Here is a 72,089-nt window from a genome sequence, read left to right on the forward strand (position 1 = left end):
GAAAGCTTGCCTACAATGCCCTTATAATACAACACAAGGAATTGTCTGGCAGCTGAATATGAGGACAAGTAATACCTTATGAACACTGATTGTAGGACTTAAAGTTGTACCCTTGCGTGATAGGGAATGTAGCTACTAAATTATATTTCAAATGAACCTATTATGTTTAGTTGTCGGTCGGTGTACTTAGGTCTATCACCGTTAGTATTTAATCTTACTTTTGTATACTTGCTAAGGCACCCTTGTATAAATATGTAATCAGTAGTTTTCTATTTCGGATGTTGTATCAACATAATGTATGAATACTATGTTCTATTAATCAAGTTTATTTTCCTTTTATTTTGTCAATCCTCGAGCATCTATCTTTCATAATAACTTTGAATACAACTTTCATAATAATTTAGCTGGCATGCACTTGATGAGATTCTATTCGTATCTCGATCTTTGTAATGTTGATTCATAATTACGTGAATCCTATACTTGATTTTGTGAATCTTGGAGTAGTTGTTGTGAAACCTAGATCTGCCATTGTGAAACTTATTCATTTAGTTACTCACCTACTATGCGTTCCTATTATTATTTTTAGTGAATTATGGAGTCTTGGTGCAAAGGGTGTGTCGTGAATGCTTTTGAAGAAGACGAATCGTCATTTCGTGCAGCTTATGTCTGTCAAAAACAAAACGCAATCAGTTTGTCTTTTAAGGAAGCGATTTGGAGAAGTTAAATTATCTTCCCCTCGCTATCACTCACAACATTCTGTTTTCAATATTCAAGGAGTTATGCATAATATATTTTCTAAACTTGATGCCTTTGAAGACAAGGCAAATATGGCTATTGTGTGTCGGAATTGGTCTCAGTTATTTCTTATTCATCCCAATGCTCCCGGTGTAACCGCTGCATATTGGCTTTCTCTTGAAATCAACCATGTGGAGGGTATTCTAATTATTCATAGGGGTGCTAACCTAATATTCCAAACGTGCAAATGTTTGCTGACTGATAATATGTCAGCTAAATTCATCCTTCATTTTCACCAATATAACCATCCAAGTGCCATGAACCTTTTGAATGCTAATGATCGCGCTACAATTTATGAGAACTTACGTTCTTTACCTCCAGTGATGTCTCTTTGAGCGAGCCCCGCAATTGCTATTTGTCAACTTATTACGCAATTGTATAGATGCATGTTCTATTGATTTACCTTCTATTATGGACCTATAGCCTACATTTGTATCCCTTTTCCTAAAATACTATCTTTGTAATTTTCGGCATTGAACGTTGCTATCTTGTTTGTCGTGTTCTATTGTCGATAGTTTATAAATATAATGTATGACTATTATGTTTTATTAATGAAGTTTGCTTTGTGTTCTTTGTTTTTTGTGAATCCTTGCGTTCCCTATTGTTTCATAATAACTTCGAATGACAATTTCAATAATAACTTCAATAATAACTTCATGCCCCGTTGACATTTCCGGCCCCCTACTGTTAACCCCGTCCCCCAAAAAGGGTTCACCCGTCCCCTCCTAGGGTGTCTTTTGGTCTTGGCGTTGGTCGAATGACTATGTACAAGGGAAAGGGTTTAGGGTTGGATTAGGCGGATCCGCCTAATCCAACCCTAAACCCTTTCCCGTCCCGTTTTAGGACACCCGGCCCCCTCTGTTAACCCCGTCCCCCAAAAAGGGTTCACCCGTCCCCTCCTAGGGTGTCTTTTGGTCTTGGCGTTGGTCGAATGACTATGTACAAGGGAAAGGGTTTAGGGTTGGATTAGGCGGATCCGCGGTAGCGGATCCGCCTAACCCAACCCTAAACCCTTTCCCGTCCCGTTTTAGGACACCCGTTCCCCTCTTTGTTAACCCCGTCCCCCAAAAGGGTTCACCCGTCCCCTCCTAGGGTGTCTTTTGGTCTTGTCGTTGGTCGAATGACTATGTACAAGGGAAAGGGTTTAGGGTTGGATTAGGCGGATCCGCGGTAGCGGATCCGCCTAACCCAACCCTAAACCCTTTCCCGTCCCGTTTTAGGACACCGGCCCCCTCTTGTGTTAACCCGTCCCCCAAAAGGGTTCACCCGTCCCCTCCTAGGGTGTCTTTTGGTCTTGTCGTTGGTCGAATGACTATGTACAAGGGAAAGGGTTTAGGGTTGGATTAGGCGGATCCGCGGCGGATCCGCCTAATCCAACCCTAAACCCTTTCCCGTTCCGTTTTAGGACACCGGCCCCTCTTTGTTAACCCCGTCCCCAAAAAGGGTTCACCCGTCCCCTCCTAGGGTGTCTTTTGGTCTTGTCGTTGGTCGAATGACTATGTAAAAGGGAAAGGGTTTAGGGTTGGATTAGGCGGATCCGCGGTAGCGGATCCGCCTAATCCAGCCCTAAACCCTTTAAAATCCCGTTTTAGGACACCCGGCCCCTCTTTGTTAGCTTATTTTTGAATCCTATAGCTTATTTTGTGGCGGGGGTTTATTTTGTGCATCTCGGGTCTTATCCCTGGATTCAGACTATATAAATTTTATGCCTTATTTTGTGAATCATAGAGGTTAATTTGTGAAACTGGGGTGTTATTTTGTGAATCTCAGGTCTTCTCCTCACATTCAGACTATATAAATCTTATGTCTTATTGAAAAGAATCCTTGAGGTTATTTCGTGAAACTGGAGAGTTATTTTGTGAATCTCAGGTCCTATCCCCCCCAAAATAGACTATATAAATATTAGTTCTTATTTTTGTGTATCCTTTCAGCTTATTTTGTGACGCTAAAGATGATTATTGTGAAACAGGCTACAAGATGAAGCGACCATCACAGGCGGTTGTTGAGCAAGCTGCCGCTCCTCCGCCAGCAAAAAAACAGAGGGTGCGTACAGAGGGACTGCCTACAGTGAGGACTCGAATGTCGCCAAAAGGGTTGTACAACTTTCTGAAAGATACGAAAAATCCACCGAGCGATCAACAGATTCAAGCTATAAAAGACATGGGCTTTGGCGGTCTGTTAATGATTGAAACAGACAAGGTTCCCGGGGACCTTGTGTAATACTCCGTATTTATAGTCTTGGGGGTACTCTATCGAGTAGCCCTTACTCTGTCGAGTAAGGGTAAGTGGTGAAATAAAATAGTTTCGACTGTTGGGCACTCGATCGAGTAGTGGGGCACTCGATCGAGTAGGGTACTCGATCGAGTACCTTGGGTACTCGATCGAGTGTCCAGTTTTACGGGGGAGTTTTCTCGGGTTTTGTTAATTACGCGATTAAGGTATTTAAACATATTCGTCATTGTTCTAAATCACTTTTTACAAAACCTAAAACCTGTTTAAGAGAGAAAGCAACTAGTCTTCTTCCTAATCGCGTTCTTGACAATTCCGGAGTTGGACGGTCGGTTCGTATCGTAGTTCGTGTCGTTGGATTCCTTGCGTCGAGGGTAAGCTTTTAATATAATTTATATAATGTTTTGTTAAGATTGGTGAAACCCTAATTTAGGAATTGGGGGTTTTTATGAGTAGTATTTGAATGGTAGCATCTATGTGTTGTATGATAGGAGGAGAATTCGTAGAGGAGCCGTTTTGATACGGTTTGTAGATACCGTCTGCGTGTTGTGCTATCCGGTAGGATTTCTACTCGGTATTAGTCCCATAATGGGATATTGGTGATGTGCTGTAGTTAGTTGTTTGATATGACGATTGTGATTGTGATTGTGATTGTGATTGGTTTCTATGGCTCTCGAGATGCGTTCTCGGCTGAGTGGGGTCACTTGCGGGAGTGATCTCACGCCCTAGTTTCGCCCTTCGTGGAACCCGCCACGAAAGGGGATGTGCACATTAATGGACGGGGTTATCGCTCGTACGATGAGCGGGGCTTAGGTGGGGCAGTGCGGTCCCCCCTTTGGTGGTGGTCCGGTGGACAATCGTATTGAGATGTTGGGATTTGGTGGTGTGTGTGTGTGTGTGTGTGTGTGTGTGGTTCATTTGTCTGTTTGTCTTGTTGTTGTTATCTATCTTGATTGTGTGATTAATCTTGACCGGCCGGTGTTGTTTTGTAAAACTGCGGTGATCCATTCGGGGATGGTGAGCAGATATTGAGCGGTATAGATGATGATCTTGGGATATTTGGGATGGCCACGACATGACGATAGAGTCTTCATTTGTAGTTTAGTATTTATTTACATTTCAGTTGAGAACAGATAGTTTGAATAATGTATCGTACTTTTAGTTGGTTTCATGGATTGTAACTATTCGTTAAACTATTTATAATAAACGTTGTTTCTGTTTTGTCTATTTGATTATCATACCTCGGGCAACCGAGATGGTGATGTCTTCATACCTGAGTGGTCCTGGTAAGGCACTTGGAGTATGGGGGTGTTACAAATGGTATCAGAGCGACGATCCTGAAACCTGTAACCAATGAACTTAATGAACATAGGGAGTCAATTAAAAAGAACCCGGGGTAAAAGTTGTAGGAGCTAGTGCAAAGGCTTGGGAGATGTCCTAAAGTCGCGGGGGTCGCCCTACAACTTTGAACCGGTCACATGGGGGAAATGTGTGTTGAGTCATGTGTGTGCTTAGTAACTTGCGTAACAATGTGATGGAATGTGTTGATGGTTGGATGTTCGAATTGGAAGTTGATGAGATGAAAGAAAAGTGATGTTATATATATAGACATTGTTGATGAAATGATAGCATGATGGAATGTTTTACAACGTGGCAATTAATAGCATGATTGTTATGATATAATGTGATTTATAAAGTTAACATGTTAGTATATGACGTAATATGCGGGTAGCTCTTACGTATTGGTGGTACTTGATCGAGTGAGGCTGACTCGATCGGGTAGGTTTTAGCGATTTTGAGTCGAGAATCGCGTTTTGGGCACTCGATCGAGTAACAAGGGTACTCGATCGAGTAGGGTCACTCGATCGAGTAGCCTAGATACTCGATCGAGTGGGTTAGAGATCCGAAGGTCTGTTTGGTTCTGGAGTTTGGGTACTCGATCGAGTACATGGGGGCACTCGATCGAGTAGCCCGCTACTCGATCGAGTGGGTTTGGATACTCGATCGAGTAGGTTTAAGGCGCGTTTTCGTGTTTTGAGGTTTAGTACGTGTGTTCATGTTTACCCTTTCTTATATAGCTTCAAGATGCCGCCCATGAGAAATGCTTTGTATGCAAGAGCTGAGCTTATGACTACGGATGACATCGTCAAGATGTTAGAGCACCAGGATGCTCTTACTGAGACCTTAAAGAAAGTGAATGAGGACAAGAATAAGGAAAAGGAGAAGGAGGTTGACCATGCTAAAGTCAGCCTCTATATTGCGAGGTTTAACCCGAAGGAGTACAAGGGAGTTGAGGAGCCTAACCTCCTTGATAGTTGGCTGAGGGAGATGGAGAACATACTAGATTTAGTTCTTGTCCGATGAGATGAGAGTGGATCAGGCTGCATTCTATCCGAGGGAGGCGGTGGCAAGTGGTGGGATTCGGTGAAAGTGAGTGCCAAGGAGATATATACCAACCAAGGATTGCCTGCTATACCTTGGGGGGAGTTTCGTAAGGTGTGAGGAAGGATTTCGTGCGGAGCATGTGAGAAGTAGGTTGAGGGAGGAGTTTGATAAGTTTAAGATTTCACCGAGATGTCTGTAGCCGAGTACTACAGACAGTTCAATGAGAAGTCCAGGTATGCTGAGGATATGGGTTTGAGTGAGGAAAACCTGGCGTTGAGGTTTGAGAGTGGGTTGACTACCAAGATTATGGATAAGTTACCCGTGGGAATCCTTACCGATGTTAAGGAGGCTTATGAGAGGGTGGAAGAGCGAGAGGTGGTGGAGATGGCTCGGGAGAGGTCGGTGGAGAGAAGAGGAAGTCGAGAGCGAGGGTGGTGGCCAATCTAATTACAAGAAAGGCAACCACAATCAGTCTAAGGGATTTTCTTCGGGTGCAGGTTTAGTCTTTGGAACTTCCTTTGGGCGTGGCCGTGGGAGTGTGAGCAATAGTTGGGAGTGACTGCTTTGGTTGTGGTGGAGTAGGCCACAAGAGACATGAGTGCACGAGTGCACCGGGATCTTTCAGAGACTGCAGAGCTTTGCGAGCAAATGGACCAGGTGGATCATGGCCAAACCGGGAGGTCGAGCTACCAGAGTGGAGGCAACCGCAACGGCGGTAATTCTTATCGGAAGACACCGATGAACAACAACAACAATCAAGGGTCGGGTGCTAAGCCGACCGCATCGCCTAGTCTTGTCCGGGAGGTGGGCGAGAAGACCGATGGCAAGTTGTTCATGATGGACAAGAAGGCGGTGAGGAAGATGCGCACGTTATCAGGTACATTCCTTGTTAATGGTATTCCTACGTTTGTTTTGTTTGATTCGGGGGCTTCTCAGTCGTTTGTGTCTTCGAGTCATGTAAAACAGTTGGGTTTGAGAGTATATGAGTCTGTTAGGGAGCAAGTTTTCATACCTTCGGGTGAGTCTGTATCGTGTGGGAGGTTGTTTAGAGATGTATCTTTGATAGTTGGGCAAGTTGATTTCCCTGTAGACTTGCTAGAGTTTCCTTTTAATGGTTTTGAGATGATAGTTGGGATGGATTGGTTAGGAAAGTATAAGGCTAAGATAGACTGTCATCAAAAGAAAGTGTCCCTAAGAGGTCCTAAGGGTGTAAGTGTGTCTTATCGTGGGTTTCTAGTCAAACCCAAGGTTAAGTTGATTGCATTTTGTCACTTTGAAGTCGTATCGAGGAAGGGATGTCCTTTGATCTTATGCCATGTGAGAGATGACCGGATAGAGAGCCCGCGATTGATGAGATACGGTGGTGGGAGAGTTTGCGAGATGTTTTCGGAGGAGATTAAAGGGGTTGCCACAAGAAGAGGAGATAGATTTCACCGTTGAGTTGAAGCCAGGGACGGGGCCAATCTCTAAGGCACCGTACCGTATGGGTCCTAAGGAGATGGAGGAACTTAGGAAACAGTTGGATGATTTGATAGAGAAGGGATACATTAGACCAAGTGTATCGCCTTGGGGAGCACCAGTTCTGTTCGTGAAGAAGAAAGATGGGAGTTTGAGGCTGTGCATAGATTACCGGGAGCTGAACCGTGTGACGATAAAGAACAAGTATCCTTTGCCAAGGATAGATGACCTGTTTGATCAGTTGAGTGGTGCAACAGTCTTTTCTAAGATTGATTTGAGGTCGGGGTACCATCAGGTGAAGATTAGAGAGGTGGACATACCGAAGACAGCTTTCACGTCGAGGTATGGCCATTATGAGTATGTGGTGATGCCATTTGGGTTGTCTAATGCGCCGGCAGTGTTTATGGATTTGATGAATAGGATCTTCAGACAGTTCTTGGACCAGTTCGTGGTGGTGTTTATCGATGATATCTTAGTCTACTCTAAGACTAAGGAGGAGCATGAGGAGCATCTGAGGATTGTGTTGCAGACTTTGAGAGAGCATGAGTTGTATGCTAATTTGTCCAAGTGTGAGTTCTGGTTAGAGAAAGTTGCTTTTAAGGGCATGTAATCTCTAAAGATGGGGTAGTGTGGATCCGGCGAAGATTGAGGTTTGTGACAAAGTGGGAAGCAGAAGAATGTTCTTTGAGGTGAGGAGTTTCTTGGATTTATTTGGATACTACAGACGGTTCGTGAAAGATTTCTCCAAGATAGCTAGACCGATGACAGCGTTGATGAGGAAAGAGAACAGGTTTCGTTGGGATGAGAGTTGTGAGACGGCGTTCCAAACCCTAAAGGAGCGTTTGACCACAGCTCCTGTCTTGGCATTACTGAAGGAGCGAGAATTTTGAGGTTTATACGATGCTTGGAAGAATGGGTTGGGATGCGTGTTGATTGCAGAATGGTAAAGTGATTGCCTATGCTTCTAGGCAGTTGAAGCCTTATGAGGAGAACTACCCTACTCATGATCTGGAGTTGGGTGCAGTGGTGTTTGCTCTCAAGATTTGGAGACATTACCTTTATGGAGCAATCTTTAAGGTATTTTCTGATCACAAGAGTCTCAAGTACATCTTCACGCAGAAGGAGTTGAACATGAGACAGAGGAGGTGGATGGAGTTGATTGGCGACTACGACATGGAAATCATCTACCATGAAGGGAAGGCCAATGTAGTTGCTGATGCTTTGAGTAGAAAGAGTGTACATTCCTTGTGTACAGCTCTATCTTTGATGAGGCTGAGGGATGAGGTAGCGAGCTTTGGGATTCATATGATGCAGAAAGGAGATGCTATGGGTGATATGACAGTACATATGGAGTTTTATGATGACATTCGGGATAAGCAGGCTTTGGATCCTAAGATAGTGGAGTGGAGAGCTGGAGTAGAGAAAGGGACAGCGTCCCGCTTCTCCATTCACACAGATGGTAGCTTGAGGTTTGATGGTAGGTGGTGTGTTCCTAACGATGAGGAGTTGAAAAAGACGATCATGACAGAAGCGCATTGCACACCATATTCAGTGCATCCGGGTGGAGACAAGCTATACAAGGATTTGAAGAAAACGTTTTGGTGGCCTGGGATGAAGAAAGAGCAGTGAGTTTGTGTCCGTTGTTTGACATGCCAGAGAGTTAAAGGGGAACAGAGACGACCACAAGGTAAGATTCAGTCTTTAGAGGTGCCTGAGTGGAAGTGGGAATCCATTTCCATGGATTTCATTGTGGGTTTGCCTAAGAGTCAACAAGGTAACAACATGATTTGGGTGATAGTGGATCGTCTGACCAAGTCAGCTCACTTTGTTCCAATGAAAGATACATGGACTAAGGCACAATTGGCTATGGCCTATCGAAAGAACGTGCTTAAGTTACATGGAGTCCCTAAGGACATAGTGTCTGACAGAGATGCGAGGTTTATATCGAGGTTTTGGAAGGAGTTGCAGGAATCGTTGGGAACGACTTTGAAGATGAGTACAACATTTCATCCCGCAATGCAGGGCGTGATCGAGAGAACAATCAAGACTCTTGAGGATATGTTGCGAGCTTGTGTGATGGATTTTGGTGGTAGTGGGAGCGGAGGTTGGACTTGATAGAGTTTTCTTACAACAACGGCTATCACACCGTATTGGTATGGCACCGTTTGAGGCTTTGTATGGGAGGAGATGTAGGAGTCCGATCTGTTGGGACGATAGTGCTGAGGCAGTGGTTTTAGGACCAGAGATGGTACATGAGATGGTGGAACAGATTAAGATGATCAGGTATGTATGGTTACGGGGACGTAACCTTGTTTCTTTTAGGGGGGTAGGAGATGATCGCGAGAGTTTTTAAGAGTTTTTACACCCCTTTTATATGTTGTGTCGGTATGTTTGTCGGGATAAGTTGGGTTAGTATCATGCTTTACGTTGTGTTTTGTTTGACCTTCGAGTCGGGAGGCTTATGGGAGTACCTTTGTTTGGTAGTGGTTTGAACTTCGGGGACGAAGTTCCTTTTAAGGAGGGAAGACTGTAATACTCCGTATTTATAGTCTTGGGGGTACTCTATCGAGTAGCCCTTACTCTGTCGAGTAAGGGTAAGTGGCGAAATAAAATAGTTTCGACTGTTGGGCACTCGATCGAGTAGTGGGGCACTCGATCGAGTAGGGGGTACTCGATCGAGTACCTTGGGTACTCGATCGAGTGTCCGGTTTACGGGGAGTTTTCTCGGGTTTTGTTAATTACGCGATTAAGGTATTTAAACATATTCGTCATTGTTCTAAATCACTTTTTACAAAACCTAAAACTTGTTTAAGAGAGAAAGCAACTAGTCTTCTTCCTAATCGCGTTCTTGACAATTCCCGGAGTTCAGACGGTCGGTTCGTATCGTAGTTCGTGTCGTTGGATTCCTTGCGTCGAGGGTAAGCTTTTAATATAATTTATATAATGTTTTGTTAAGATTGGTGAAACCCTAATTTAGGAATTGGGGGTTTTTATGAGTAGTATTTGAATGGTAGCATCTATGTGTTGTATGATAGGAGGAGAATTCGTAGAGGAGCCGTTTTGATACTGTTTGTAGATACCGTCTGCGTGTTGTGCTTTCCAGGTAGGATTTCCTACTCAGTATTAGTCCCATAATGGGATATTGGTGATGTGCTGTAGTTAGTTGTTTGATATGACGATTGTGATTGTGATTGTGATTGTGATTGTGATTGGTTTCTATGGCTCTCGAGATGCGTTCTCGGCTGAGTGGGGTCACTTGCGGGAGTGATCTCACGCCCTAGTTTCGCCCTTCGTGGAACCCGCCACGAAAGGGGATGTGCACATTAATAGACAGGGTTATCGCTCGTACGATGAGCGGGGCTTAGGTGGGAACGGCTGCGGTCCCCCACTGGCAGAGCTGGTCCAGTGGACAGTCAGTATTGAGATGTTGGGATTTGGTGGTGTGTGTGTGTGTGTGTGTGATTGTTTGTGTTTGTTTGTCTTGTTGTTGTTATCTATCTTGATTGTGTGATTAATCGACCGGTGTTGTTTTGTAAAACTGCGGTGATCCATTCGGGGATGGTGAGCAGATATTGAGCGGTATAGAGATGATCTTTTGGGATATTTGGGATGGCCACGACATGACGATAGAGTCTTCATTTGTAGTTTAGTATTTATTTACATTTCGATTGAGAAACAGATAGTTTGAATAATGTATCGTACTTTTAGTTGGTTTCATGGATTGTAACTATTCGTTAAACTATTTATAATAAACGTTGTTTCTGTTTTGTCTATTTGATTATCATACCTCGGGCAACCGAGATGGTGATGTCTTCATACCTGAGTGGTCCTGGTAAGGCACTTGGAGTATGGGGGTGTTACACCTTGCTTATTGGCTAGTGTCAAATTACAACCCAGCAAAGGGATGGTTATTTGACAAAAAACTCCCTGTATTAGAGGAGGACATCCATCTTTGCATGAGCATTCCAATGGGTTCAAGACCTGTTGAGGAAGCGTCACATGTGGATAAGTGTCCTGCTTATTTAGCTACGTTGGAAAACTTCCGAAAGCAATATCCACACAAATATATCGATGATCACCACGTCTTGAACAAATTATCCATGCAGAAAGATGGTGGAGATGACTTTAAACGAAATTTCATCGTTTACATATTCTCGTCTCTGTTGGGTGGTGTGCAAGGGAATCGCGCAAGTTTGAGGATTTTAAAAAGTTTAGGTGATACTTCATCGATTCCGAATTCAATTGGTGCAATTTCATCAAACAGAAGTTGGTGACCAAGTTGAGTCTTGGCAAAAGGAGGAGTGCAGAGATGTCAAACGCTTGAAAGGAGATAATTTTTTTGGTGGACCCATTATGGTGCTCGTGTACATTTACTTGGACCGTTTCGTCTACAAATCAAGATTGGTCGTAAGACAATTTCCAACTTGTTGTAATTGGACGAAAGAAAAAATTGCAAAAAGAATTAAACAGGAGTTGAAGGCAAAAAAAGGTTTCGGTCAAGGTTCTGTGGAGCCTCCCCTTGTCATGAGCTACCACACACTCGCACCCGCACCTCAGCCACCGGTCACAAAGCTTGAGCATGTTCAGTCCAAATCAACCATCCAATACCACGAAGAAGGCAAACCAGATATAGGGTCTGATATTCCACATTGCGGTGACAAGGAAGCGATGGCCTTAGTGACAGTAAGTGTGAGATTGTTCACAAACTTGCTGAAGCCGCAAAGGTAGCGGCTGCAGCTTTCGCTAGCTATAGATCTCTTGCTATTCAAGCTACGATCAAGCTACCTTCCTCAGCAGCGGTCTCTACTATGGTGGCAGCCGTTAATGGTATTGCGGACGGGTATATTTCATCCCAACAGGATGAGTTTGATGAGAATGTTGGGGATGAAGAAAATGCCGATGATGGGAATAAGGAGGAAAATATAGAGATGGGTAATAATGAGGATGCTAAGAAGGATGAGGACGGTGAACTGAATTTGGACAACGTGGTCAATAATATCGTTGGAAACACGTTATCCATTTCAGCAAATGTTGTGGAGAATGATCACGTTGTTAATGACGATGTGGACAGGATGGGTGGATGGTCCGACGCTGATTTACGTGCGGCATTGGAAATTATGGATGACACTTTTGTACCGATTCGTGCACCAGATCCCAAAGTGACAAGCAAACCCATTCGGAAACGTCGTAAACCAAGATTGCCAACCCCATCAGATTGCCCACGGTGGAGGCTGCTAGCAGACGACGATCATTTTTTGTCTTCTGAAGAAGACAGATCTATTGATCCTCAGTCCCAGCCAACACCAACACCAGTTGTCGAACTAGCCGAAACCCCAATTGTTATTGATTTACCCGATGATACTCAATGATTCCAGTCGTCCGTCCACCATCTCCAAAGCGTGTGTGGAAGAATCGAGCAATTGCCGAAAAACCATTGGTCACTCACCTATACATTCGTCGTCGTCATGGAAACCGTTTGTCAGGTGATGAAACCACCGGTCCGTGCGAAAGCGAGAAGAAGAGGGACCAGGTGAGGAAAGCATACAAGGTGAGGAAAGAATAGATCAGTGTCGAGAGGAAGAGGATGAGGGAACAGATTTCCTACATTATCGGTACCATCGTTTTCGATCATGTTGATGTCACTAATGTTGATGTCAATAATGTTGATGTCAATACTCCTGCTATTGTGCGTCCTAGAAGAGAGATAATTCAGTTTGCCGCCTATCGATCTCCGTATCTCCAAAGAAACATCGGTGTTATTACTCCTTTTAATACGGAGGAGAAAATCTTTGTTGGATTTCGGGCTTTGCTCAACAGTAGAACAAAGGTATTTGACTATGAACTTGTTTTGTAAATCTCAGGTCTCATTTTGTGAATCAGACAATTTATAAATCGTAGGGCTTATATTGTGAATCCAATAGACTGTTTTGAGAATCTGACGGCTTGTTTTGCGAATCTGATTGTTTTGATTGTTGAGTGCAGTGATATTCTTTTTCAAAGTAACACTCAGAGATTGACAAGGAGCATGTTGAGGACTATACCTGAAGGTGATCGAGTATGTTCTGAAGCTGTAAATATTTGGTGTGAGATCCTAAACAGTAATGAGAAGTTGAAATCACCGGATTCTCCTGTTCGTTTATTTGTTCCATACTCCAATGACGGTGTTAGTTCCCAGGGTTGTCCGGAAAATATTGATGTTTCTTGATTCAATTAGTAAGTTTTGGTTTGGTGTTATTATGTTTTGTGAAACCTATTTTCATCTTTATGTTCTTCTTTTCATTTCATCTTGTCTTGTTTTTGATTTGCACTCCAATCATGTCTACATCATGCCCACCGTTCTTCTTTTGTTTCGACCTTCGATGGAATAAATTGTGAGTCATACACCCTATGAATGGAGTAGATGTTAACTATTCTGATTATGTGCAACCTACGGTGCGTCTTTTCCTCCATTTCTGGTTATGCAAAGTTGTGAATTTACTTTTTTTTCGTGAATTCACGATCAAAGTGTTTGACAAGCATGTAACACATCCACATAATTAAGTGCTAATTTAGGTTGTGTATGTGAGAAAAGACAGGCTCATTAATTGGGTTTCACCAAGATTCGCAGCAGATGGGCGACATGATGCACGAGTTGTTTAACCCTCCTTCAATTTTGAAGTCCGGTGAAATGGATACCGGCGTCTATTTGTTTCACCTGTTGGAGCATTACAAAGGGAACAAAACCGATTTGTCCTTTAATTATAACTTCGTAAGATACCTTTACTTAACCTTGTGAACTGAGAGTTAGATTTGTCGGACACGGAGTTAATTTCTGAAACACAGGGCCGATTACGTGAACTTTGAAATAATTATAAGGACTTTTTGTTTTGCATTTATAGGTAAGTCACCCAAACGCTATGCATTGAAGTTATGCCTTCGAATTATGACCTCCGGTGACAACATGTTGAAAGCTATTGTCGAACGAAGTGCAGAAGAGTGGAATTGTGTGCCTATGTATGACCCATTCCCTTATTAATCATGTTTTGTGAATCTTAGATGTTATTATTGGTTTTATCTGTTGTTCTTAATTTCTGAATCGTGGGTCTTATTATGTGAATCAAAGATCTTGATTTGTGAATCACAGATCTTAAGCTGTCTTATTAATATTTGTCAGGGGCTACCGGCGTCTACCTTATTCTGAAGACGACCTTGTGAAGTTTATTTGGCACCGCAAAGGAAGAGATGTCACACAGTAAGTATTTTTCCCCTTTACTTTTATTTTTTTGTGCTTTTCCCTTGCCCCTTTACTTTAATTTTTATTTTTATTTGGATAATTCTAGTAATGTTTCTTAATGTGCCTTACTACAGCGAGGCTATGGTGTGTACTCAGTGGATGGAAGTCACACGAGCGGCTTTATCTACGCTTAGACCGCGTCAGTGGGTTATGGATCAAGTAAGTAGACTACTATCAGCGTTCATTTCATTGTATTATCTGTAATCTTTTGTTTCATTCCTAATATTGTTTTTTTAGGTGATTGATATGTTTGGGATTAAGACGACACTTCATCGACCAGATCTTCTGTACTTGCCATCGAATGTCATCGTGGTTAACTTTGAACTTGTTTTAATATTCAAGTATCTTGATTATCCCAAATTGATATGGTTTGTAAAATCACCTTTTGTGGTATGTAGAACTGTACAAAGAAGAAAAACCCTTGTATTTGGAATCAATACATCAGTGGGACATACAAACCGGTGAATGGTGCCACAATCCGAAAGGTCTGGTCCCTCAACAACATTTTTTTTTTTGTGGCGGACATGTAGGGCTGTAAATTGGAGACTAATCTTTATTATATCAGGTTTTTATACCGCTGATCAAAGACAAACATTGGTGGGCTTGTATATGCGATATGGAGAGTAAAACGAATTACATCCTCAACTCAAGCAACAGCGTACAGTCTTATGATGTACATAATACAACCATAGACACGGTATTAATTATTTGCCTAATCTAACCCTTGACAGTTTGTGAATCAGAGTATATAAAACATTTTTAGTGTACAATCAGTATTAACTCGAAACATTTTCAGGTGGCCAAATTATCTCCTATTTTGGCAAGTAGTTCCCCGTCATATTATCCCATGCGGTTTCTGCACTCTCACAGGGTTATAACTCTCAAAGTTCCTCAACAATCAAATAAGTAAGTTATTCCCTAATGTGTCCGCTTTACGGAAATTAAATATTGTTTACTAAACCGTTGAACACTATACTACATTCAGTTTTGATTGTGGAGCTCACGTGTTGAGGTATTTGAGTATGTTGAATTTGTGAGCTCGGTGATTGCGAGAATCCGGACAATTATCGGGTAAGAAACAAGTTGAACAAAGATACGTACATGAAATCTGTATTTGAAACTGTGTTGTTCATTAATTTCATCTATAATTTCTTACAATTGCGAGAGAATGCGATTTTGAAAGTCCGTAATGATGCAACTACTTTCATGGGATGCAAATACTAGAACGGTACGAGTCCGGTTCTTTAATAACTTTTGCATATCAAATCCCCATTCATTCATAGTATCCGCGATATTTTGAATAGTAGCGAGCCATGCTTGTCCGTGTATATATTTTGAAATATTTTATGTGTTTTCTGATATAGGAGTATAAGTAGCAAGATGTGCTTGTCTATGGTGGTGATATGATGTGAAGCAGGGAGATCGTTCTTCAGTGTATGCTTCTCTGGTTGGGAATTTATTCTTCATGATTGTCTTTGTGAGCGTGTAGTAAAACGGGCAGCATTTATTCTTTTTTTTGTGAGTTTTGGGTGTTATGCAGTGTATACTTACTTATCTCTGGTTGGTTCGTCGGAGGCATTTGTCCCTTATGCGTGGAATTTAACTTGTGGTGGATACAATCAAGTATTATGTTAGTATAGTATTAGATGGTATATGCAGGATCTATCAAGTATTCTAGTGAATATGTTATTAGTCATTTAGTTGGGTGCTAATCTGCTTATTTAGTAGATCTCCTTTTGTAATAGTTGATTTTAATCAATGGAATTGATTTTAATCAATGGAATTGATTAGTCGCTTGAATTTGACGTGGATGATTTATAAAGCGTCTGATTCGCAAAATGATACCTGAGATTCACAAAAGAATGTCTGAGATTCAAAAAAAAAGACGATATTCACAAAAAGATGGATTCACAAAATAAGTCGACAAAATGAGACCTGAGATTTACAAAAGAATGTCTGAGATTCAAAAAAAAGACGATATTCACAAAAGATGGATTCACAAAACAAGTCGATTCACAATATTAGACCTCGGATTTATATATTGTCATTCACACGGTAAGATTCATGAAATAACGTCTATAATTCACACTAATCCATTTTATATAATATTTAAAGTGTGTCATTCACAAAATAAGACCGTTTAGTGATCAACCGTTCCTTTCTAATAAGATTACGAATCTTCCTAATAATCGCGAAAATTAGACCCAGGATTCACAAATTAATACCAACAAATAAGATTTCCAGGTCTTTTGTACATATTAAGATTTAAGATTCATAAAACGTCTTACATTCACAAAAGAACCTCTCAGATTCACAAAAATAAGATAAACAAATAAGATGTCCATATTTTTGGAAACCAATAATATGTTGCCAAACTAAAAGACTGCTCCTTTCAAAATTGCCAGTGTCTTCTTCAATCATCATATCTATTTCTCAAGGCTTAAGAAGACTCTTTCCTTCATTCTTCATCCTCACCCCCTTCCTCTTCTACTTCTTCGTCCGCTAGCTCTCCCTACGTAAAAGACAGAGCTGGAATTAGAAAGATGTTTACAAACATTAGATGTACAATAATAAAAGTGAGGATCATGCAAAATTGGGTGACACGACGTGAATCACATTCATATAAGCCAACTGTTGTCATTTATGTTACAAAGTGAGGAATTATATCAGGTTACTACATACAATCAGTCTCATTTCTGTGATTCACAAATAAAGATATGTGATTCACATAACAAGACCCAGGATTCACAAATTAAGACCTGGGATTCACAAAGCAACCTCTGGGATTCTCAAAATAAGATAAACAGATAAATAAAATACTTGATTAATATCAGATGTATTTGCGTAGATGAATACAAACCTGATTCACTGGAGGAAGGTCTGCAAAATCATATGGACAATTCCTTTTGTCGTGGTTACCCTTGCGCTTACAGTTAGCACACAACCTTTTTGCTTTTTCCGCCTTCTTGATTGCCTTATTTTTCTTGCTCACCAACCGTTTACCTGACCTTTGTTCCTAGATACATTAGGCGGTAAGATGTTGGTTTCTTCCGGAACCTGCGCAGCCCAGTAGAAGCTCAATCTGTTGTTGTTTTGTCAACGGTTGAGTGTTTCCCTCTAGTTTTGTCCTGAATTCCTTGATTAACTTGGCAAACTCTCTCACATCCGACTCTTCTTTCCTTTTGAGCATACCAACGATTAAATGAATCTCGGACCACACCACAGACATTCCAATCTGTTTTGTCTTTGGTATTGTTGTATTTCTCTAATGATTCCCATTCCAATCATAAACGTCACTTTTGAGTGCATTCTTGCTCCACCTTTGCAAAATATATTTATCAGGTATGTCCTTAAACTTTCCCGAACAAACCCAAATGATGTATTTGCATAAAATACCTCTCCTTTCAAACAGTTTACATGTGCACCTTACATCATTCGTGCTTCTACTGCACTCAACTGCAAATTTTAGTCCTTTCTTTGCATCCTCAACTAACGACACTTCAAAGTTCGTCACAGGATCTGGCGGAGTGTATCCAACCAAACTGCAGGTATTTATTGAAAGCTTCACCTGGTTTTGGAACTCATAGAACATCGCATGGGTATAGCTTCTCACTGCTTGTGTCTCCCATTTTGACCCATACAGTGTTTCAGGGATTGAATTCGCATTCTCCTCTTCACGGAGCTTCAGCAGGTGCTTTTGGTGGTCAGTGGCGCTTTCATAGCGCACCAAGAACTCAGTTAATGTCCCGTATTTGTTTTCAAACCGCTTAAAGAAACTATTAGCACTCTCTGACCTTTGTGTAGTTCGTAGTAAACCGCCCATTGGCACATTTCTGAAATAAGCGGGTATCCATGTGTGTCTATCAGCGAACTTCCCATTCAACCACGTATTATCTTCCAAGGAGAAATCGTTCATGACTTTAAGCCACTTCTCTTCAAATTCCCCGGGCTCCAGGTCATCGTCCCATACAACACCGTTCAGACGGGTTAAAAAGTCGGTATCTCTACAAATTTTACTCCCAACCTTGTCGGTTATTTTCTTCATGATGTGCCACATGCAAAACCGATGTTTCGCTGTTTTGAACTTAGCTGCAATGAACAAAATCAAATTATCGACCGTCACCATCATTTTATAATAACTAAATTCACGCAGTTTCACATAACAAAGTCATACGATGCACTATTATGTAAATCTCAAGTCTTATCCTCAGATTCGGACTATAAATCATATAGCTTATTTTGTGAATCCTATAGCTTATTTTGTAAATCTGGGGGGTTATTTTGTGAATCTCATGTCTTATCCTCGGATTCAGACTATATAAATTTTGTGCCTTATTCGCGATATAAGTACGTGAAACATATTTTTACCCCAGTTTCACAAATTCATGATCTAGTTTCGCATAATAAGCACTACGATTCACATAAACAAAAAACCAATCAAATTATTACAACCATCATATTTTCCAGTGCCAACTAGAATCAACAAAACAAATGTAGGATTCACAATTTAATATGAAGTTTCACAAGTTAATAGGTACGATTTGCAAATTTCAGAAACATACCTGGAACTGCTTTAATTATTCCTGGGTCTTCGTCAGTGATTATGTAGTTAGGCTCTTTCCCACCCATATTTTGCGAAATCGGTCAAATACCCACATGAATGACTCATCGTTTTCATGTTCTATAAGCGCACATGCAAATGTGATTGACCTTTTATGATGGTCAATGCCCGTGAAAGGCGTGAACGTCATGTTGTACTTGTTTGTACCATAAGTTGGGTCGTATGAAACTCCATCCCCAAACAGAGCATACGCTCTTTGCATGTCACAATTCGTCCAGAAAATCCTTGTCAATGCATTCTTGGAATCTTTTTCATAAACAAAGTGGAGCCCTTTTGTTTCAGCTAGGGTGTCTAAGCGTGATTTGAACATTTCCCCATCATATTTGTTCATTAGACACTTCATTTCCTCTACGAAAATTTTTGAATTGCTTGACTGTTGCCCCGACATTTTGAAAACCACCCAATTGTTGAGTGCATAGTTGGTGTGTTAAGCTAGGACCAACATTTGCTTTTGAATTGCTGACAATCATTTGCATATGAAATTCATTGATATTTTCAGCAAGTTTCTCAAATTCCTTATTTTTCACAACATCAAGCGGGTGATTGTGACCCTCAATAAACACGTCAACCATGTACTTGTTCTCATGGAACTTGAACTTTATCATTCTTTGGACAGCCCCACCTTCTAATCTTTGTTATTCTTGTGGTTGACCCTTTGTTGGAACTCTCTGCCTCTCCTCCACCTTTTTTCACCCTACGTTTAGCAATTGGTTTGTTCGGTTTGCTCTTTGTACTACCTATTTCGTTATTTTCGATGCAACGGATTCATCCGCCTTTTCTGCAACACCAGTTAGGGCAGGTCGTCTTTTCTTCTTATTACAGCCTTCCCGATTGCAAACCATGCACTTTGTTATGATAATATCATCACGAAACCTTTTGCTTGAAGATTTCCTTGATTTAAACCCACAAGCAAAAACAGCGACGTTTCATAAAACAAATCATTTGAGTCTAAGTCAATAAATGTTTTCCCAATCATTTGGTGTAAACTTTTCATCAATCCTATTTATCCATTGTTGTTGCCACTCGGTGTGTAAGTTATAAGAGTAGTAGGTGTGGAAATAGTTGGTACTGTAGGGCTTGTTAACACAGTAGAGGTAGAAGCTTCACCGCAATTAACATTGGAATCAACAACTGAAAATTGTAGATTCACAAAATAAGCCAAAAGTGCAAGATAGGAGATTAACAAATAAAGTTCCACAATATTAGCATATAAGGTTCATAATCTATGCCACAAACCAAGTTTCAGGATCTTATAGTCTATATTTCAATAGATAACCTACTAGATTCAAATAATTAGCTCTTATATTTACAAAATAAGCACTCTGATCCACAAAATAGACAATGTTAAACAATCTCTGCCACAAACCAAGCTTCATAATCTTATAGTCTATATTCACTAAATAACCTATCAAATTCACATAATTAGCTCTTATATTCACAAAATAAGCTATCTGATTCACAAAATAAGGAGAATAGCAAAACAATCTCAAAAAAATAACATCTCAAATTCATAAAAGATTGATGTTTCTTCGGTTCAATTAGTAAGTTTTGCCAAAAAGAGCAACATAGGAGATTCACAAATCAAGTTTCACAATATTAGCATCTAAGTTCCTCTGTCACAAACCAAGTTTCGGGATATTAGTCTATATTTTTCAAAATAACCTCTCAAATGCACAAAATTAGCTCCTAGATTCGCAAATAAACTTCGAAGATTCACAAAACCAGACCAAAATAACGTCTCAAATTCATAAAATAGGGACAAAACAGAATACCTGTTGCAATAGCACTCTTATCAGAGTCATTTGTAGTATCAGAGTTAGACCTGCAACATCAGCGGGAACACTATAATAAGTAGGACGAAATTGATAAATTTTGATCAAATTCAGGATATTATAGCATACATTCACGAAATAACTTCCCAGATTTACAAAATTCACTCTTAGATTCACAAAATAACCTCACATATTCACAAAATCAGGATAATAGCGAAAAAAGGAGATTACCTGTTTCAAAAAGCAATATTATCACCGATTCATTGTAATGTCCGTAATCTCCATTGAAATTGAAGCTGCAACGTCAATTTGAGCCTTATTAGCTCTTATATTAACAAATAAAGTTTCACGATAATAATGTTTCAAATTAACAAAATAGTAGGAACACCATAATAAGTATGACATCGACAACCATAGATAAGAAAGCATGCAATATTACTGATACAAGACAATTAAAGCATTCAATGGTGCGGACTTGTGCAAACTTTTCAGAATTTGTCATCTTATTTAGTTTTAATCTTACCAGGTTGTATATATTAGTTATTTAAGTTTCACAAAATAACCTTCTAGTTTCACAAACTAGGGTCTCTGATTCACACAATAAGAAATAAATAAATTGCATCAGTAACGTTTAACAACAGAGATTCAGAAAATAAGGCCCAAGATTCACTAACTATAGGCTGAGATTCACCAAATAAAATCCGAGATTCACTAAATAAAGTATCAGATTATTAGTTCAAATAATTAAAAAAAAAATTGGTGAAGATTATGAATTCACTTTTAAGAAAAGGTCAGGTTGTATGTATCTAGATATTTCGTTGATTTGTTAATAACAGTTCCATTCCCAAGAAAAGGACATTGAACAATCAAGCATTCAATCAAAAAATTTAATATATGGGTAATGTGAACAGCATCTTGATGAGTTGTGCCAAATACAAGGCCTATAAATATCTAATTTCTGAAACATAATAGTATATACCAATAACCTCTCTTCTCTCTTCTGTAAAACATTTCAAAAATCCCTATTGCACACAATGTCTCATTTATTTGTATCTCCCTATACTTGTGTTTTGGCGAATGTTCCAGGTTATATGAATCAAAAAGGGAAGTATGTTTGTCCTGACCTCTCTAAATTGGCAGATTGTTTAATGAGCCAAGGTTATGAGATAGAGTATTTGGTGCCTGTTATGTGCAGGCAGACTTGTCATTTTATGGGATTAGTACTAATTCAATTTGGCACAAATGACACTAGCGCAAACAAAGGCTTTCAAGTTGCGGGAGAAGTTCGAGCAATTTGGGCGTACAAGACCGAATGGTGGCTACCTATTCCCGAGTTCGGGGCCCTTTCTATGGGTAGCATCAAGGCTTGATTCAAAATATTTTAACTACACTCCAATATGTAGAAGAGTCCCATATTCATCTAAACACGCGGGAAGATCACTTTCGATGCGGATGAACGGTGCACCTATAGCTATATCAATATTGCTCTATGTGCATTGCCTCGAACAAATAGGGGTGATTGATAAACTAAACAAATATCATATCTTGTTTAATTTTTCAGCTTTTCAGTTTATTTTATTTTTGAATGTTGTTGTTTAGGTAATTCGAAAGCCATGAACCTGCGAAATTTTATGTGATGAAAAATTACAAGATTTTTAAGTTTTCTGAATATTATATTTAGCTCTTATATTCACAAAATAAGCACTCTAATTCACAAAATAGACAATGTCAAACAATTTCTGCCACGATCCAAGTTTCAGGATATTATAGACAGTTTATATTTTCAAAATAACCTCTCAGATGCACAAAATTAGCTCCTAGATTCGCAAAATAACCTCTCAGATTCACAAAACCAGAACAGTCTATATTTTCAAAATAACCTCTCAGATGTTCAAAATTAGCTCCTAGATTCGCAAAATAACCTCTCAGATTCACAAAACCAGAACAGTTTATATTTTCAAAATAACCTCTCAGATGCACAAAATTAGCTCCTAGATTCGCAAAATAACCTCTCAGATTCACAAAACCAGAACAAAATAACGTCTCAAATTCATAAAATAGGGACAAAACAGAATACCTGTTGTAATAGCACTATTATCGGGAGTCGCCTGAGATCGGGAGTTAGACCGCAACATCGTGCAGTAATACCATAATAAGTAGGGCGAAATTGATTATTTTTGATCAAATTCAGGATATTATAGCCTACATTCACGAAATAACTTCTCAGATTTACGAAATAACTTCTTAGATTCACAATATAACCTCACATATTCACAAAATCAGGAGAATAGCAAAAACAACTTCATAAAATAGCGAAAAAACGGAGATTACTGTTTTCAACAAAGCATATTATCACCGATTATTGTAATGTCCGTAATCTCCATTGAAATTAAAGCCGCAACGTCAATTTGAGCCTTATTAATGAATGAATTATAATCAATTAATGAATGAATTAACAAAATCAACAAATTTTACACCGCGAATGCCGAAATTGCTCAATTGCTCAATTTTGATCGAATTCAAACCCTAAACTAACGAAATACTTGATTTTGATCCTTATAAATTTACAAAACAGTTCGATTTTGTTCAAATTTGATCATTATATCATCAATTAATGAACGAAGTTAAGAAAATCAATTTTTCATCAAATAATATGAAATTACCGGGAAATTACCTCGAAATCTTCTAAGAAATCGATTAATTTGATGAATTCGCCTCTTTGATTTTCAGAATTTGATTAATTTGATGAAATCGTCTCACAAATTTGATGATATTTTAGCTCTCTTTGAAATCGCCCAAATTGAGTGTTTTTGTATAACGTGAAAGCTCATTAGTTTTGGAAGGAAAGAATTTGGGCCTTTTGTTTAGATTAGAGAGAATAAGGTATTTGGGCTTTTTTTTAGATTAGAGAGAGAAAGTGTTTTGGACCAAATGAAAAGTTTCTTGTTGACCCCTAATTTTCATCCTTGTTTTTTCAGTCCAACATTACAAAATCAGCCCATCCATGTATAATGCAAATGAGTCCAAGGTAGTAATTTGGTGAGACCGGCCGCCTCGCCATAATGAGGTGCCTCACCGGATCCGGCCTCTATATATATATATATATGTGTATATATATATATACACATATATATATATATACATAATATATATATATACATATCTATATACATATATATATATATATATATATATACATATATATATACATATATATATATACATATATATATATACATATATATATATACATATATATATATATATATATATATATATATATATATATATATATATATATAGAGAGAGAGAGAGAGAGAGAGAGAGAGAGAGAGAGAGAGAGAGAGAGAGATGGGTTCAAATGAGTCCACCTAAAATGGTGAGTCTACTAAGCCCTAATCCTAGCCATTGATCTTCTAAGATTTATGGTTGAGATTTTAAAATTTTAAGATGAAAACTTTAATGTTTATAAATGAAACTTTAATTTATGAGTATAACTTTAATTCTTTACAATTATAACTTTAATATTTAAAGTCATTATATAAATAAAAATAAAAATTTATGTTATAAAATTTTATTTTAATGATTTATAAATGTAACTTTACTGTTTTAGGAGTGAAATTTTAATTCTCAAAATTGAAACTTTAACTTTTTTAAGCCTATTTATAATATAAAAATTTGAATTTTTTTCATTTTACTGATTTATAAATGTGACTTTAATGTTTTACGACTGAAACTTTAATGCTAAAAATTGAAACTTTAATTTTTTAGACAATTTTTAATATAAAAATTTGAATTTATTTAATTTTACTGATTTATAAATATAACTTTAATGTTTTACGAGTGAAACTTTAATGGTAAAAATTGAAACTTTAATTTTTTTTAGACAATTTTAATATAAAAATTAGAATTTAATTAATTTTACCGATTTAGAAATTTTATGTAAATATTGTAATTTTATTAACGTAACTTTAATATTTTACGCTTGTAACTTTAATCATAATTTTTGAAACTTTTTTTTTTATGATTTTAAAATTATACTAATTTGAATTTATGTAATGTAATTTAAACGGTTTATGAAACTTTACTCTCTTAGGAATGTAATTTTAGTCCATGTCATGTGAAATTTTAGTCCATATCATGTGAAACTTTAGTCAATATCAATGAAATTTCAGTCCATATCTTTGAAACTTTAATCCATTATCACCAAATCAACACCTTACCCACCACCAACTTTTGATTGTAACTTTAACGGCACACGAATGAAACTTTAATGCTTGTGAGTCGAAACTTTAATATTTGCGCGTCGAAACTTTTAATATAGACAATAACCACCAACGTCCACCACGACCACCTGACCCACCACGACGCCCATCCCTAACCACGATGCCAACGCCGCCATAGTCCCCCACCATCCACTACAACCATAGATCTGAAAAAAAAAGAGGCAGCAACCACCAACCGCCACCAACACAGCATCACGACAACACCACCACTAGCAGCCCCACACATGACCACCCAACAAACAGATCTGAAAAAAAAGGAAAGGAGAAACGTGATGGCGGTGGCTTGACCCACCAACAACCAGCATGACACCATTAACCACCACCATCAAATCTAAAAAAAAAAAAAAAAAGAGAAACAAGGAGACGACAGCCTGACCCACCGACCTCCACCACGACATCACCACCACCATCCGGCCCACACATAACCCACCAACAACAAATCTGAAATTTTAAAAACAAAAAATAGGTTTGATGTGTACATATGAAATTTTCGAAACAAAAAAAAGAGAGAGAAATGAGAAGGGGAGGGAGGCAGCGTGGGTATGAGTGGTGGCCGGTGCGTGGTTTCAGCGGCAGCGTTTCCAGGGTGGTGGCGGCGAGTTGTTGTTGACAGATAAGGTGGCGGTCGAGGGAGGAAGAAGAAGGCGCATGGGGAATGAATGGGTGAGGGAGGGTGGAGGTGTCGGTTAGAGAGAGATGGGAGGAAGATAGAGAAGTGAGTTTGGTGAAATGAGAAAATGTGAGGTGAGATTAGGGTTTGTAGTCTTTTATATGTCAGCATTTTATTTTACTCTAATCTTAGCCATTCATTTTTTAGATCCAATGGCTTATAATAGGACTCATGGGACTCACCTATAATAAGGGGACTCACTTGAACCCATTTATATATATATATATATATATACTTGATATACTTGAGACAGAAATAGTAATATGCCAAGTTTAACCACCAACGCCCAACACCTCCAAGCCGTGGTTGAGGCCGTGCTACCACCAGCCACTGTTGTGGCCACTGCCACCCATGGGCAGCCTCATTGCCGCGGACAACAAAGTCCCTCACAACCTCCGTTCACACACTTAAAATAGTCCAAAAACGAGCCATTTAAGACATGAACAAGACGGAAACTAAAAACGATAATTCACGAATAAAACCACCAAATTTCGCCCAGACAAGACTCGGATTTACCGTCCCAAAATAGCCACTTCCAACAACAATTTAAGACAGAATTCCAACTATAAGTAAGACGGAATCCTCCATATAAACCACATATTCTATACATATAAACCATCATGTAACAGAAGACAAGAAATTATCACGAGTGAGCATGTAAAACTAGTATTATTCCGACACGTTCAACCATACCTATGAAAAAATGATTAAAGGTTTAAACTTTATAGTATATAAGAGCTAAACACAACATATACGGACACAATTTCGACATTATGTCGAGTAACCTATAACCGTTACCTCGAATGCTCTTCAATCCTTGAGTGAATAGTCCACAATGTACGAGTCTCCCTCCGGGTCTTCAAATTCTTCACCTATAAACAAGGAAACGGAAAATTTAAGCTAAAACTCGAAACTTTTATAAGATGATCGATTTTGAAACCTCCACAAGAGTGGGACTTTCTTACCTAGAATGTTGAAGGACGGAAAGAGGAAGACAATGGCGCAAAAATCAAAGGAAACAGTTGAGAAACGAGGATGAAATCCCGGTTTTAAGCTCGAACAAAAATGGTGCTTATGACTTGAGTTTACTGCATTGTTGTTGCTGGTTTTCCTGGGATTTTCGAAAAAGAAAAGGGAAAGGGTGAGTTGGGATTGGTCTGTCTTATTTTTGGTGTGAGTGTGAGAGTATGTGAGTGAACCATTATTCAATTAGTTAGGTGCTAAAAGTGAGGGATGTGTTGTCGGTATGGGATAGGTCGGGATTAAACTAGTCTCACATGTGAAAATGTTTCGGTCTTTTGCTAGATGGAAATACGTCTTAAATCTACTATAACTTAAAACGGATTATTATTATTATTATTATTATTATTATTATTATTATTATTATTATTATTATTATTATTATTATTATTATTATTATTATTATTATTATTATTATTATTATTATTATTATTATTATTATTATTATTATTATTATTATTATTATTATTATTATTATTATTATTATTATTATTATTATTATTATGAGGATGCGCGCAGCTTTCATTAAAAGAAAAATAAAAGTTTATATGAAATTGGTGGGGAGCCGAGAGACAATCTGGGCTCCCACACCCGTAGCAATTGCAAAGCTAAGTCTAGTAAGAATGTAAGCGGCCACCCGAGCCCCCGCATCCTGAGATACCAAGAATTTCTGGATCCGCTTGAGCAAGACAACAACATCAGAACCCAGCTCCCCAAGTGAAGAGAAAGAGAAAGGAAGGAAACCATAACCCGCTACCGTGCACAAAACCCCATACTTAGCACACTTTCGCTGAGCAAAGATCGGCCGACAACCCGGCCAGGCACAAAATCCGTCATCGATCCCGAGTCAAAGGAGAAGAACCTGTCAAGTTGATGCACACATCACGCCCCCTGTCTCAAGAATAAAGCAATAAATCCGCAGGACGTAGAGAGCCACCATGTCCATCAACCAAACCGATATCAACCTCCTTTCCCGCAGTAATACCAGATCTATAACAGATGTCGAAAAGAGTGTCCCGGACAAGGTTATGCCGATGTTTAACGCCCACAGTACCAGTACAAGAAACAACGCCGTCCCCAAAAACATCATCAGCAAAAACCCGAGAGCAAGCAGGACAGGGCCTAGATACCGTGAATAATGGAACACTCAGACGATACCTCAGCACACTACGGTAAGTCCTCCCGTTCATAGTCTGACCCAACCCCGAGATAGGAACCGCACGTAACCAATCAGAGGAGTGAGAACCCTGCTGAGACTGCCATAAAGCAAGCTTGCGTGGTGTCAAAGAGAAAACAGACTCTGAGGCAGCAGCAACCGTCGCGAAATAAATGTCTGCCAATTTCTTCATAAGTTTGGGGGCAACAATTTCACTCGGGTGACCTAATATACCAGAACCTGTAGTCGCAGTAAACACCTGCGCGGCATCATCAAAAGCAGGCCAGCGGCTACAATACGGAAGGGCAAGGAGCTTAGCTCGCAAAAACCAATGACTAGACCGCAAACGGACGCAATAAAAGCATAAAATAAAACATCTCCTGCCGCATAGACACCAAGACCACCAAGATGTAAAGGGAATGTAGCAAGACGCCACTGCCAATCCCCAAAACCCGGCCCTGACGCGGTGACAATACGTTCCAAGCTAGAACGAAGAGCGGCATCAAAAGGAAGATGAACAGACCCCAAAACACTAGGGGAGCAAGTACGAAGTGAGAAGTAGAGCTTGGAAATACCATTACAAGCTCGAAGAAGAAGCAACTCACATTGCGGGTCCTCAATCCTCGCAACCAAATCCATTAGCTCAATGGTCTTGGTTACTCTCTTCGCCACAATCTCACTGCTAAAATCAGGACAAGCACTGACAGGTCCACCGAAAACTGTAGCACCACGCAATGGCCGAGAAATAGAAGGGGGAAAAACCCCAGGAAGCTGACTCTGAGGATCCTCAACTGGCCAAAACACCTCCGTCTTGGAAACATTAAGATGCAATCCAAAACGAGGGCCATCCACCATAATCAAATCCAAGACCTTCCCCACCTCCAAAGTATCACCCACAATGGTGCCATCATCTAAGTACCACGCCTGCATAGTGAGGACAAAAGTGTCCCGGATCTTGCATACTAAGGGATGCAAAACCAAAGCGAAAAGCAAAGGGCCCAACGGATCACCCTGCTGGACACCCTTACAAGACCACAAGCAGTGCTCCCCACAAAAAAGACGGGCAGGGCTGGAATAACAAAATTCCACCCAACGGGAACGAACCGAGCAGCGACGGTGGACCTCCTAAAGCATGGTCTCACGATCAACAAGGTTGAAGGCATTCTGGAAATCCACCAGCAACATAGAAAGCCCAACCTCAGCCCCCCCGAGCCTCAATGAGCCGGTTCAAGGCATGCAAGATAGCCTCTCCTCCACCGGACACGCCCACCCTAAACTGAAGCCCATCAAAATAAGAAGATAAACAGGGACCCACCATAAAAGCACCAACCTTAGAGACAAGCCGTCTCCAGACCGTACCAACAGCAATAGGACGAACCCCACCACTCGGTTTAACAAGTGGCGTGAGAGGGGCACTGGCAATGTACTCACCCAGAGGAAGAGGACACCGGCCCTCAAGAAAAAGATCAACCACCCTAGTAAAAGAAGTGATCAAATCGTCGGAGATAGCCACAGCAGCGCCACTCAAACAATCCATAAGGTGCTGTGCCCGAAAACCATCCCGCCCACAAGAAGTACCGCGTGGAAAACTTCGAATCATATCCAAAACCACAGCCGAAGAAGCAACCAGAGGATGATGATCCCCAGACAGAGGAGGCAATGAAGGAGGCGGGGCGACAGGATGCTTCTCACGCAAGGCCACAAGAGTGGCATCGGAGTACAGGGCGACCCAGAGGAAGAAAGCACTCGAACAACAGCAGTATAGTGGCCATCACAAATCTTCCGCCGACATTGGCGGAGTTTAAGCCCACTCAAATCCAGATCCTCATCCATATGAAACGAAGAAGGACCCTCATCAAAACACTCCTACAACAACTGCAACCCCCCTCCCCCCCCCCCCAGGTACCCCCCAAGTAAGGATAGCCCTGACAATACTCTCCTCCTGATGCTGATGCCGAATAGCAGTCCAACACTCATGATTACTCCGAGGAGCGAAAGTCTTAAGCAAACAAAGTGGTAGAACAAGCAAACGAACCCAGCGGGAGAGATCACTAGGGGAATCAGCCACATCATCCATGGCCTCATTCAAAGCCCGAGCAAACCCAAGACGACACTTAGAAGGAATAGATTTCACGGCGCAAAGCCCTAACGACAATAAACGATCAAGGGAAGATATAGACCCCTGAGCAAGCTCACCACCATCGTCAGATGAAGAAACCGAAGGAGAAGGAGCTAAAGGTCTCGGAATACCGTAAATATGAAAACTGTACATGCCCTCAACATACTCCGGATGCATCACAATATCACCCCGACTATGCCGACATCTAGCTCGAGTAGTACGGGTCATAAAACACACCCCACACAACCAGAGCCCCATCCGTCTCAAAACACTCTCGGCATTGGAATAAACAGTCAAACTATTAGTAAGTGTCTGACGCGTAAGGTCCAACACACCAACATGACAATGCCGGTCCTGAAAATGCTTCTCCCATGCAGCCTTAGTAAGGCCCTTACCAAACCCATCCCGACACGCATGAAGACTCGAAAAAGGACAATGGTACCGCACTAGCTCGGGCATGAAGGAAGAAGAAACCCCACACCCAACCTGCACAAAAACCAATATAGCCACCAAAAACAAACACCCACACGAAAACCACCACACAGGCAACCGCTTGAGCAAAAAGAGGCAAGACCAACTCCTGGTAGAGTTAACAACAAACACACCACCTACTCCGGTGACGGTCAACAATCAACACAAACGACCCTAATATCCACACGGCACTAGCACACCGCAACACCCAGTATAACCCACAGCCACAACCAGGCAGCATCGGCAGAAAGTGGCCGGTTACAGTTGAGGGTTAATATCCGTATACTACCCTTAAATTGCAGGACTATAACGTAAATTTAAACATGCAATTTATAGTCATAAAACGATAAAGACAATAGAAACGATAAGTGTATAGAAATCAACCTCGGGTCCTTTAAATTGTGGCGTAAAAAGAAATCTAAGCGATTTCCTCCTAACCGTGCACCCAAGACTTTGTCCGAGATATGCCCTTGTGCTAGAACAGTGTTCTCCGATTGCCTTGCAATATAGGGAGAACTGATGTGGGTTTTGCTTGAGATGTGAGATCTCGGTTTCTCTGAGAAGAATGCTCTTGAAACCCTAAATTTTTAGCAAGAATGAATTAGGTTAGACAAGAGGAGAAAGCTCTCCTTTTGTCTTGGTGATTCTCGGCCAAACCGAGTGAGAGGAGCCCGTATGGGCTTTTCAATTTCTCTTCACTTAAACTCGCGGTCCGGTCCATCACTCGCTAAGTGCATATGACGTGGTTCGATTATAAATCGTTATCGGTTATCGGAAATTAAGGCATCGACTAATAATTCGGGTTAGTTGAATTATTAATACGTGTCCGACAAAAAAAAAGTATTGTATAATTATTTTAATATACATTTAATTAAATATAAATCACGTATATTTAATTTTACGAATTAACTGGTTAATTCGCCTTAGCCCATGATATTTAATCCGTATTAAATATAATATCTCAACATCACATATTTGACTAATTACTTAGTCAAATAACTCGGACTAACTGGTTAGTCAATTTTGGCATCTACATGACAGTATTTTCATACCGTCACATCTCTCGAACGTATCCTATAGGTGTGACTTTTAGGGACGATTGATCACCGCCATCCGTATGACAATAACGTCAAACTTATCTAGCAAGCCAACCGTTATTGATAAACGTGGATCAACGGATAATAATACCAAAGTATGCCCTTTGATCCTTTTAGAGGTTTATAAGTCCTTGCACTAATTGTTAAGGACACCAACCCCAACAAGCTCCCACTTGTCCGTACAAGTGCATGTGCAATGACGTTATCCGCACTAACGGAGGACACAAGCTCCAACAAACTCCCACTTGTCCGTACAAGTGTATGTGCGATAACCGATTCTCATATTCATTTAAAATCTCTCCCACTCAATGTAAAACAATTTGCAGATCTGGATCCACAAAGGTCGTATTTTACAATCGATCTGTATCTAGAGTGGTTTCCCCGACTAGAGAGTAACTTAACTGATAAAACGAATCCGTATCCGAGCATGGCCATGCATTTCGATTCTGACTCCTCGAGTGGCCCCGAGAAATATCGAGTACCGATAAAGGCTGAATATTTCCTTCAACTCGAACTCCTTCCGATCTAAGCACAGCATGAAATGACCCAGAAAAAATCTACTTGGCCCCCTGTTACGGATGACCGTGAGAAAGAAACCAAAGTCACCCAAAATCTGCCTTAGTCTCAAGAGACAGTCGATAGTCAAAAGAATCGACTCTTAGGATCACCATGGAAGTCCTATCCACGACCGGGCAACGAATGTTATAAAACATTTAGGACTCCACGTCGATGTCACAAGTGTGTCCTACGAAATATCCGTATAAATCGCCTCTGTGATTGGTCAGTCAACCTGTTGACTTATGGCTAGTTGAACCCACCATCAACCAACGTCACAAAATAATTGCCAGAGTTATCAGCTCATGTGGGCAATCAAGGACTAAAAGAATATAATGTTTTTGCAGTTCACTTTGTGGTGTTCAAAATTTGTCGTACAAATCCACATGAAAAACAAAATATATATATATTATCAAAACGATGAGGTCGTATAGAGTACAAAAGCGAATGAATCTAATCCATAAAAGAGTACTACAACTTAGGAACACGTTTAATTCCCATGGAATTAACGTGCCCTTCAAGCTTATCTTGTCGTAATGCTTTAGTGAGAGGATCTGCTATGTTATTGTCAGTAGCAATCTTTTCTATCACTACTTCCTTTTGCTCCACGTAATCCCGGATTAGATGAGCTTTCCGTTGTACATGCCTAGATTTGTTGCTAGACTTCGGCTCCTTAGCCTGGAAGATGGCACCACTATTGTCGCAATAGATGGTGATCGGGTCATTCGAACTAGGCACTACAGAGAGCCCATGTAAGAATTGACGCATCCATATCGCTTCCTTTGTAGCTTCAGACGCGGCATAGTACTCGGACTCGATCGTAGAATCTGTCATGTGATTTGTTTCGAACTCTTCCGGTGATCAGCGCCATTAAGAGTAAAAACGAATCCTGACTGAGATTTCGAGTCATCACGATCCGTTTGGAAGCTAGCATCTGCGTAACCGGTTGCACATAGCTTTTGTTCGCCTCCATAAGTCAATGCCCAATCTTTAGTCCTCCGTAGGTACTTAAGAATGTTCTTGACAACTATCCAATGTGATTCACCTGGATCTTTGTTGGAATCGACTTGTCATACTCAATGCATATGCCACGTCCGGACGTGTGCATATCATGGCATACATGATTGATCCTATTGCCGAAGCATAAGGAATCCGTGTCATGCGCTCTTTCTCTTCCGGTGTCTCTGGTGCCCGAGACTTGCTCAAATGCACCCCTGGAGCCATAGGAAGGAACCCCTTCTTGGAGTTAGTCATCTTTGAATCTCTCTAGGACTTTGTCTATGTAAGACTCTGATCGAGAGACAACATCCGTCGTGATCTATCTCGATAGATACGGATGCCTAGAATTCTTTGTGCCTCTCCCGGATCTTTCATCTGGAAATGGTTTTTCAACCATACTTTCACCGAAGTTAAGAGAGGTATGTCATTCCCAATCGGGAGTATGTCGTCAACATACAATATTAGGAAGACAATCTTGCTCCCACTCGACTTGATATATAGACATGGTTCCTCGCCGATCGAGTAAATCCATTGTCTTTTATCACTTGGTCGAAGCGATGATTCCAACTCCTTGATGCTTGCTTAAGTCCATAAATGGAACGCTTAAGCTTGCACACTTTCTTAGGATGTACTGGATCGATGAAACCTTCGGGTTGTACCATGTACAACTCTTCCTCCAAAAAGCCGTTTAAGAAGGCGGTTTTCACATCCATTTGCCAAATTTCATAGTCGTGAAAAGCGGCAATCGCTAAGATAATCCGAATGGAACGCAAAGATAACTACGGGTGCAAAAATCTCATCGTAGTGCAAACCTGGCACTTGGGTGAAACCTTTTGCAACTAGTCGTGCTTTGTAGATATCTTGCGACCTTCCAGAATGCTTTATCTTGTAAAGCCATTTGCATTGAAGGGGACGAACCTTAGCAGGTAAGTCAACAAGATCCCACACGTTGTTCTCATGCATGGAGTCCATCTCGGATTGCATGGCCTCAAGCCATAGCTTTGAGTCAGAACTGGTCATGGCACCTTTATAGGTTGCGGGTTCACTACTCGTTAAGAGTAGAACGTCATCTATGTCATGTTCCTCGACCATACCAATGTATCTGTCCGGAGGAATAGAGACTCTTCCCGACCTCCTAGGTTCCTCAGGAATGTTCACCGCAGCCGGGATTGAAGGAATAGGTTCCTCCAATAGTTGCTCGGTGTTTGGTTCTGGAATCTCCGACAGGTCGAAGGTTCTATCACTCTTTGCATTCTCGAGAAATTCCTTCTCTAAGAATGTCGCACTAGCCGCAACAAAAACACGTTGTTCGGTTGGCGAATAGAAGTAATGACCACGTGATCCTTTAGGATAACCTATAAAGTATGTCTTGACCGATCGCGGGCCGAGCTTATCTTGAGTCTCCACTTGACATAAGCCTCGCAGCCCCAAACCCGTATAAAGGACAAGTTAGGGACCGTTCCCTTCCATAGTTCATATGGAGTCTTGTCAATGACTTTAGACGGACTTGGTTAAGTATTAGAGCGGCTGACAATAGAGCATAACCCCATAATGAATCAGGTAAAACCGTGTGACTCATCATGGATCGAACCATATCAAGTAAAGTTCGATTTCTCCGTTCGGACACACCATTCAATTGAGGTGTCCCAGGTGGAGTTAACTGCAGGGCAATCCCACAGTCCTTCAGGTGTTGATCAAACTCGTGAGAAAGATACTCGCCACCACGATCTGAACGTAGTGTTTTAATCTTTCTACCCAATAGGTTCTGCACCCTATTTTGGTATTCCTTGAATTTCTCAAAGGATTCACTTTTGTGCTTCATTAAGTAGACATAGCCATATCTACTCAAATCGTCCGTGAAAGTGATGAAATACCTATAGCCTTCTCGTGCGGTGATTGACATAGGGCCACATACATCCGTGTGTATGAGTCCTAATAGGTCAGCAGCGCGCATTCCAACACCTTTGAAGGAAATACGAGTCATCTTGCCGATGAGACATGATTCACACGTGCCAAATGATTGAAAATCAAAGGCCGAGATAGCTCCATGTTTGATGAGTGTTTTACGCGTTTCTCATTGATGTGTCCCATACGGCGATTGCCATAGATACGTTTGATCTTTGTCACCAACCTTTAACTTTTTATTCATTACGTGTAATATTTCCGAGGTCTGATCTAAAACATAAATTCCGTTCATGGAAGCGCCTTTCAGTAAATCATATCGTGTAATGAGAAAATGCAAGCATTGTTTTCTATTACAAATGAAAAACCAAGTTTATCAAGCGTTTAAACTGAAATAATGTTTTTGGAAAGACTAGGTACATAATAGCAGTCATATAATGACAACTCAAATCCGCTTGGAAGCTGGATCACATATGTCCCCTTGGAGATGGCAGCTACTCTTGCTCCATTCCCAACACGCAGGTCCACCTCACCCTTTACGAGGGGTTCGATGTTTGAGCCCCGCACATGATTACACAGATGAGAACCACAACAAGTATCAAGTACCCAAGTTCCGTAACTTGCGTGGTTAATCTCAATCATATGAATAAAAGTAGAAGAGAGAGAAGACATACCAACGGGTTTAACACGACCTGCCTTTAAGTCCTCATGATAAACAGGACATGTGCGTCTCCAATGCCCGGTCTTGTGGCAATGATGGCATTCCATGTTTTCACTCTTGCTCTTTGTCATGCCCGATGAGTTGCTCGCCTCACCAGGACCACTCTTCCCCGAACCCGACTTGAACTTCGCCTTACCCTCGTTAGGTTTCGGAGCTTTGCCCTTACCTTTCCCTTTGTTTGACACAACGAGAATATCCTGTTTCGAGCTCCCCACCGCACTTCATGTCCTTCTCGGTGCACGAGGGGGAGTGTAGTTCATGGGGAGTTTTCTTCAAATCATTCATATAGTAATTCGCTCTGAATTGCGAATAACCATCGTGGAGTGAGTGAAGAATACGGTCGATAACAATATTCTCGCTGATGTTCTGATTAAAGGTCTCCGATTTCTCGACATTCTCAATCATCTTTGAGAATGTGTGGGCTAACCGGTTGGCCCTTTCGGAGTTTCGCATCAAAGAAGCGAGTGGTATGCTCATAGGTCACGATTCTCGGTGCTTTCGAGAATTCCTTAGTGAGCGTGGTGAAAATCTTGTTTGCACCTTGGGCTATGAAGCGTTTCGGCAAATTGGGTTCCATTGCAAAAATGAGTACGTTCTTTACCGCACTTTTGACTTCTAAAGCGAAATCGTTATACTCGTTGATTTCGTTAATTCCAGCCGTGGGGCCTGGGTTTAACGGCATGGGCTCAAGCAGATATCCGAGCTTCCGTCGGCAGCGGCGGCAAGATTCCGTAATCCGCCTCCCGAGTCCATGAAGTTGGATCCGTCATTCTTGAGTCGGGTAGACTGATTCATCTGACTCATGAAGATCCTAAGCCAGGACTCACGGTCCAATGTGGCACTTGGCATTGGGTTATCACTTGAACCAGCCATTTGTTGTTAAGCAGTTTAAAATCGTGATCTACACTGAAAAAGAAAGAAAAACAAAACGAAATAAGCAACTCATCGAGGTGATTTAAGTCTATTTTAAAATTCATTTTAAACATGTAGACTCTTGCACTTGCATAATTGATCTCCCTCAAGAAAGATACAAGTGATTCCAAGACTCAATTTCTGTAAATTGATAAGCCAACTGTTTAGCTAATTCTTCCGGAAGAACTCTTGGTCGATAGATTTCTGTAAATCCTATCTATAGTCCACCATAGTCACAGGATCGTACGAGTGACCATGGTGTTGAGATAAAATAGGTCAATCGGTTCCAACTTACCCGACGTAGAAGGGGTCATAGTATGCCTACCGACGAAGAAGGGACTCATTGGAGTTTGACCTATAAAGACCGTTCTCAATTTTAGTTTATACGAGGAAGATCCCATCAACTTAATTGTAATTCATTTTAAGTGAACGAATAACTAGCGTCTGCGTGAATGAATCAATTTAGATGATGGCTTAGCATGATCGTGTGACATACAAATGTCAATGAAAACTAACTCGTGACCTCTATATGTGTCAGTTTTCATGCAATAATTAGGTGGTTTGGTTTTTAGGCGGAATATGATGCAAATTATCGTTGCGAAAAATAAATAAAAGAATGCAATACGTAAATAAAAGGTCCTAGTGTGGCCTATCCTAGTAAAAGAACATAATACAACTTTGGAATCCACCGTTGGACCCGAAAAGCTTGTCTTGATGTTCCATCTTGATCCATGTAGCGGGAGTGAGCATCCGGTCTCCATCTTTGGTCTTCTCAAAAATTACAATTAAAATTACAAAATATAAACCTATTTACATTCTAATTAAAAGCTGTAATTACAAGTGAAAAATCCAAAACGGAGATACAAGATCTCAAAATACAACCAAGACCGTGTTCCATCATTACGGTAACACGTTCTACTAAGGCCACACTAAGTTACAATGATTGCAAAATTAAATACGTAATTAAAATGGCATTCACGGCATTCAACAAAACGATAAATAAAAATGCATCAACTAAAAACAAATTCATTCGTGACATAATTCCGTAATTATGTTAAATTTATCCAAACCACCTTTTAATGATTAAAATTCATGTGATAAAACCGCTTCTATCATTCAATTTTAATCTATTATAATCCGTTACTTTAAATATAATTTGAAATAACTTAATGGTACGTGTGTGAACCGTTTCACAATCATAGCGAGTGTACTATATCCGGATAAAGTACATATTGAAGCCAAAAGAAAATTTAAATCAAAAGAAACAAATTTTCAAAGTCGTTAAAGATGAAATCCCTCGATCCAGGGACACAAGTGCTCGATCGAGGGACGAGAGGGCTCGATCGACCGATCGCAAGTCGATCGAGAGGTATGCCAATCAGAGGTGCTCGATCGACTAATCATGAGGTCGATCGAGTACCTATATCATCAAGTGTCCGCTTCGATCGAGTACGAGGACAACTCGATCGAGCGAGGGGTTTTGAAATGGGTCGATCGAGTACAAAGAAGGACTCGATCGAGCAAAAGTTTTGAGAGGGTCGATCGAGTACAACAGGGACTCGATCGATCAAAAAAAAACAAGAAAACAGACTCGATCAAGTAGAAATACGCTCGATCGAATGCTAAAGAGGCTGTAACTTCAAAAACCCTCGTGAAAACATATTTTCGAGACAAAATCAATTGTAATTTTGATCAAAACCGCATCAAAACAATTTTAACAATTGACAAAACTTGACATGTTGCTATAATCTCCGTATAAAATAACAACATGTAAAAACAACATGAAATTTGAAACAAAACAGCCGTGTAAAACATGGCACGGTTTGGTTTTTGAGACAAAACAGCAACAAGAGCAACCGTGTAAACAAGACACGGTTCCCAAAGCAACCAAAAAAAAAAAATAAACGCAGCAAATAAAAAAAATTTCTGCCGAGTTAAAAAAAATGGCTGCCGAGACAAAATTTTTAACCAAAATACATCGTTTCAACGACGTTTTATGAAAAACACATGAAAAATTCACGTGGCCTCGCTCTGATACCACTTGAGGGTTAATATCCGTATACTACCCTTAAATTGCAGGACTATAACGTAAATTTAAACATGCAATTTATAGTCATAAAACGATAAAGACAATAGAAACGATAAGTGTATAGAAATCAACCTCGGGTCCTTTAAATTGTGGCGTAAAGAACAGAAATCTAAGCAGATTTCCTCCTAACCGTTGCACCCAAGACTTTGTCCGAGATATGCCCTTGTGCTAGAACAGTGTTCTCCGATTGCCTTGCAATATAGGGAAGCGATGTGGGTTTTGCTTGAGATGTGAGATCTCGGTTTCTACAGAGAAGAATGCTCTTTGAAACCCTAAATTTTTGGCAAGAATGAATTAGGTTAGACAAGAGGAGAAAGCTCTCCTTTTGTCTTGGTGATTCTCGGCCAAACCGAGTGAGAGGAGCCCGTATGGGCTTTTCAATTTCTCTTCACTTAAACTCGCGGTCCGGTCCATCACTCGCTAAGTGCATATGACGTGGTCTACGATTATAAAGCTGTTATCGGTTATCGGAAATTAAGGCATCGCCTAATAATTCGGGTTAGTGAATTATTAATACGTGTCCGACAAAACAAAGATTATTGTATAATTATTTTAATATACATTTAATTAAATATAAATCACGTATATTTAATTTTACGAATTAATCGGTTAATTCATTTTTTTAGCCCATGATATTTAATCCGTATTAAATATAATATCTCAACATCACATATTTGACTAATTACTTAGTCAAATAACTCGGACTAACTGGTTAGTCAATTTTGGCATCTACATGACAGTATTTTCATACCGTCACATCTCTCGAACGTATCCTATAGGTGTGACTTTTAGGGACCAGTTGATCACCGCCATCTGTATGACAATAACGTCAAACTTATCTAGCAAGCCAACCGTTATTGATAAACGTGGATCAACTGATAATAATACCAAAGTATGCCCTTTGATCCTTTTAGAGGTTTATAAGTCCTTGCACTAACTGTTAAGGACACCAACCCCAACAACAGTACCAGCAAACACCAAGGCAACAACCAGCAGCAACCACGCAAAGGAAACGCAGCAGAAAACGGTAACCTAAAACGCACAAGAAAAAAAGGAAAAACGCAACTGCCAGAAAAACTCACCGGAGGGAAACAGTGGGTTGGGTCGTCAGTCACCACAACAATGACGGGCGACTTGAGGTCTAAAAGCCAAAGGGTGGTGGTCTAGGTGTTCACCAACCGCAAGGAGGCGGCAGTGACCCTCGAAAACAGCCGCAACACGAAATTCCCGCAACCGCAGCATCACCGCATAAACAGCCAACAACAATCACCCCTGACTGGCGACGTGAGGTCTAAAAGTCGATGTGGGTGGTGGTTGGCCGTCAACGGTGGCTGTAAGACCGTAGAAACCGCTGCCCTAACAGAAACACACGCAGTCCCCTGAGATTTGCAGAAACCCTACCCAACACTGAACCCACGGCCGACAACAAATAGGCCGGAGATGAGATGAGCGGGAGTGGTGAAGGGACGAGATGATGGTCATCAAGGGTAATGCAATAAAAACGCCAATCGATCGCACAGAAATCGCAAATCGCACGTCCCTCACCTCTCTCCTCTCTATTATTATTATTATTATTATTATTATTATTATTATTATTATTATTATTATTATTATTATTATTATTATTATTATTATTATTATTATTATTATTATTATTATTATTATTATTATTATTATTATTATTGTTATTATTATTGTTATTATTATTGTTATTATTATTGTTATTATTATTATTATTATTATTATTATTATTATTATTATTATTATTATTAATGTTATTATTATTATTAATGTTATTATTATTATTATTATTATTATAATTATAATTATAATTATTATTATAATTATTATTATTATTATTATTATTATTATTATTCGCCAAAATTATTATTATTATTATTATTATTATTATTATTATTATTATTATTATTATTATTCGCCAAAATTATTATTATTATTATTATTATTATTATTATTATTATTATTATTATTATTATTATTATTATTATTATTATTATTATTATTATTATTATTATTATTATTATTATTATTATTATTATTATTATTATTGACACGTCTGTCGCGTACCTGTCAAAAATAAAACCTAACGGTCTCAACTAAAAATGTAGTAGAGGCAGTCGAGTATCGAATCCTCGGGAGGTAATGCAACTACGCCTATCTATTTCTAATCCTATGGTAACAATGGGGTTGATTGAATTTTTGGTTCTAAACTACGGAGTAAAAGGAAGAGAAATAAAGCAGAGAGCAAAGAAAGGCAATAAAACGATTTAAAACTATCAAAAAGGGAGGAACATGTCGGGAATTCGGTTCACTACGGTAGTTCAACAACTTAGCAAAGAAATGACTCAGATTTAACTAATGTGAGACGGATATTAGAAGGTCCTTTCGGTCCACTTCCCACCCTAAAATACCACTAACTTAACTTTCGTCCTCATTAGGGTAGTCTCCTGTTTATAGCAGGCCTATTTAGTCCAATCTTTCGATCCAGGATTAATTGTAGCAGATTAATGGGTGACATAGAAGCGTGCACTCAACTAGGTCGAGAATTACGGTTATATTGCTATAGTGATGTGGTCTCTTAGTCAATTCGTCTAATTCATTCACTACGTCGTCATTTCTCTACCGCAGATCCCCTAATCCCAACATGAAGGGGTTTAGCTACTCATATTCGTAATTAATCTAACAGCAGACAAGATTCCAGCAGAAGACATATTGGAATAATAATAAAGCGCAATAATAATAAAACTAGGGCAGAAGAATAAATAAGAGCGACAAGAAATTAATGCAACGAAAGGTTAATTATTATTAAGGGAAGAGAGAATTACAATCCAAGCAAATTCCGGCGTAAAGAACTCGTAATCCGAGTGAAGCAAATCCGAAAACGAAAGTAACAGTAGGTTTCTAATGACCAACTTAGAGAGTAAAAGAGATAGTCAAAAGAATAATTCAAGAGATGCCTAATTAACCTAGTAAACATAGGTTAAATAGGAAACAAACAATGTTTAGCGAAAAATAAACACACGGACTGAAGCAAAGCCCATGCCCGTGAAAAAACCCCTCGATCGAGTGGATTAAACCACTCGATCGACCATCATCTCAGCAGGAGTCCCTCGATCGACCAGCAGGGCACTCGATCGAGGACTTGGTCATGTGCATCCTACTCGATCGAGGAAGGAGCCTCTCGATCGAGCCTCAGGGAGCCTAGGAACCCTTCGATCGTCCTCCAAACAGCTCGATAGACCACTTGGATCTTCAATTCAGCTTACGTCTTCACTCAAATACCTCGTAATGCGTGCAACGACACTTCCAAGTGCAACATCTCACTCTGGGACAATCCCGTCTCCTCTAAATGCATGCAAAAAGGACGAAAAGGAGCATGGTTTCACCACTTTCGCGATTATTCCTATAAGAAGGACAAAATACACCAAAGTAGCCAATTCGGGGCAAAATACTATAAAAATAGTAGAGAAATGCATAGAAATACGTCTTTGAAATAGGCCAAAAAAAGACTATACATTAGGCACGTATCAAATCTCCCAAACCAAACCTTTACTCGCCTCGAGTAAACTCAAAACTAAACTAATGGAACGGAAATGATAACTCAGAGCTAGCTTAACTTGTCTACTTGAACCAATTTAATGCAACAAAAATCAACAATTGAGCAAGCGGTCAATACGCAAACGAATTATAAGTTGTTCATAAATAAAGCCGACCTATCGACCTTGCAAGACCAACAAAATCGGACTCTCACGTGGTCACTCTTCTCTCATGAAGCAAAGGGCAAATGTTATATGTAAAAGAGAGAAGAAAAGACAGTCACTCACCTAACTGCGACCTACATAGCATGCATGCAACAAAAATGAAAGACAATTCAAGTACTAATGCACACACTCCAACCAATAATGTCCGTCACAGCCGAGGGTTTGCAAATAATATGGGAATAGTGAGGTTCAGGTGAGAAAAGGCAAAACAAGTTATGGTAATGTGGAGGTAAAAGCGTCAAGCTAGTTCCTAACAGGACCATAATAAACCATCCGGATCTCAAACTGACTGAAAGACTAAGTACGGGTGCCCTTCACTTGGCACAAAACTCACTAGACTCAAACACAATCTCCTCAAAAAAAATTGGAATAAGAGCGGAGGAGTCAGACGGTCACAAAGTTCCCTTTTTTAAACGCATCGTCTCAAAACAAAAACTAATCGAAACAACCAACCCTCTTGTCGATTGTACATCTTCGAACATCTTCTCAACTCTGACAAGAGGGGACAACATCTTACACAATCTCTATTTCTTTCTTTTGCTTATCAGCTCTTTTTCTATTTTTCCCATGTTTTTCATTTTTCATTCATTTTTTTTCTTTTCTTTTTTTTCTTCTTTTTTTTTCTTTCTTCCTCCTTCCTCAACACAAACACCAACTCCAAACAGGAATTACAGACCAAACTGCAATGGAAAACATACCACAAAAGGACAGACTAACTAGCTTGACTAGGCAGGCTCAGTTTGGAATGTAGCTAATGGGTCAAAAGGGCAAGTTTTGGTCAATGTGGAGCTAAATGGGTGAAAGATGTAAAGAAAGGGAAATTGCAAGACCCTCCCTGCATGTGACACCAACCACAAACCCGAATATGTGCATTTGACGAGAAATTGAATGTCATAAATGTGCAAATGAGACAAACATGCTATGCAAGGAGTACTACTCTCAAAATTCCTAATGAACTGGTCATGAATGTCACCAGTTATGGCTCTAAAACTCAGAATTTTTAAGTAGTTTGCCAGTTTATTAGGTCAAGTCTAAACAGTCAGCTATTATTTGAACAGAAATTCGTAGATTATGCGTATGACAAGGCTAAAACTATCAATACAAGTGCAAGGCTCAAGTAAAATGACAAGCTATAGTGCAATTTCATCACGGGAATCTACCGTTCCGACTCAACCTATATGCTAAAATAAACGTGAAATTTTTTGAATTTTTCTAAATTTTTTTTTTTGATTTTTGATTTTTTGAAAATAAACAACAAATGCAAACTGAAAAATTAAACGTGAATGCAAGACAAATGCAGATGCAGACTCAAAAGGATGCAATACCCTCCCCAAACCAAAACGGACAACGCCCTCGTTGTCCTCCAGCATACACCAGCAGAAAAATGGGGGATGGGAGTATACAACCAATAAAATAAAAATAAAGGAGACGAAATAAAAAGAGTGAGAGAACATACAAAACACGAACTTCCCCAAACCAGCCAGAAAACTGGGGAAGTGAGTAGACCAGTAGCTACTCGTCGTCGGCACCGCCGTCTCTCAGGTACTCCGACTCAACAAAACAGTCTCCCCAAACCAGCAACAAACAAGGGGGAGACTCAGTCGTCATCTCCAGCCTGATCCTCCGGACCGGGTGTGAACGGAGGGTCACTCTCCCCCTCTCTTGAAGGCTCGTCGGGCCGCCTGCTCAGCTCGCAACCGCACCTCTCGTGCTACCGCTGTCTCCTCCACCTCCTCCTCTGAGTCAGAAGAAAGTGGAGGGTACCCGTCCGCTGGGTATCGGTAGAAGGAAGGATGCGGCCACCCCTCTGGAATCGGTCGCCGGGCTCGGATATGGAACTCGTAGAGCGGGAATACAGCTAAAGCCATATCCCGTCTCATCTCAGTAATGTACCTGCACATATCCGAAAGCACGGCATCACGACGCCCTTGGTCCATGACCTCGGGCGCCTCTAAAGCAGGAGGGCAGACAAAATTGGCGGAAAACCGAAGAGGAAGGAGGGTCAAGTGGGGGTAGAGTGAGTGAAGGTGTAGGCCGAGGCGTGGGGTCGGTCCCACTGGGCCCGAGTCGGGCCGGAGTCCGAGAGCTAGAAGATGCTCCGGCCTCCCGCTTCCTCTTCCTAGAAGAAGAGGGAGCGGTGAAGGTGAGGTGGTAGGTAGGTGGAGGTGGCCTCGCTCCCTCTCAGCCAGTAGAGAGCGGTAAAAGTGGCGGAAGGGTAGAGCACGGCAAGGTAACAGACGTGGAACCACAGATCTTCCACGTCCTCGCACTCCCCTTCGCCTTTGGGAACCAGGTCAAGTCAGCCATGGCATCCAGGTCAAGGTGAGAAGCATCCCTATCGGGTGCAGCAAGTGAAGGGTCAGTGGGGTAAAGGTCGCGGGCGATCCTAGTCACTAGCCCGCCTATTGGACAATAGCGGTCTTGACCCGAGTCCCAATCCCGTTCCAATGCTGAGCTACCAGATAGGCAATGTTTAGAACAAACGGGGTACCGTAGTCAATGTTGAGGTACCCCGCGAGAATCGCTAGCTCAGTGTTGGTCACGTTGTTGGACTCAGGGCGCCCAAAAATGGTCTCTCCTAGCAGACGCAAGTAGTAACGGGGCGCAGGTAAGTGAACATGAGCTCCCTTCCGTGAGTGGAAGGGAGTGTGAGTAAGCGCAGCCCAAAGTGGCTGAAGGAGGTCTCTAGGTGGGGCGGTGGGACCGTCACTAACTAGGCCTAAAACTTGGCCAAACTTGGCCAAAGTCCAGTGGTGCGACTCATTGCGGAGTCGAAAGTAAATGCAGGAACTGGAGTGGTCAGCCTGGTAGGAGTCGGTGTCAAAGGAGTAGGAGCTAAAGAACTCGTAAGTAAGGGTACGAATAGTAGCCTCCTGCATGGTAATCAGACCCGACATACCCGTCCCGTTCAACAAACTACAGACCTCCTCGTAAATGCCTAAGGTCTCTAGGTCAGTCCGCGCAAGGAAACGGGTGGAGGAGAGGGGGCAACGAAGTAAGGCGGCTAACCGTTTCCGGTGAGCCTCGAAGTGAAACGCACGTGGGCATCTTCGGTAGAGGTGTGAGAGCGCCCTCCTCGTAACAACGACCTCGAAGGGTGGAAGTGATGGCTAACTGGCTAGCCTGCTGGTGTGGTCTCGGTGGCAGCATACCAGGCTGCTGGAAACGGGGCCTGAATCCGCAGTCCAGCAGAGAGAAGGGCCTAGGAGTAGTGGCTGGTGAAGTCTGAACTGAGCTCCCGGCTGAGCTGGCTGCGGCGTACACTGTCCCTGCAGCTGAGACAAGTAGAACTGGTGCTGCAGTGGTGACCAAGGCAGAGCTAGTGGCAACAGCGGGGGCCACTGACTCGCTCACTGACGAGCTGGAGGACGTACTGGTAGAAGGCAAAGAACTCGCGTCCATCCTGCAAAGTATCAAAGGGCACGAATAAGAGAGGATGCTGCTAACCGTGGCTAAAACAACCGCTAACCAACATGTGACAGCAAAAAGGATGGCCCTATTGGTCGAAACAATCGACGTACAGCAATCAAACCAAACAATTCCTCAAAAATTTCGAAAAGCAGCAAGTGGGTGGTGATAATATGATAAAGCAGTGACTGCAAAAGGGCTAATACAGCATGAAAACCAGAAATGGGGCATGTATGACTCTGGGCAGTCGAGAATAACCACTCACAGCGCGAGATTCTTAATAATTCACAGCATATAAAGGCGATAGGGGACGGTAACGGCAATTAACAACAGCGTTAAGTAAGCATGGACTGAAGTTAAGCAAGCAAGGCCACAGAAAACCGTCTGACAGTCGACACATTCGACTTACAGGAACCCTAATCGCGGAAATCGCGCAAAATTCGAATTAAACATGTAGACATAGCGAGGAATTGCGAAAAGATCATCAACAAGCAAATTAAGGGCATATAAACACAATCAAATCGAAACAATTCGACTAGACATGGAATTTTCGAGCCCTAATTCAAAATCACCTCAAAAATTCGAATTAAATCAAGAGAAATTGCAAAGAGTGTGATAGAAACACTTACTTGATGATGATTATCCTAAAACAAGCAATTAAACTTCAAAAACAAGCAAGCAAGGCGGATTTTTAATCGAAAACCCGCGGAACCCTAATCCCTCTTAAAAACCGTGAAAACGAACACAAAATAAGGGGAAAACAAGGGGCTATTGAAGAATTAGGTGCTAGTAGTAGAATGTAGGTGGTGGATTTGATAATTTTGGGCAAAAATTGGGGATTTGGGGAGAAATGGGGATCGCAATTAGGGAGAGTTTAGGGGAAATTAGGGAGTTAAAACAAATAGAAATGAAAAACTGAAATAAGGAGTTAAGTATAGAAAAACTCCCGTCCACTGTTCATTTCACTCGATCGAGTGATTTTAAGTCACTCGATCGAGGACTTTCGCTGTTCCCTTTGCTCGATCGAATAAGGGACCTCTCGATCGACCATTTCTCTGTGGCCTTCCTCGATCGAGTAACCAGCAAGCTCGATCGAACCATTTTTCACTCGATCGAGTACAAAAAGTACTCGATCGAGGACTTCCTCGTGTAGACTTCTTCGAATTTCCGTCTTTTCTTCCTTGATTTGCGTGCATCTTCCCCAAACCTGCGTAAAACATATCCAAACATATCCCAAAATACCAAAAACGCAGAAAAACACAGTCTATAGTCTTAGTCTAAGCTAAAGAAATGTCTAAACTAATTGTCCTAATAAAAATGTAAATAAAAGAAATTCAAAGGAAATTCAACCAAATATCTATTACACTTTGTTACACGGGGCATTTCCCCGTTTAATTCCCATTAGCTTTCAGTAGCCCCTTCGTGGGCTTCTGACTGGAGGACGTCACTTCAGCGATACTGACCGTCCTCTTTGATTTCCATGAGCTTGAATTACTGTTTGTGACAGTAGGAGGAATGTAGTTCCCATCTATGTAGGTGCGAACTGTCTTCGTTCTCGCCCCTCTGTCAGCTTCTTTGGCATCCTTGGGTCCAGCTTGATTGATAATGGTTGCACCCTGTCCCTTGACAGCTCCTTTCTTGCCTTCATCTGTACCTGCAGTAAGGACAACAGACGAAATTGCCTCCTTCTTGCTCTCAATCTGAGGCGGAGGGTTGACAATAATAGCAATATTCTCCAAATTTTCACCTGGAGTGTCAATAATAGGGTCAACAGAAGAGAGGGCATTGCAAGGCTGAGCTTGCATGGGAGCCCTCCGGAACTTGGACTGATGAAAAATCAGTTCCTCATCCCCTACCTGAAATGTTAAAGTCTTCCCCCCGACATCTATCACTGCGCGGGCAGTGGACAAAAATGGTCTCCCTAAAATGATAGGGGTGTGCACATCTTCGGGGATATCTAAGACGACAAAATCGACGGGAATAAAGAACTTCCCGATCCGAACAGGTACGTCTTCCGCTACACCTAGTGGCCGTGATAAACTACGGTCGGCCATCCGGATGATCATATTGGTGCAACTCAGTTTTGTCACACCAAGTCTCTTAGCTAGAGACAATGGTAAAACACTTACGCTAGCGCCTAAATCGCATAGCGCATTATCAATCAACTGCATTCCTATGTGACAAGGGATCGAAAAACTACCCGGGTCTGATTGCTTAAGAGGTAGCTTATTTTGAGATAGGGTTGACCCCATCTCAGTCAAGGCTACGGTCTCATTATCATTAATGGTCCTCTTACGCGCTAAAATCTCTTTCATAAATCGTAAATAAGAGGGTACCTTAGTCAGCAATTCAGTGAACGGCACGGAAACTTCTAAACTCTTCAAAAGCTCAACAAATTTGCTAAACTGTTGATTGATCTTGGTATTCTGCAGCCGCCTCGGGAAGGGAACAAAGATGGTGGAATCTCGAGTCCCTTGTTTCTTGCCTCCAAAGTGTCTTCCGGAGCAAGTTCAAGTATCCTTGGACGCTTCTTACCTCTCGAACGAGGCCTTTTCGGTAATTCATCGCTTATACGAGCACTAGCGAGCTCTCGAATAAGCTTCCCGTCATCAATATCACTCGATCGAGCAATGTGGTCACTCGATCGAACACCTTCTTCAAGCAACCCGATCGATCGAGCGACATTCCCACTCGATCGACCATCTTGACTTCGATTCACTCGATCGAGCAGAAGGACTACTCGATCGAGGGCTTTCCTCACCAATTCCACTCGATCGACCACCAGTTTTCAGTCGATCGAGTAACTGCTTCGTCGTGAGCCCCTTTTTCTTAACAGAACACTGTTCATCATCGATTCTGACTATTTCGTGTCGATTTCTTCCTTTCTCGGTCCTTCATAAGAAAGACCGCTTCTCAACTCTATCAGATGCACCGTCTCATTTGGGTTCTTGTCATTTTGAGTTGGCAAATGACCGGGCTTCCTCGAAGATTGATTTTCAGCCAGTTGAGCAACTTGAGTCTCAAGTGCCTTGAATGCCGTGTCCTTCTGTTGTAATTGCTTTGCAATGGACTGCATCATGGACTTTAACTCACCTATCTCACTCACCCCACTAGATGACGAAGCACCTTGGTTAGGAGGGTTGAAAGACGGAGGCTTCGAATAGCCTTGTTGCTTCGGTGTGGAGGGATATAGAGGCTGCTCTTCGCCGATTTGGAGGAGTGGTGGGATTGAGTACGTTGTTCTGATTACTCCACCTCAAATTGGGGTGGATATTCGGCTCGTAATGAGTGTTGTTTTGCCTGTAATGTTGAAAGGCAGCACATTGCTCATAAGGACTAGGACAATAATCAGCGACATGTCCATCTACCCCACATCTCGTACAGACGAAAGGACCGTCTGTCATGGCATTAACCTGGTACATCCCTGGTTTGAGAGCTCCCCCTAGTTCATACTTGTCGAACCTAGCAGTAAGGGCTTCTAATGCGGCTACTGAAGAGGATTCAGCAGCTCTCCTTTGGTTTCCCCTTGAATTCCCGTATTCAGCCCTATGAGTGGCTAAATCATCTATGATTTTCCATCCCTTCGTCGGCCCCAAGTTGTCAGAAAATCGACCGTTGGCTGCCGCATCTAATATAGCCCTCTGATCATCATATAAACCATTGTAAAAATGGTTGCACAGACTCCATCTTTCGAAACCGTGGTGCGGTATGGTTCGCACTAGTTTCTTAAATCGAAGCCATGCCTCGTGGAAGTTCTCGTCGGGCCCCTGTTTGAAACTTGTTATCTGAGCTCTGATGGCGATGGTTCTCGAGGCAGAGAAATACTTCTTATAAAACGCCAATGCTAGCGAATTCCAATCTGTTATGCCGTGAGCAGCTTTGTCTAAATCCCTGTACCACTCCCTTGCAGCATCGCGGAGTGAGAAGATGAACATAGTTTCTTTGATCTGATCAGCTGTCACGCCAGTGGGGGGAGGTATGGAGCAGCAGTAATCAATGAAAGTCTCCATATGCTGAGCTGCGTCTTCAGTTGCAGCTCCCGAACCGATTCTTCTCGACCATATTGATGTATGCAAGGCTTGGGCTCGAACTTCCTAGCATCTCCCGGCAGTTCGAACCCTTTATAAAGATTGTCAGCAGTGGGCTCGGAGTGACTAGCAATGGTAGCTTCCTCGGCCATTTCGGGAAAATCTGGGAAAGTGATAGATTCAACGGATGAATTGGAAACTGGAGAAGACGGTGGATTGTCTTCGAAAAGCTCGTTCTCGTAAAAGTTACCACGAGAACTGGGCTCTTCCTCTACTGTTGCTCTTGAAATAGTCTCCTTTTTTACGCAGAGATCTCTCAATCTCGGGATCAAAAGGTAGTAGTGGACCACCCTGCGACCTGCGCATAAGACGAAACTAAAGACAAGATATGAGAATAGTTTAAGGAATGATGTTCCTTAAACTAAAAGGAGAATTAAAAATAAAACAGCTAGTAAATTGAACAATTGCCTCCCCGGCAACGGCGCCAAAATTTGACACGTCTGTCGCGTACCTGTCAAAAATAAAACCTAACGGTCTCAACTAAAAATGTAGTAGAGGCAGTCGAGTATCGAATCCTCAGGGAGGTAATGCAACTACAGCTATCTATTTCTAATCCTATGGTAACAATGGGGGTTGATTGAATTTTTGGTTCTAAACTACGGAGTAAAAGGAAGAGAAATAAAGCAGAGAGCAGTAAAGGCAATAAAACGATTTAAAACTATCAAAAAGGGAGGAACATGTCGGGAATTCGGTTCACTACGGTAGTTCAACAACTTAGCAGTAAATGACTCAGACGAACGAATGTGAGACGGATATTAGAAGGTCCTTTCGGTCCACTTCCCACCCTAAAATACCACTAACTTAACTTTCGTCCTCATTAGGGTAGTCTACTGTTTATAGCAGGCCTATTTAGTCCAATCTTTCGATCCAGGATTAATTGTAGCCAGATTAATGGGTGACATAGAAGCGTGCACTCAACTAGGTCGAGAATTACAGTTATATTGCTATAGTGACAGGGTCTCTTAGTCAATTCGTCTAATTCATTCACTACGTCGTCATTTCTCTACCGCAGATCCCCTAATCCCAACATGAAGGGGTTTAGCTACTCATATTCGTAATTAATCTAACAGCAGATAAGATTCCAGCAGAAGACATATTGGAATAATAATAAAGCGCAATAATAATAAAACTAGGGCAGAAGAATAAATAAGAGCGACAAGAAATTAATGCAACGAAAGGTTAATTATTATTAAGGGAAGAGAGAATTACAATCCAAGCAAATTCCGGCGTAAAGAACTCGTAATCCGAGTGAAGCAAATCCGAAAACGAAAGTAACAGTAGGTTTCTAATGACCAACTTAGAGAGTAAAAGAGATAGTCAAAAGAATAATTCAAGAGATGCCTAATTAACCTAGTAAACATAGGTTAAATAGGAAACAAACAATGTTTAGCGAAAAATAAACACACGGACTGAAGCAAAGCCCATGCCCGTGAAAAAACCCCTCGATCGAGTGGATTAAACCACTCGATCGACCATCATCTCAGCAGGAGTCCCTCGATCGACCAGCAGGGCACTCGATCGAGGACTTGGTCATGTGCATCCTACTCGATCGAGGAAGGAGCCTCTCGATCGAGCCTCAGGGAGCCTAGGAACCCTTCGATCGTCCTCCAAACAGCTCGATAGACCACTTGGATCTTCAATTCAGCTTACGTCTTCACTCAAATACCTCGTAATGCGTGCAACGACACTTCCAAGTGCAACATCTCACTCTGGGACAATCCCGTCTCCTCTAAATGCATGCAAAAAGGACGAAAAGGAGCATGGTTTCACCACTTTCGCGATTATTCCTATAAGAAGGACAAAATACACCAAAGTAGCCAATTCGGGGCAAAATACTATAAAAATAGTAGAGAAATGCATAGAAATACGTGCTGAAATAGGCCAAAAAGACTATACATTAGGCACGTATCAATTATTATAAAAGAATGCGCGCAACTTTTATTTAAAAGAAAATAAAAGTTTACATGAAATTGGTGGGGAGCCGAGAGACAATCTGGGCTCCCACACCCTTAGCAACAGCAAAGCTAAGTCTAGTAAAAATGTAAGCGGCCACCCGAGCCCCCGCATCCTGAGATACCGAGAATTTCTGGATCCGCTTGAGCAAGGCAACAGCATCCGAACCCAGCTCCCCAAGTGAAGAGAAAGAGAAAGGAAGGAAACCATAACCCGCTGCCGCGCACAAATCCCCGTACTCCCTGTCTGAGTCAAAGGAGAAGACCCTGTCAAGTGAACGCACACATCATGCCCTCTATCCCAAGAATAAAGCAACAAATCCGCAGGATGAAGAGAGCCACCATGCCCATTAACCAAACCTATATCAACCTCCTTTCCCGCAGTAATACCAGATCTACAACAGATGTCGAAAAGAGTGTCCCGGGCGAGGTTATGCCGATGTTTAATGCCCACAGTACCAGTACAAGAAACAACGTGGTCCCCAAAAAGATTCTCAGCAAAAACCTGAGAGCAAGCAGGACATGGCCTAGATACCGTGAATAACGGAACACCTAGACGATACCCAAGCACACTACGGTAAGTCCTCCCGTTCATAGTCTGACCCAACCCCGAGATAGGAACTGCACGTAACCAATCAGATGAGTGAGAACCCTGCTGAGACTGCCATAAAGCAAGTTGGCGTGGTGTCAATAAGAAAACAGACTCTGAGGCAGCAACAACCGTCGCGAAATAAATGTGTGCCAATTTCTTCATAAGTTTGGGGGCAGCAATTTGACTAGGGTTACCTAAGATACCAGAGCCTGTAGTCGCAGTAAACACCCACGCGGCATCATAAAAAGCAGGGCCCGCAGCTACAATACCAGAAGGGCCGAGGAGCTTAGCCTGCAAACTAGCAAACTGCAAACGGGATGCAATAAAAGCATAAAATAAAACATCTCCCGCCGCAAGAACACCAAGATGAAAAGGGAATGTAGCAAGGCGCCACTGCCAATCCCCAAAACCCGGCCCAGACGTGGTGACAAAACGTTCCAAGCTGGAACGAAGAGCGACATCAAAAAGAAGCTGGACCGACCCAAAAACATTAGGGGAGCAAGTACGAAGTGAGAAATAGAGCTTAGAAATACCGGTACAAGCTCGAAGTAGAAGCAACTCACATTGCGGGTCCTCAATCCTCACAACCAAGTCCATTAGCTCAATGGTCTTACTTCCTCTCTTCGCCAAAATCTCACTGCCAAAACCAGGATAAGTACTGACGGGTCCACCCAAAACTGTAACACCACGCAATGGCCGAGAAATAGAAGGGGGGGAAGACCCCAGTAAGCCGACTCCAAGGGTCCTCAACAGGCCAAAAGACCTCCGTCTTGGAGACATTAAGATGCAGTCCAAAACGAGGGCCATCCACTATAGTCAAATCCAAGATCTTCCCCACCTCCAAAGTATCACCCACGATGGTGCCATCATCTAAGTACCACGCCTGCATAGTGAGGTCAAACGTGTCCCGGATCGTGCATACTAAGGGATGCAAAACCAAAGCGAAAAGCAAAGGGCCCAATGGATCACCCTGCTGGACACCCTGACAAGACCACATGCAGTGCGCCCCATAAAATAGACGGGCAGGGTTGGAATAACAAAACTCCACCCAACGGGAAAGAACCGGGCAACGACGGCGGACCTCCTGAAGCATGGTCGCACGATCAACAAGGTTGAACGCATTCTGGAAATCAACCAGCAACATAGAAAGCCCCACCTCAGTACCTCGAGCCTCAATGGGCCGGTTCAAGGCATGCAAGATAGCCTCTCCTCCACCGGACACACCCACCCCAAACTGAAGTCCATCAAAATAAGAAGATAAAGAACGACCAACCATAAAAGCACCAACCTTAGAGACAAGCCGTCTCCAGACCGTGCCAACAGCAATAGGACGAACCCCACCACCCGGTTTAACGAGTGGCATGAGAGGGGCGCTGATAATGTACTCACCCAGAGGAAGAGGACACCGACCCTCAAGAAAAAGATTAACCACCCTAGTAATAGAAGTGATCAAATCATCAAAGCTAGCCACAACAGTGCCACTCAAACAGTCTATAAGGTGTTGGGCACGAAAACCATCCCGCCCACAAGAAGTACCACGTGGGAAGCTCCGAATCATATCCAAAACCACAGCCGAAGAGGCAACCAGAGGATGATGATCCCCAGACAAAGGAGGCAATGAAGGAGGTGGTGAGACATGATGCTTCTTACGCAAGGCCACAAGAGTGGCATCGGAGTAGGGGGTGACCCCAGAGGAAGAAAGCACCCGAACAGCATTAGTATAGTGACCATCACAAATCTTCCGCCGACATTGACGGAGGTTAAGCTCACTCAAATCCAGATCCTCCTCCACATGTAACAAAGAAGGACCCTCATCAAAACACTCCTGCAACAGCAGCAACCCCCCCCCCCCCCACCTCGGGTACCCCCCAAGCAAGGATTGCCCTGGTAATACTCTCCCCATGTCGCTGGCGCCGAATAGCAGTCCTACACTCAACATTACTCCGAGGAGCGAAAGTCTTATGCAGACACAGCGGTAAACATTTACCACTACACAGCGGTAAACATTATTATTATTATTATTATTATTATTATTATTATTATTATTATTATTATTATTATTATTATTATTATTATTATTTTTATTATTAATATTATTATTATTATTATTATTATTATTATTATTATTATTATTATCACTATTATTTCTATCCGACTAAAACATATATTTTTATATAAAATAAGCTTTACAATTATAGCTTTAATAGAATTATGTTTAAAATACAATTAATTAAATAAAATAATTTAAAATATTTTTATAGCTATTATACGAAAAGGGCGGGTGTTACACTTATGCCGATGAAATAAACATTTGTTTGGGCTCAAACTAAGCCATTTTGCTTTGAAATGGACCTTGATGGTAGTTTAGGTCACTTTGGGACGTGATCAAGTCACGTTGTTTTGTAGTCGTCGTAATTTGAATTTTTGACATGTTTGTGCTCAATTTGGCGTAAAATTGCCTTTTTCGAGCTTTATGAAATGCCCAGTTGTGTCGGGGCTTTTGTTGCTTATTTTCGTAGACCTTGTGTGGGCCTGAGGGTAGAGGGTTGTTTTTGTGGTGTTTTTTGTTGCTTTGACTTGTCTTTTGCTTGAAAAGACGGGCGAGTTATTTTTATGAGTTTCCAGTTGTGAAATGTTTGCTGGATGGGATTGGGCGGGTTTGCCCTTGCTATTGTTTGATGGATGGGATTGGGCAGGTTTGCCCTTGCTGTTGTTTTCTTTTATATTTGCTGGTGTTTTTATTTTTATTTTTTTTGGATTTTGTCCGTTTTGTGCCGTCGTAATGCCGAAATTTTGGCTGACGTTGCTTTTATTATGATTTCAGGCGAGTGTTTTGAGGCTTCCGGGCCCATTGGGTCCTGGCCGAGGCCTTAGAGGAAGAGGATGATCCAGGAGAAGAGGATACGGCTGTTGTCTTGTCCCTATCGAGTTGTTTTTTTTCCCTGGTGGCCTTTGTCCCGCCTCTGATCACACGTTGATCATTGGTTGTTGTCTGCAGAGAGTTGGACATCTCATGATTGGGGTTCAATATAATATCAGGGCGTCGATGTTGTGACTTTTGATCATTGCTGAATTCTGATGATTGGGGGCCTACATCTAGGGGCATACTAGGTTGTGTCTCCCACTCCTAGCTGAGTTCAGATGATCGAGGTGTAATATTGGGGCGATGCACTGTGACACAATTCTTGATTGTCGCGTCGTCCAAAGTCTGCAAGCCACTATTCTCTCTTTGCGTTTTGGTGTAGGGAAGAGTGGTTATCGTCATGGTAACCTCCTCTGCTTCTGCTGCTACTTCCCTTTTTTCAAGTCGTTCCCTTTCTCCGGTCGGGGGGAGTTGGGCGCGCTTAGTTTGGTAGGTGGTAGATAGCCCTCATCCTGTTGTTTTAGGTTAGTGTATGTATGATAAGTGTTTGTATCGGACCCTGTATGTATGGTCAGGCGTTTGTATCAAAGGTCTGTTGATGTATTTTGTTTGAGTTTGTTTGTATATGTGTATTTTTGGTTTGTAGTTTGTTTGTGTTTGACATTTTTTTTTTGTGTTTCGGAAGAGCACGGTCGACGGCTGATTCCCCATATGCTTCGGCATTTATTTATGCATAGTAAGTGTAGAAAACAGGCAACATGTAGCACAGATGCATACACGTGAACACGTAAAAGCATTTGACAAAAATAACCATGACGACTCGAAGTTAAAATTGAAATTGAAAAGAAAATTTGAAAATTCCGCGATAAGTCGCCACGTTTGGATTTTTCAAATGAAAATGTTTCGAAATTTCAAGAAATAATTCGTGTTTGAATTCAATCGCATCGAATTTTGCCAAAATTGATTCGCAACTCGAAAATTAAAACTCGAACCATCGAGTATGGATTTTAAAAGAGTGTTAATTTGATTTTGAGCGAGATCAAGACTCGGATTTGCAAGGAAAAATTGATGTTGTGTTATCAATTTGATTTTTGTGGAAATGCAAAAAATTTCGAGATTTTGGACTTACATGGAAATGATCCGTCGCGGATCGGGGCGACTAGCCCTTCCCCTTAATAAAGAGAAAAAACCGTATGTTTAAAGCTGCGTCATGGAAACTGTGTCGGATTTCGTAAAACGCGAATATGAGGAAATATGAGTGTGAGAAAACATAAAATTTTCCGGATAGGCTTGAAGAGTCGGGAGCCTCATCGTGAGAAAAACGATGCGTCAGAGAGAAGAAAAAGTTGACAGAGACAAGTCAAGGTGCGGATTCTCAGAACCATCCCAAAGTGGCGTGGGCCCCTAGGCGATGCAAGTTGGCCTCCCCTTTTTTCGGAAAATGGCGATGATTGTTTTTTATAAATAGGGACATTTGTGCTTTATTGTTTCGTCATCCGAAACACAAAAAACATCTCTACGAAAACCTTTCTTCTTCTTGCAAAAAATATTTCATGGATGCTTCAGAAAATAGGTTGCGAAATTGGTGTCGGGATTTATCGCCTTCCGTGAAGTATCAACTCGTTGTGATAGGAGTTGTTCAATTGTTGGTGCTTCTCAAGTCAAGGCGAAATCCTCGTGCCTTGAAGCATGCTCTCGGTTTTGGGATTCGAAACATCATGTTTTCGTTTTCCTGAAATGTGAAATTTGCCCTCTTGCCGAAAAAGTGGGCGCCATTGGAGGGTGGTCGGGTTGTACCCTTGTGCTTCCTGCGACTCGGTTGTGTTACAAGGAGAAGTTTCGTTCCATGCTAGGCTTGTCGACGAGCCAAGTGAACTTCCTCCTTGCTCCTTTTGGCGTTGATATGTTGGCTCTCATCAACATTTTCTCAAATCGCTTGGAAGTTAATATCTCGGAGGAGCCTCGGAGAAGGGCTCTTGCCTTTTGCCTAGTGCATGCTTACCTACTTGTTGATGCTTTGAAGAAGGTGGGGCCAAGATGGTATGGTAGCATGACCCTTGTGCATATTGTTGAGCAAATAGAACACGGATGGGATCCATCATGGTTGGTGCTTGGTGAGATCGTCCAAGCTTTGGACAAGAAGGGTTCATGTGGAGAAGCTTCTTCCTTTGGATCTCCAACGATTCTCCAAGTATGGCTCATGGAGAGGCTAAGGTATGTTGAGCCTCCGGTTGATACTTCTTCTTATTCCTCCCGTCACCTTACTATGAGGAAGATGTTATATTCGGATAGCTTTGCATCTACCGAGGCCTATTGGACCTCGAAATTGGTGGAGGAGGGCGACCCTCATATCTATTGGGTCGTGTCGTGGTGGCACTTGAGGTCTTTTACGGGGTTGCCCGCTCCGGCCGCTTGTTCTTGCTCCTTGATGGTGGTAGGCTTGAAGGTTGCTTCCTTCATTTATCCCGAAAGGCTTATGAGGCAAATGGACCGTCAACAAAAGGTGCCCGCTCAAGAGCCTCTCGTCCAAGAGAGTGTTTTTCGAAACTCTGAGCTTGTGGAGATTTAAGAGACGTGGTGGTTCACTCGGCCAATTTGGGAGGTACCAAACCCCGCTTCAACGGCATGGGTGACTCTCGCTTACGTCCAATGGTCAAAAGCTCAAACCTTGGAAGAAAGGTCAAAGTCCCGCAACGATGAAGTTGTCGACTTGAAGTATAGGGTGATTGGTAAGGCCAACTGTGCCTGCTTTGACGACTTTAACGATGATGTGAGCCCGGACGTGATAAGGCCACTGAAGAGGAGGAGCTTGGGTCCCAAAGAGATGGTGGGCCGTGTGTGGGCTCGACTTAGGCCAAGTATGGGGTCTTGCAAGAGACTTGATGCCGTCGCCATTGTAGATCCGTTAAGGATCCGCTCCGAAGAGGAAGTCCGTGCTAGATGAGCTAGCATGAAGAACAAGGGGAAGATGTACCCCGAAGGTAAAGGCGAGGGTAGAATTTAGGCACTTGTTTGGCGGTCAAAACTGCATAACATTGTGCTTCCCCCCATTTGGAGAAGTAGTCGATTGTGACGAGGACAAATCAATGTCCTTTGGTGCTTATCGGGTTGACTTTTCCAATGACGTCGATGCCCCAGGTCGAGAAAGGCCAGGGTGATGTCATGGTGTATAGAAGGGACGGCAGTACGCGTTGAATGTTGTCGAGGATTTGGCAATTATGGCAATGTTTGAGGTAGTTTCTGCAATCGACTTCCATGGTGACCCAGTAGTAGCCCAACCGTATAATCTTTCGGATTAGCATCCTCGCGCTCATGTGAGGGCCGCATTCTCCGTCGTGGACCTCTTCCATAACTTTCTTAGCTTTGTGGTGATCAATGCAAAGGAGAAGGATCCCTGGGGTGTTCTTTTGTATAGTTGTTCTTGGTTTATCACGAATTGTGATGCAAATAAACGGATGGCTCTTTGTCCTCTTGTATTAGAGTTGGGAGGGAATTCGTTTTTGGTTTTGTAGTTGAGGATGGCTTGGTAACAAGGTTCGACATGGTTTTCCTTGTCGTTGTTGATAGTGTAGATGTGACCTGGCTCGCTCCTTCTCTCGACACATAAGGGTATGAATGTCATGTCGTCGGGTATGTTGACGAGTGTGGTCATGGGCCACGTCTCGGTCTACGGATTCGGGCCGCCTACCGGTCCGTAGTCGCGGGCCACCTGCAAGTCCAGTCGATCTGTGGACATGCAGCGGTCTATTTGAAAGCCACGCTCGGCGGCGTAAAGATGCCTTCGACCGGATCGTTTTAGATCGGTCGGTTTCGTCTCGGTAAGGGTCTCGAAACGATTAGAGATGTTCGGAGTCGCCACCAAGCATTTGTGGGATGCCTGGAACCCGTTCGAATTCCACTTTATACCTCGGTCAAATCGAAGCACAAAGCAGCGTTTTGACATAGGTACTAAAGATAAGGAAATCGTCCCTCTTTTGCATCCTATCTCTAGAATGACTCTCGTACGCCCTGGATAAGGTCGTCCACTATCCAAAGTTTGTGAGTAAGAGGTGAAGGTACGTATTGGGAAGCCCTTTAATCAGACACCCAATCCCGCCCGCGTTTAGCGGCCTCTACTGATCGATCTTGGTCGGTTGAATGCAAAGATTGATGAAACGGTTTAAATGCATGAATGCGCATCCAATGATTTAAACCTAACATGTGAGAGCTTTCTAAGTCGGTTGATTTAATCCAAGTATCAAGTATAATATGTCGAGTTGGATTAATGATTGATTTGCATACAAGACGGAAATTAAACATCCACTTACCGTATTAGGTTTAGGGTGCATAACATGATCCATTTGTCTTAGTAAGGCATTTTGCAAATATGGTTTTGAACAAACGAATAGTCATCTGATCCGTCCTATATCCGGGTTAACCGGAGTCGGGATCATCCTAGACTAATGCTGGAAGGGAACATGCCCTGTACCAGACGGCTATAAGAGGCGCGAGCCAGCCGGCAGTGTAAGGGGCCTCCCTCTGGTTTTGAAATGAAAAAGGGGAGCCTGTTTGAGGCGCGGGTTAGCCAACGGTAGTATGCCGTGTTCTGACTAGTTAGAAAACGTTATAAAACGTGTTAAAAATGGGTATTTGAACCCGGTTTGATTTGAAAGGGTCATTTAGACCGCATTTGTTGATTCGAAGAACTAGACTCGAATAATCATCATTATTTTGATAATATTCGGTGTCGGGTTCGGTTTGACAAACTTGACATGAATAGTTTTGAAAATGATTATGGACTAATTGTTTTAAGTCCATTTGAATGTTATTAGTCGATACTCGTCATCGTACCCGGGTTAAAATCCGGCATGGTATGTAGAACCAAGGATGACTTTGTGTTGGTGACTAATATGTTTGTTTGAAAATGTAAAGAAATGAAATAAAAGGCTTTAAAATACCTTCTAAAAGTCATTAACCAAATATTATCACCGAAACACGGATTTAACCGTCATGGTATGAGGAACCAAGGGTGAAAAATGTTTTATGGTTAAAACATGTGAAATGAAACAAAAGGTTTCGAAAATACTTGAAATGGTAAAAACCGATTACAAATATGAAAATGGATTTAAGGGAAATGACGAGAACAAACACGGTTGATCCCTGGTCTGAGTACCCCATTTAGGCGCGAGTCTGTTGGCGACCTAAGGGGCTTCTGCCTCAGACCAAAAATCTGTTTTGGGTCGTTTATTCCATGTTTTGGTTCATGTTATGCATGTTTTAGCATGTTAAAGTCATGAAATAAATGAAAACATAATAAGAGGATTTTTACACCCTCATACTTACATGTTTGGTTATGGCGAGTGTCCGACGTAAGTGTAACAACTTGTTTGATCGGAAAAAACTCGGTTTAAAACCGTTTTGGTGAGTAAAAAGAGTGTTTTAAAAGTTTAGTGATGGTGTAGTGGTTGAAATGGTCGGTCAAGTGGTTTAATGCACGATGACGGTACCAAACAATGGGTAAGGCTCGTGTTTACGATCTGTAGGTCGTAAATACGCGTCGGATTGTGACTTAAGAAGTCGAGTCGAGAATTTTAAGGGAGAAAAGAGGGGGCGGACACTCGCGTAAGTCTCAAATGGGTGGCATTTGAGGGGTATTTATAGGAGAATGAGTGGTTGTGTGAGTTTTGAGCGACGTGGCCACCTGGGCTGCTCAAAGAGGCGCGAGCCACGTCGCAGCACTTCGAGTTGTGTTGTCACTATCACAACAAACGCAATCATGATTTGTTCTATCCTAGGTTTTGTAGTCACATGTTTGGTACTTGACCAACATGAATCCGGGAAAACGTAGCATAGAAGGTTTGAGATATTTTGGTTTTTGTGTTTGACTCGTTGTTGGAGTCGGGATTTGAATTTTCGAGTCGGTTTTTGGTCCGGTGTCGGTTTTGACTCTAGTTAGTGTCATCGCGACCCCGTCGTCGTGCATTAAACACTCCAGGTATTTTTGAAATGTTTTGAAATGTTTTGTTTTCGAAATCGTTTTAAGTTTTCCGACGTAAAGTTGTACACAAACTGTCGATCAAACGCTGCGATCCCAAAACATGTTGTAGTCCGATAATCATCGGGTGTTTGTTGGAGTCTCAGCAGAATCTTGTGTATCTCTGAGCCCCCACTTTGACCGAGGCTTGACAGACGAAAGTCAAAGTAGAGTCCCCAGGTCAATCGAAGATTACAACCTGAAGACCCAAGCGACGTCGAGGCGGCTCGAAAGGATTCGGGCCAAGGACCTGCCGTCGGGAAGGGCGACGCCAAGGTGACTCGAGGGTACGAGTCAAGGACCTATCGTCGGGAACAGTTTAGAGTCTGTCGACTTCCTGTTCGGGTCGTTTAAAGTCCATTAGACTACGTACGAAGGCTCGCCAGCCATAAGAAGGAGTCATATCTGAGGCATCTTCGGATATGTCCTTGCATGGTTGCGGATAAATGCTCGCCAGCTGCGGTGCGTACGTGAGGAGGGCTCGCCAGCCGTGGTGCATTGTAAGGCTCGCCAGCCGAGACAAGGAAATGTACCTGAGGCATCTTCGGGATGTGTCCTTGGAAGGGTGCGGACAAAGGCTCACCAGCCATGGTGCGTAGGTGAGGAGGGCTCGCCAGCCGCGATGTGTTGTAAGGCTCGCCAGCCGAGACAAGGAAATGTACCCGAGACATCTTTAGGATGTATCCTTGGAAGGGTGCGGACAAAGGCTCTCCAGCCATGGTGCGTATGTGAGGAGGGCTCGCCAGCCGCGATGCGTTGTAAGGCTCGCCAGCCGAGACAAGGAAATGTACCGGAGGCATCTTCGGGATGTGTCCTTGGAAGGGTGCGGACAAAGGCTCGCCAGCCATGGTGCGTATGTAAGGAGGGCTCGCCAGCCGCGATGCGTTGTAAGGCTCGCCAGCCGAGACAAGGAAATGTACCCGAGGCATCTTCGGGATGTGTCCTTGGAAGGGTGCGGACAAAGGCTCGCCAGGCATGGTGCTTATGTGAGGAGGGCTCGCCAGCCGCGATGCGTTGTAAGGCTTGCCAGCCGTGGTGCGTTGTAAGGCTCGACAGCCATGGTGCGTATGTGAGGAGGGCTCGCCAGCCGCGATGCGTTGTAAGGCTCGCCAGCCGAGACAAGGAAATGTACCTGAGGCATCTTCGGGATGTGTCCTTGGAAGGGTGCGGATAAAGGCTCTCCAGCCATGGTGCGTATGTGAGGAGGGCTCGCCAACCGCAATGCGTTGTAAGGCTCGCCAACCGTGGTGCGTTGTAAGGCTCGCCAGCCATGGTGCGTATGTGAGGAGGGCTCGCCAGCCGCGATGTGTTGTAAGGATCGCCAACCGAGACAAGGAAATGTACCCGAGGCATCTTCGGGATGTGTCCTTGAAAAGGTAAGGAAATGTACCAGAGGCATCTTCGGGATGTATCCTTGAAAAGGTTGCGGACAAAGGCTCGCCAGCCAGTGGTATGGTCGGTTAATGGACCATGGGAGTAGCCGCGTCGAATGGGCTTGTTTTGAAAGTAGCGAACTCGTGATGTCGCTTAGGAAATAGCGAGTATGGATTCTCACTATCACTGTTTTTGGAATGAGCGGGTTCCGCGAGGAAGCCCCCTGCTGGTATTTGAAGGAATAGTGAATTTGGAATCTTCACCATTCGGTTTGAATTTGCAATGGCGGTTTTGATCGCCGTTTGTTCTAATTTTGAAGAAAAATAGCAAATTTGAGTTTTGCTATAGCGTTTGAAGTGACGGTTTATGTGCCGCCGTTGACATTTGATAGAAATAGTGAATTTGGAATCTTCACTATCAATTGAAGTGACGGTTTATGTGCCACCGTTGAGATTTGATGGAAATAGTTAATTTTGTATCTTCACTATTGATTGAAGTGACGGTTTATGTGCCGACGTTGACATTTGAAAGAAATAGTGAATTTGGAATCTTCACTATTGATTGAAGTGACGGTTTATGTGTCGTCGTTGACATTTGAAAGAAATAGTGAATTTGGAATCTTCACTATCGATTGAAGTGACGGTTTATGTGCCGCCGTTGACATTTGAAAAATAGCGGTTTTTGAATTTTCGCTGTTATTTTTGAAGTTGGAGGAAAATAGCGATTTGAATTTTCGCTATTATTTTCGAAGTTGGCGGTTTCGATCGCCGTTTTGCTTGAAGTTTTTGAAAATAGCGAATTTGAATTTTCACTATTTGGTTTTTTTTTGTTTTTCGAGGAAATGACGACATTCAATATCGTCAACGAAAATTCGAATTTGTTGTGGGGAATTGGGCCAAAGCCCAATTTTCGCTGAAAAAGCAAAGGGGAGGCCTGGTTTAGGCGCGAGCCATCTGGCGATAGAAGCCGGCTTCCCTATTTTCTGTTAAAAAGACGCGAGGTTGAGCTGCGGATGATCATTCATCTTCAACCTCTACAATCTCGCAAAATCGCCATTAAAGGACCTTCTAGCTTGCTTTCTCTTGTGCCATTGTCAACAAATGTCATCTCAAGGTAAGTATTCCCTCTTGAATCCTTTCAAATTTGTTGATTTTAGCTTGATTAAATTAGGGCGAAATTTTGCCCTAAAAATCGAATTGGGCGTTTTTGATTGAGCCAATTTCGAGTGAAATTGATGTTTGCATTAGGTTAGAAACCTGTTTAGGAGTATAGGGGTGCTTTTAGTTTGCATTTTGGTCCCCGTTCCCGCTCCCTATGCTCGAAAAACGTGAGTGAGGTGAGAAACCGTCTCATTTCACAATGCCAAGTTTATTTTCTTGGGTAGTGGGTCCCACTAGGTTGCATTGTAGTTGGGAAAACCCGTGTTTGCCATCTAAGGACCTTCGTTGGATGCTTGTGGGCAAAATTGGGTTTTTGCCTTTTGCGACGGTCTTACGTCTGACAAAATAAGCGCCTTTTTGGGCTTGAATTGAGTCAGTTTGCCTTGAAATGGACCTTATTGGTATTTTAGGTCACCTTGGGGCGTGATAAAATCACGTTTGCCTTTTTTGCGGTCGTTTTTGAATTTTTGACCGGTTTGGGCTCAAATTAGCGTATGAATTGCCTTTTTGAGCCGTAGAAAAATCCCCATTGTGTCGGGAATGTAAAATCCTCATTGTGTCGGGAATGTATTTCGGGTTGTTGGCGGACCTTATGTGGGTCTCGAAATGCCGTTTTTGTGGTTTTGACTCGTCTTTTGCCTGAAAAGAGGGGCGAGTCGTTTTTGTGAATGGTTTGGGGCAGGATTGCCCCTTGTTTTTGTATTGCAGGTTGTGTTTTTTTTGTTTTTGGATTTATCCATTTCATGCCGTCGTAATGCCGAAATTTCGGCTGACGTTTTTTGTTGTTTTTTTTTTTATCGCAGGGTATCGTCTGGGACCGATGGGGTCCGTTGTTGAGTCTTTGGAGGAGGAAGTTGATCCTGGAGGGGATGTAGTGGCCGAGGAGGCTTCCGTATTCGAGGCGGTGGTGGAGGATGCTTCCGTAGAGGTGGATAGGCGGCTGATATGGCCGATTTGTCCTTTTCGTTGTGGCTCATAGACAGGGTGGCTGATGAGTGGGGTTCAGTATCGTAATGGTGCATCGCATCATGGTTCTTGGCCTCCTCATCATCCGAAGTCTGCAAGACACTGTCTTCTTTTTTGTCATGGAGCAGGAGCGGAGGGTTATCGTCATGGTAACCTCCTCTGCTTTCGCTGTTGCTCCTCTGTTTCCCCTGTTGCTCTCTTTCTTTTCCGTTAAAGAGGATAGAGAGTGCTTAGTTCGGTAGGTGGGGGATAGCCCCCAGTTCGTTGTCTTAGGCCAGTGTCTGTATGATAAACGTTTGTTTTAGGCCAGTGTCTGTATGATAGACGTTTGTTGATGTATTTTGCATAAGGCGGTTTGTATATATGTGATTTTTGGATTGTGGTTTATTTTGTGATTTTTGGCTTTTTTGTGTTGTGTTTCGGAGGAGCGCTGTCGGCTGTTGATTCTCCTTTGCTTTGCACCACTTCCTGCATCGTTAGTGTAGAAAACAGGCAACAGATAGCATATACGCATAAACGTAAACACGTAAAAGCATTTGATTGAAAATCATGTAAAGCATTTTTTTGAAAATCAAAATTAACCAAGATGATTTGGAGTTAAAATTGAAATTTTGAAATGAATTTTGAAAATTCCGTGACAAATCGTCGCGTTTGGAATTCAAAAGGAAATTGATTTGAAAATTTGAGCAATTAACTCGTGTCGTGAATTAAATTGCATCGAAATTTTTGAAAATTGACTCGAAAAAAAAAATATAAAAAAAATAAAACTCAAACCGTCAGGAAAGAATTTTAGAAAAGGATTTTTGTGAGTGTATTTGGCTCTTGAGGTCAAGACTCGAGTTTGTGAGTGCTTGAATTTTTGAGGAAAATTGATGTCGTGTTTTCAATTTTCGATTTTGATTTTTGTTTTGCGAAAAAGCGAAAAATTTTCGGAATTTCGACTGACATGGAAACGATCCGTCGTGGATCGGGGCGACTAGCCCTTCCCCCCTAAAAAAAGAAAGAAAAATCCGTATGTTTAAAGCTGCGTCATGGAAACCGTGTCGGATTTCGTAAAACGCGAAAACCAGGAAATGTGAGTGTGAAGAAACACAAAATTTCCCGGATTATCCCGAAGAGGCGCGAGATTCCTGGCGGGAGGTTTGAGGTGTCAGGACAAAAACATGTTGAAAGAGACAAGTCAACAGCGGGAATCCTGGAGAAGCCTCAAAGAGGCGCGAGCTGCTCGGCGATGGAAGCCGGCTCTCCTCTTTTTCTGAAAAACGCGCTGATCATTTTGTATAAATATGGACGTTTGCGCTTCATTGTTTCATCATCCGAAACACAAAAACATCTCTACAAATACTCTTCTTCTTCCACAAAAATATTTCATGGATGCTTTTGAGAACGCATTGCGACAATGGTGCCGGGATTTGTCGCCTCCCGAGAAGTATCAACTCGATTGCATGGGAGTTGGTCAATTGTTGGTGCTTCCTCAAGTCAAGGTGCAACCTTCGTTTCTTGAAGCATGTTCTCGGTTTTGGGATTCGAAACATCATATTTTCGTTTTCCCGAAAGGTGAGATTTGTCCTCTTGCCGAAGAAGTTGGAGCCATTGGTGGGTGGCCGGGTTGTGCTCCGGTACTTCCTCCGACTCGGTTGTGCTACAAGGAGAAATTCCGTTCCATGTTGGGCTTGTCAACAAGCCAAGTCAACTTTCTTCTTGCTCCACATGGTGTGGATATGTTGGCTCTTATCAACATCTTCTCGAATCGGTTAGATGCTAATGTCTCGGAGGTGGCTAGGAGAAGGGCTCTTGCATTTTGCCTTGTCCATGTGTACCTCTTTGTTGATGTCTTGAAGAAGGAGGGGCCGAGATGCCATGGTAGCATGACCCTCATCCATGTGGTCGAGCAAATGGAGCATCGTAGAGATCCATCATGGTTGGTGCTTGGAGAGATTATCCAAGCTTTGGACAAGGAAGGCTCTTGTGGAGAAGCTCCCTCTTTTGGATCGCCAAGGATCCTCCAAGTGTGGCTATTGGAGAGGCTAAGGTATTTAGAGACTCCGGTTAATCCTTCTTCTTACTCCTTCCGTCACCTTACCATGAGGAAGAAGTTATACCCGGATAGTTTTGCTTCCACCGAGGCCTATTGGGCCACAAGATTGGCGGAGGAGGGTGGTCCTCATATCCGTTGGGTGGTGCCGTGGTGGCACTTGAGGTCCTTCACGGGGTTGCCCGCTTCGGGTGCTAGTCCTCGTTCTTTGATGGCGGTGGGCTTGAAGGTTGTTTCCTTCATTTATCCCGAAAGGCTCATGAGGCAAATGGGGCGTCAACAAAAGGTGCCCGCTCAAGATACTCTTGTCCAAGAGAATGTTTTTCGGAAAACCGAGCTCGTGGAATTCTTCGAAAGGTGGTGGGCCGCTCGGCCACTTTGGGAGGTGCCAAACCCCGTTGCCACGACATGGGTGACTCCCGCTTATGTCAAGTGGTCACGTGCTCCGTCCTTAGACGAGAGATCCAAATTTGGTAAGGACGAGGTTGTTGACTTGAAGTATCAAGAGGTTGGCAAGGCCAACCGTGCCTTCTAAAGAGTATGTTGATGGAGCTACTCCCGATGTGATGAGACCACCGAAGAGGAGGAGTTCCGGCCCCAAGCATATGGTGGGCCGTGCATTGGCTCGTCTTGGGTCAAATATGGGGTCTTGTGCTAGACCGGAGGCCGTCGCCATCTTAGATCCGTTGAGTATCCGTTCCGAGGCGGAAGTACATGCTAGGCGGGCCAACAAGAAGAACAAGGGGAAGATGTACCCCGAAGGAAAAGGCAAGGGTAGAATGGAAGAGTAAAGACCTCCATTACCCACTTTATTATTATGTTGTATTATTGTTGTGAGTTTGTATTATGTTGTACTAGCTAGTTGTTGTGTGTTTTGTGCTAGTTTTATTATGTGAGGTGTGTTAGTGGACACCTTAGCTTTGACAAGTTGTAGACTCGTCGTGTTTTATTTGTTGTTGAAATTGTAACCCCTCTCATTATTAATTAAATAAGAGGATTGCTCGTGTCGAAAATTGTGAACGCTTGTTTCTTCCATCCATTTGGTAAAGGCAATTCGATTTGAATCGTCCTCAGCATTTGCACTTGGGAAAGTAGTATTTTATGGAAAGGGAGAAAGGCTCGTTTTTGTATTTGGTGGGAAAGGGAATGGTTTTTCCTTTCTTTTTTTTTGGAGGTTGTTTGTATGTGGGGATTTTTGTATGGGGATGGTTGTATCCTCCTTGTGTAAGGAAGGACTGCCTACGTATTCACCTGAAGAGGTGAAATCAAACCATGATCGTAGTTCGAGATGTTTTGTGAATTTGAATTGGGTTTTGTGGTTGTATCCCTCAGGCATAAGAGGGACTGCCTACGTATTCACCTGAAGAGGTGAAATCAAACCATGCTCGTAGTTCAGGGGTTTTGTTTTTTTAGTGCAAATGGACGTTGCCTTTGACGTATCAAAGGACATTCGAAACGGGCAAGGTGCCGCAGCTTAGACTCGATAAAACATGCAATTTCAAATCAGAACATATTGAGGAACTTGACTTGAAAAGGGTTGAGGTTGGTGGCTAGTTGCAAAACTAGGCTAGGCTGTTGGTTGATAGGGTTCAAGGGTAGTATTTCTTGAGTTGGTCTAAGTTGGTCGGGTTTGTAAAGTCCTCCCCATCTATGTCACTCAGTCTCACTGCGCCCCCCGAAAGTATTTTCTTGACCAGGTATGACCCGGCCGAGTTGGGTTTGAATTTTCCCCTCGGATCGACGGGTAATTGTGCTCGAACTGACTTGAGGACCAAGTCGCCCTTCTGGATGTTTCTGGGTTTGACCTTTTTGTTGAATGCCCGTTGTATACGTCATTGGTATAGTTCGACGTTGTGTAAGGCGTTGAGTCGTCGTTCGTCTAGAAGAGTGAGTTGTTCGTACTTTCGACGGGTCCATTCCGCCTCAGGGACTTGACTCTCCAGTAGGATGCGTGGAGATGGGACCTCTAACTCTACCAGTTGGACCGCCTCCATGCCGTATGCTAGGTAGAAGGGTGTGGCGCCTGTCGGTGTTCGAATGGAGGTTCGGTATCCCCAGAGTGCGAATGGGAGTTTGCTCGGCCAATCGCGGTAGTTGTCTTGCATTTTCTTGATAATGGTGACAAGAGTTTTGTTCGCTGCCTCCACCGCTCCGTTAGTTTGGGGACGGTAGGGGGATGATCGATGTCGTTTGATCTTGTATTTGTCCAGCAAAGCATGAGTTTCCGCCCGGAAGTGAGAGCCTTGATCGCTGATGATTTCATGGGGTACCCCATATCGGCAGATGATGTTGTTTTGAATGAACTTGGCCACTTGTTTGGCGGTCAAGACTGCATATGACTGCGCTTCCACCCATTTGGTGAAGTAGTCGATGGCGACGAGGACGAAGCAATGCCCCTTGGTGCCTACCGGGTTGACTTTCCCGATGATGTCGATGCTCCAGGTTGAGAAAGGCCAGGGTGACGTCATGGTGTTTAAAAGGGATGGTAGTATATGTTGTATATTGGCGAATATTTGGCAATTGTGGCAATGTTTGACGTAGTTACGGCAATCGGCTTCCATGGTCGTCCAATAGTAACCTAGCCGCATGATTTTCCGTGTAAGCATCATTGCACTCATGTGAGGGCCACATTCTCCGTCGTGGACCTCTCCCATGACTTTTTTGGCTTTGTGATGGTCAATGCAAAGGAGGAGAATTCCTTGGGGTGTTCTCTTGTAGAGTTGATTTTGGTTTATCACGAATTGTGATGCAAGTAAACGGATGGCTCTCTGTCCTCTTTGGTCAGAGTTGGGAGGGAATTCGTTTTTGGTTTTGTAATTGAGGATGGCTTGGTACCAAGGTTCATCATGCCTTTCCTCGTCGTCGATAATGGCACAAATGTGAGCAGGCTCGCTCCTTCTCTCGACATAAAGGGGCATCGATGTCATATCGTCAGGTATGTTGACGAGCGCGACAAGTTTTGCCAGGGCATCAGCAAATTGATTTTCCTCTCGCGGCAAGTGGAAGTAGTCGACTTGGTCGAAGAACTCGGCCTCTTGATTGATCTTTGCTCGGTAGGGAGCTAAGCTGTCAGATCGGATTTTCCATGATCCGGATACCTGATTGATGATGAGTGAGGAATCGCCATGGACCCTCAATCTCTTGATGCCAAGTGTGATGGCTGCTTGTAGGTCGATGAGGCATGCTTCATATTCAGCGGCATTGTTGGTGACGGCGAAGTCTAGCTTGACCGAGATCGGAATATGTTCACCCTCTAGTGATATTAGAAGGATTTCTACCCCGAAGCCTCTCAGATTAGATGCACCATCAAAATATAGGTCCCATGCGTCGGAGTCGGCACAAAGGATGTCTTCGTCAGGAAGTGACCATGTGTCGGTCAGCATGAGTGTCCACCTAGACAGCCTTCCGTTTAGCACGGGTTTTTCGAAGATGTATTTGACTGGGTCCATCTTGGAGTAGATGTGGACTGAGTAGCTGAGCATGTAATGCCGCAGCTTCTTTGTTGACCATACTAGGGCAAGGCATGCATTTTCCAGTTGGGTATACCTTGTCTCGTACTCAATGAACTTTTTGCTGATGTAGTAGATGGCTCGCTCCTCGTTGCCAACTGTTTGTGCTAGCATTGCTCCCCATGGTCGTGTCGATGTGGCACAAGTGCGGGGATAGAGTAATCCCCGGTTGAGGTGGCATGAGGACAGGAGGTTTGGATAGGATTTCCTTTATCCTGTCGAATGCCTTCAGACAGTCGTCATCCCAATCGGTGTGATCGGAGGCACGCAGCTTCTTGAATATTGGTTCACAGATCATAGTGAGCTTAGCAATGAACCGGCTGATGTACTGGACCTGACCGAGAAATCCCCGAATCTCCTTCTCGTTCCTAGGCCGAGGCATTTGTTGTAGGGTTTTGATTTTGGTTGGATCAATCTCAATGCCTCTTTTGCTGACGACATGTCCCAAGAGTTTTCCGGAGGTGACCCCAAATGCACACTTCGGAGGATTTAGTCTCATGTTATATTTCCGCAGATGAGCGAAGAATTTCCGGAGGGCGCTGATGTGGCCCCGTTCTTTTGATTTGACAATCATGTCATCGACATATACCTCTACCTCCTTGTGCATCATATCATGTATGAGAGTGGTAGCGGTTCTCTGATAGGTTGCTCCGGCGTTGATGAGGCCGAAAGGCATGACCGTGTAGCAATATGTACCCCACTGCGTAGTGAACGCAGTCTTGTGCATGTCTTCCTCAGCCATTTTAATCTGGTTGTACCCGGCATACCTGTCCATGAATGATAGGAGAGCATGTTAGGCGGTGTTGTCTACCAGAATGTCAACATGTGGCAAAGGGAAGTCGTCTTTTAGACTTGCCTTGTTCAGATCCCTGAAGTCGACGCAAACCCGAATTCTTCCGTCTTTCTTTGGTACCGGCACAATGTTGGCCACCCAATCCGAGTATTCATATACTTTGATGAACCCGGCTTTGAACTGTTTGTCCACTTCTTCTTTGATTTTTAAGGCCCACTCAGGACGCATCCGGCGTAGCTTCTGTTTCACAGGTTTAGCCCCGGGTTTGATGGGTATCCGGTGCTCTGCAATTTCTCTGTCAATCCCAGGCATGTCTTTGTACGACCAGGCGAATACGTCCTTGTATTCGTGGAGGAAGTCAATGAACTGTTGTCTTTCCGAGGGGTCCAGGGTTGTCCCTATCCTAAGTTCTTGAGGTGTATTGTCGGTTCCTACGTTAATAGGCTCGGTTTCCTCAATGATGGGGGTTCTGGTTTCCCGTTTGTCAAGTTCTTTGGCCAAGTGAGGTGGGTAGTCACTCAAGTCAAATTCCTCATAATCATTCAGAATCGCATTGCAGTTAAATTGAGACGAGTCATAAGCAAACTTAGCGTTCATTAAGTTGACATGAGCGAAAAGCTCGGAAAGGACAGACATCTCGTGGTCAGTCAGAGGCGACACGACAGAGGAAGTGGCCCCTGGAACAGGCTCCAGGTTGTAACCTTTCATGGGAGTGGGGGTGACCTTAGTAGACTCAGTCTCTGAATCAGCCACGATTTTGTGGTAAAACAGTGGGAAGGGGACCTTGACTGGGACTTCCAGAGTGTTAGGAGCTATAACAGACTCTGACTCCGACTCAGTCTCAGACTCAAATCCTTCTTCATCTCCCTCCTTGAACATAGGGCCTTCTCCAGTTGTTATCTTGAGAATGCGGCCTTGGCGATCGGTCCACTTGATGGTCTTCCTCCAGCCCTGGGTGGCTTTCTCCGGGTCAGTATTGGAGATCAAGATGGTTGGATCAAACTGATTGTCTTTCAGGGCGATG

At 42.4% G+C, this 72,089-nt stretch overlaps 1 protein-coding gene and 1 long non-coding RNA gene across 2 annotated transcripts; one reads left to right on the plus strand and one right to left on the minus strand.

Annotated features, from left to right (window-relative positions):
- The first annotated feature begins 14,528 nt into the window (after window positions 1-14,528).
- LOC141656123 (uncharacterized) lies at window positions 14,529-15,025 on the plus strand. The gene is made up of 3 exons (XR_012548359.1): window positions 14,529-14,625; window positions 14,706-14,837; window positions 14,937-15,025. It is a non-coding gene; the product is annotated as an uncharacterized LOC141656123 (long non-coding RNA).
- Window positions 15,026-17,405: 2,380 nt separating this feature from the next.
- Window positions 17,406-18,056, minus strand: LOC141655408 (protein FAR-RED IMPAIRED RESPONSE 1-like). The gene has a single exon (XM_074462490.1). It carries the CDS (start codon window positions 18,054-18,056, stop codon window positions 17,406-17,408), a length of 651 nt encoding a protein of 216 aa, XP_074318591.1.
- Window positions 18,057-72,089: the final 54,033 nt, after the last annotated feature.

Source organism: Silene latifolia, chromosome 5 (genome assembly GCF_048544455.1).
Source record: "Silene latifolia isolate original U9 population chromosome 5, ASM4854445v1, whole genome shotgun sequence".
NCBI lineage: Eukaryota > Viridiplantae > Streptophyta > Magnoliopsida > Caryophyllales > Caryophyllaceae > Silene > Silene latifolia.

Excerpts from the sequence above, each read along its gene's own strand:
- LOC141655408 (XM_074462490.1), bottom strand. The coding sequence starts at position 18,056 with ATGAACGATTTCTCCTTGGAAGATAATACGTGGTTGAATGGGAAGTTC.